This window comes from Urocitellus parryii, chromosome 7 (genome assembly GCF_045843805.1).
Source record: "Urocitellus parryii isolate mUroPar1 chromosome 7, mUroPar1.hap1, whole genome shotgun sequence".
NCBI classification, from domain to species: Eukaryota; Metazoa; Chordata; class Mammalia; order Rodentia; family Sciuridae; genus Urocitellus; species Urocitellus parryii.
In genome coordinates this window covers 96,518,856-96,590,944 of record NC_135537.1, presented here as the reverse complement: position 1 = coordinate 96,590,944, position 72,089 = coordinate 96,518,856, and the positions used below count along the sequence as shown (strand labels likewise).

At 38.1% G+C, this 72,089-nt stretch overlaps 1 pseudogene; it reads left to right on the top strand.

Moving 5' to 3' along the window:
• The first annotated feature begins 37,457 nt into the window (after positions 1-37,457).
• Positions 37,458-58,640, top strand: LOC113178279 (G-rich sequence factor 1 pseudogene; annotated as a pseudogene).
• Positions 58,641-72,089: the final 13,449 nt, after the last annotated feature.

Here is a 72,089-nt window from a genome sequence, read left to right as displayed (position 1 = left end):
ATAAACTTGCAGCTGAGTGACATTGTATTAGTCTATCTCTTTGCAAATGCTTGAAATTTTCCATAATGGAAGGGGTTTAAAACTTTAATTTTTTTGACAATATTTAGAGAATTGGTCCATAATTTTCAGTGCATATAATTTTTCATTATTCAAAATTTAGATTAGCTCTAAACCTCAGGAAAAATACCCAGAGAGTAACAATTATATAAATATTACAGGACAGTAATTTAATTGGACCAAGTCTCCTTTTGAATCCTACAAGAAATTCTCTTATTTCTATTTAACCCTTTTATTTAGTTCCGTTTTATTTTATCAATAAACAAAATTATATATATATATATATATATATATATATATATATATATATATATATATTAAATATTATATAATATATTTATATTATTCTTCTTAGTAATATTGAAAGTTAAAAATCTCTGTTTTTTTTAGTTATCTCAGAAATAAATGCCTGCAGAGGATTCAGATTTAAAATAATACTGCAGTTAAATTTAAGGTTATCAAGCTATAGGTATTTTTCCTTTGTTAAAAGAGGAAGTCCCTTCATTTCATTACAAACTTGCATTCCCAGAGCATGTGATGTGTCAGCACTTCAGCAGGATCCAAACCAACTCCCTCATCTTCATTTAAAAGCCAACTCTCCCTCCCTACCTTCCTGTGTCTTTCAAGTTGGTCACTCTTTCCAATTAGAATCTCAAAATGTTAGCATAATCTCTCTCTCACTTTTGAAGGACTCCACCAAATCAATTCTATGTCCAATAGATTCCTTCAAATTCTCTCTCTCTCTCTCTCTCTCTCTCTCTCTCTCTCTCTCTCTCTCTCCCTTTCTCCCTCCCTCTCCCTCTCCCTTTCCCCTTCCCTGTCTCCTCTCTCCCCAGGAATTCCTTATCTTCCCAAAGTAGCTAAGATTTCCTTGATATGGACAGAAAACTCTCTTCTCTTCCCCAACATTTATCAGCATTCATGATGTTATTTAGCTTCAAAAACCTGAAGTTCCATAAGAACCAGTTTTATTTCTGCCTTGTTTCTCACTGCCTTCCCAATAATTCAGTAGATGCCTGGCACAAATTAGACTTTCAAGAAAATAAGAAAGAAGGAAAACAGAAAAGTTAGGAAGAGAAAAATGAAGGAATTGAAAAAGGGATTAAAAATGAGAGAGAAATAAAAGGGAAGAAGGAGGGAAAGAGAGGAACAGCAAGAGAGGAAGGACAAGGAAATTTCTACTCCATTCCCACTGTCACTACTTAAAATCATGAACTCAAGATTTTCTGGATCTGAAAAATAGTGAGTACATTTTTCAACTACTCCAATATACACACAAGCAAAACTTCAGTATTCTAAAAAATTCCCACCAAATCATAGTCCAACTATGTTTGGACTGCTGCAACAAAGAGAAATTCACTACCTCACAAAGCAATTCATTCCACTGGCAAGAATTCATCATTTGAAAGTTTTTCCCCCAAATGAAGCCAAAGCTTTCTCTGCATTTTCCACTCTTAAGCCCTGGTCCTAGAGTCTGGAAACGGACATACACAGACACATATAGACAACACACAAACACACACATACACACACACACGCACATGCACACACATACACACACACAATTTTTCTTACAGAGAATAGAAATTCCTACTTTTGAATACTAGGATAATTATCTAATTCTGTTGAGTCTATCCATTTTGGAAGCTAAATATATCAACTATTTCTCATGAAATGATTCTGAGTTATAGGTCATCTTGTTCAGTTTCTTCAATTTACATTAGTCAGTGTCTTAACTGTGGTTCTCAGAACTGATCATTGCATTCTTTAAACATAGGCGAGCCATGATAAATAAATGAATGGTACTCAGACAAAACAGATGCACCTCATCATTCCTCACCTCCCTCTTCTAAGCATTTTAATTAATAATATTGATTAAATTGATTAATAATCTATAATCACTAAAGGCTTCTGGGAGCATTAATTGCCTACATTCTGTACATGGAGTTCAATTAAACTTCTAGCTTGTTTCTTTATCACTAACCCAACCCTCATTTTAATCTATGTAACCAGGTCAATATTCTTCTAACAGATGTCTAATCAATCATTTCTTTCATTAAAATGAATTAATAGTTCTAATCCCCATGATTCAAATCCATGAATTACTAAATTTAATTGAAACAAATTTACAAAACATGCTTCCCCTTAGGTTTACAAATCATCATAAAGTGCTCTCTGGACTTTTCTCACTAAAGAAAGATTAATGTATATTCTTTCATTCCACTAAGACTGAGAATAATATATCTGAACTCATTCTCATTTCATTGTGAGGATTTCAAATCTACTGGCTTATTACCTATATGTCTTGCACAGATATATAAATTTCTGAAGAACCAAATAGTATCCCCAACCCTGATCTATCTTATATCCTCCTAATAATTACTGAAAATCCCCTTCCATAATTTTTCCTTTTTGTGTGTGTCATTATCCTATATAGCATCTAGTTTGGTACTGGTATGAGAAAATTAAGTTTCAACTTAAAACCCTCACATGACCACTTTGCTTCTGTCAAACTTACAACAGGATCATGAGAGACATCTTTGTAATCCTTCACTTTACTGGAAATTCTAATGTAGACAAAAACCAAAGCCCCTTTTTGTGTACATGTACATGATCCAGTATTTCTGTTTTCATTGTTCTAATGTCTCAGCATATACCAGCTGCTCCACAGTTCAGCCCTAACATCCTATCTACAAGCCTTTCTTTACATACACCTTTAGTCTAACCAGACTGATGTTCCTTCTGCTCCCCTCAAATATAATAAACCATGTCCTAACATGGAGACCTAATGTGGTCTCATCCAGCCTTCCCAGACCAGTCTAACAACTTTCTATTACTTTATCTAAAATACTTAGACTTCTCAAAATATATATTCATGCACAGTTGAGCCATTCATACTTTATTAGTTTGGATTTTTGTGCTTATTTTGTGATTTTTAAATTATTCCTTTAAAAGCATAGATTTCTTTCTTTCCTTTTTTTCCCCCTAAGGATCCACTCATGATAGACAAGAGCTCTTCCACTGAGCTACAACCCTAACCTTCTAAATTATAGATTTCTAAGGGCAATGCTCATTTCTCCTCCTTTATTATAAACACCTTGAGTACTTAACAAAGTGCTTTTCAGAGAGCAGATACTGAAAATATGATTCAAAGTGAAACAAAAAGAACTAGGAAAGTTCACAAAGGATCACAGTCAATCTCCAAATTTATAAGTAAAATATTAAGTGAATATGTATATAGATGAGGGATAGATGTCCCTGAAACTAAAATATTGCTAGTTCCAAAAAAAATTAAGCATTAAGAGCTGGGGCAGTAGCGCAGTGGCAGAGTCCTTGCCTAGCGCATGAGGCACTGGGTTTGATCCTTACCACTGCATAAAAATAAAACTAATAAAAAAAGAAAGAAAAGAAAATGAAGCGTCATTTTTTTCTCTCAACCAGGGAAATCAGAGAATTAATGAACTCAATGGCACCTGGGAAGACATAAGATCATCCCAATTTCTTCACCTGGGAAATAAACAAAATTAATTATAGGTCCTTTCTAACAAGAAGATTCTAATAAAATAAAAATATGTATCACAATGTTTCCATCAGGTCTCTTGAGTCTATCTATGCCTTTCCATAACTAAGTGGGGCCATATGTTCCTGTGCATTGTACTCATCTTATTCCAGAACAGAAACTTAGGATTTGTGTTTTCTAATAACATGTAATTAATCTGATAAATGACTGATTGCATGAAGTTATAAATTTAAAGTGATTTTGAAGTCCAGGAAAGTATATTTTCTACATTGTTAATAATGGAAATAAAGCTCTTAAAGCTCTACCTCAATGAAATTTCAATATAATAAATTAAAAGATATCCCAATGACTTGGGAGGCTGAGGCAGGAGGATTGTGAGTTCAAAACCAGCCTCAGAAACTCAGCAAGCCCTCAGCAACTCAGGGACAACCTACCTCTAAATAAACTGTAAAAATGGGCTGAGGATGTGGCTTGTTGGTTAAGTGCCCCTGGGTTCAATCCCTGATACAAAAAAAAAAATTAAAAATAAATCAAAAGAGACAACCACAATTATAACAAATAACAGAACTTTCAGGAACTAAACCAGAGCTAAAGCTCAACTGTGTACTATTCTTACGATTAAAGATAACCATTCTTTGTTGTGACTGCCATATGGCCCATACTCTGTATTTCTCCTATTCTTAAAATAACCCTGTGCTTGTCCCTATTTTAAATATAAAAAAGGAAGGCACTAATTTCAATAATTTTCCCCAAGTACATATGAGGAGAAAACATAGAATTAGATCTCAAATCCAGGATCCAGGTCCATCTACCTTCAAACTCAGTTCAACTTCTGTCGTGTGACATTTTAAAATAAGATTTGGACTGCAAATTAAAAGTATGAAGAAGAAAAGGCCTAAGCTATTTGGAGCAGTTTTACTTACTAGGATAGATGGATGAATAATACATAGATGATAGTTAGATCATCTATGTATAGAATTATATTTAATGTTTGTGATAACTGCATAAGTTTACGCCATTTTACAGAAACATACCATATTAATTAACATTCACAATATCACTCACCTATAAATGTTGGAATAGAAAATAAATTGGTTTTCGTGTGATGTTTCAAAATGCTCCCTTTCTCCACTCTACCACACAGCCTCATAAGTAACAACAGAGGGTGAAAATGATCTGAAGTCATTTGGCCCAAAAGCCAAAAATGGCAAACATCTATGCCCAACTGACACCCTACATTTCAGTGAAACTAGTTCAGGAGAAAAGGAAAACTAACTGTTGTCCAAATACATTTAAAATAACAGTCATGAGAATCCCATTCTTATATTAAATAGTCAAGAACACATTCATTTCAGAAAAGGATGCATTCATATGAACCATATTTTATGAGAATTTGCAGATTTTAAAAGGCATAATATTGCCTAGTTGCCAGGATTTTTTCCACTTAGCATCCTTCAGCTCTGTATTGAAAATTCTGGAAAACACTTTCACCACTTTATGAACCATATGCAGAGTTTGATTCTTCTCCAATTTTTTTTCATTTGTTATTATCATCATCAGGGAGGATTACATCTCATCTACTTAGCTGCTAGAATGAGAATTTCAGTTTGGAGGAAAGCCGATTTCTTAAAAAGAAAAAAAAAAGTTAGCTGCTTCAGGCAACAGTCCTTTTGATCCGCTCATTAACACTTTTCAAATGTTCGAGTGATGTAGGCATTCACATTCATGTCAGCCCTGGAACCTGCAGCCAGCTTGATGCAATCATATGTTCCGATATTCAGAAAAGAGTGAAAAGAACTGTCATCATTAAACTGCTTTGAATAAAAAAAAGGAAAAAAAAAAGCAGATACTGTACACTGACTGTAGATTGAGTAGTATTTGAGAACTAATTCTTGCTGGTCGCAAAAAAGAAATGCCCAATCCATCAACAATGTCATTTAAGTGCCTAAGAGCCCACAGACAATATAGAAAACATTCTTAGTTTTTACAAGAATTTGTTTAAAATATATGTGGATCTTGCTCTCACACTCCCTTTTCTTGTTGATAAGATCAGAGGGCGAGTATAGCGCCTTTCTTCTCAAGTCCATAAACAAAAAGTTCTCTTTTATTAGTATTTGGGAAGTCCTTTTATAATTCCACAAAGATAGATGGTTTCAACATCCAGACCAAAATAATGGTCCAGGTTATCTCAACCTACTTGGCAAATGATCAATGTTCAAAGAATCTTACTTTGAACAAATAAGTAAGTGGCCAGAAATCTAGGCAATAAATACAATCTAAAATGCCAAATGAGACCTGGGAAGAACAGTGTGAGAGTATATTCTGCCAGGAAGTTAAGTAAAGGGGTTGTTGTCAAAGCAAATAAACTCAGACCCAGAAGAATTTGATACCCTGTTTCATAAATGATGCTCTGTTGGAAAACATTACCATGGAAGCAATAAGTCCTAACATCACACTGTATTTCAAGGAGGCAACCAAACATAAATCATTTTAATTAATGGTGCAAGGAAGGCATATTAAAATTTAAATTACTTATGTTTTATTGTGCATCCCAAAAAACAAAAAAAATCAGGCTCCTCTGAAAGTAACTCAATAAAGGCACCATGAGCCCTCCTCAACAATAAAAAACAAGTGCAATGTAGAAGCATTATTACTATTTAGAAAGAACAGCACAGCTGTTGCTGGCTAAGAAAATGATTCTATAGAGCTCTAGTCAGATACATACTCATCAAGAAAGGTCAACTTACTTATAAGCAAATTAAGGTTTAAAAAGAGAACTTTTAAAATTGTTTTCTAAATTCAAGATTCATGAGATTTTTCTGTAATGTCCTAAATACACTAAGGGAAAAAATGAGTGTGTAGTTTTCCCTGGCCAAGGTCACTAAAGCAAAGTGAACATTTATCATTTCCGGCATATTAAAGTATTTATTTGCAGCTGAATAATATACTCATTGACAACACTCCAAAAAGCCTTTGTTTGCCACCTCATTAGCCTTACATCTGTAATTCTGGTTTTCCCAAATGATGCAACTATACAACTGTCATTTCTGCTATCCTTATTAGTAAAACAAATCTGCCCCAAACTCAACATATCCTCAAAGATTAAAAAAAAAAGGATGAAAACATATATATTTTCTGATATCTGCCTTATATAATTCAGTTCATGGTAAGTTTTGTTCTTACCTACTGCCCCATCCCCTTTTTTAATCCAAGGAAAAAGAAAGGATACTGCAGATGTCTTTGGTTAAAAAAAAAAAGCAACTGTAGAGGGTGGGTGTGAGCATACTTCATGAGAGTAATAAGTGGGTAGACATAACACCATGCAAAAATGAGAACTTTCCCCCCTATGGAACGGTTTACAAATTTAACACAGCCTATAATTCATTAATGGTAATGCCTGAAAATTCAACTGTTCATAAGAGTTCTGTTATTAAAAAATATTACTACATGAAATGTTCCAGGGCTCATTGGTTTCAATTTCTATTTCTACATTAAAAAGAAAGCAGAGGACACAATTCACAATGCCTTAAATAATTCTCTCTTTCTCACATCTTGAAAAATACTCATCAAATGAATTGAAGGATTTAAAAATTATTTTTTAAGTTTCATATTAAAAGCATCTTGGACATAAGGCACTGTGGTTCATGCCTGTAATACCAGTGGCTCTGGAGGCTCAGGCAGGAGGATAGAGAGTTCAAGCCAGCCTCAACAAAAGCAAGAAACTAGCAACTCAATGAGACCCTATCTCTAAATAAAATACAAAATACGGCGGGGGATGTGGCTCACTGTTCAAGTCCCCAGAGTTCAATCCCTGGTACTCCCCAAAATAAAAAAAAATAAATCTAAAAACTTCTTGGGTGAGCAGATATTCCACAACAGAAACTTTCCCTTTAACTTTGATCTATGTCCCTCTTTGGCAGTCTTTATCATGAACTCCTTCCCATGACAATTAAGGTATATCGAATCTATAGCATTTAAGGGACTTCAATTATATTAACATATAATGATGTAATCTGTAAAAAAATCAGTTCTATAAAAATATGTATGCTTATTTATTAACTTATTAAATAATGAGATCTAGTTACTACCATAATTTTGAAGTAGTGATGCATATAAAATGTTTGACAAGTATTTGAACTATAAATGTGATACAGGATATATATCTGTGATTACTATGGCCAACACAGTATTCAGAATAGATAATATTTTTGTAGGCAGTGGATTACATTCATGAATGAAAGAAATGATAAGTTTCAGATAGAAGTAAAAATAAAGATGTATTTTTTTTCCATACAAATTAATAGTCCTCGGGTTAGAAATCCCTGTGGGGTATTTTTAGCAGCAACTAGACAAAAGTTGTTTCTACTTCTAAGTTTTATATAATCAATAAATTCTTATGCAAATGTACCTTGGTTCTTACCATATAAGACTATATAGGCCTTATTTCCTATTGTATGTATGAGTAACAAATTTAAACAAAATAATGGAAAATTAGGGCTGGGCTCAATTCCCAGCACACACCACACACACACACACACACACACACACACACACACACACACACAGTGAAAATTATATAAAGAACAATTTTACATCATAAATTCCTTTAAACACAATATTTCTCCATAGTGAGAAGAATTTTTATTATAAATAACAACAAAGCACCCTAGTGTGTACCTGACTTTCAGGTAAAGAGATATCAAGTTTCTCAATTCTAAGAATTGATACAGTTCAAGAAGATGTATCTGTACAGAGATACGAAACTTGTGCTCTTTATGTGTAATAAGGATTGTAGTGCAAAAAAAATTTAAAAATTAATAAAATAAAATGTATCCAATAACAATTATATACTGTACAACATGTAACATAAACACAGGTTTACAATGATGAATAAAACACACAGTACTCTGCCTTCATGAAATTATTAATCTAAAGAGGAGATAGTTTTAAACAAATATAATGTTAATTCATCATTTAATTATACTTTTACTTAAGTAGTACCAAAAATGCACTACCTTATACTAGGCAATTTTGCTAAAATTTCACTATAAAATATTCAAGAAGGAATGTTTCTGACTTTCGTCTTTTTCTTGATTCATGGTCTCAAAGTGCTTCAGCTAACCAGGTACATATTGTGGTTTCATAGATACAGTATTTAGTTAAATGTCAGAGTGCTTCATTTTTCTCTGTGGGGTGAGAATGTCAATTTCTAGCTTTCAAGAGACTCAATGGTTCAATACCTAAATCTGAATGAAATTGTACTGGCTCCTTCTTACAAGTATTATCACCCTGAGAAACCTGTGCACAGATCCCTGTTGTCAAATGAGTCTATGCCAAATGTCACATATGCCTTGGACACTTCTGAAAATTGTAAAGATGTTTCATTCAAAAATTCCTGGTCACTTTGGAAACGTGAGTAAATTCTTCTCAGTATATAAAGCATTATGTGTACTTATTTGACAATTACCCCCCAAAATCAAAAAGAGCTATTCTAATCTCAATTTCCAAAATTTATAGGTCTAAGTAGCGATTTCCCAACTCTAGAGAATAGCAGAAACATTCATTTGTTGCTACTATAACAAATTATCACTAACCTGGTGGCTTCAGATAACAGAAATTTGTTTTCTTCCAGTTATGGAAATCAGGAGTCTGAACTGATTCTTATAGGGCTGAAATCAGCTATTGGCAGAGCTGGTCCTTCTAAAGACTCCCAGGGTGGAATAATCTGCCCTGCCTCTTGCAGATTCTGCTCATGCTGGCATCCCCTGGCTGGTGGCTGCATCACGCCCAAGGCCACCTCCACAGACACACTGCCTCCTCCCCTCTGTTGTCCCCTTTCCCTCTGTATCCCTCTTACAAGACTTTGTGATTGCATTTAGCCCCTGCTCTCAGGTAATCTCTCCATCTCAAAACAATTTAGTCACCCTTTGGCCACACAAGTGACAAGCACAGGTTTCAGGGGATAAGACTTGAGTATCTTCATTCTTCTTACCCCCTCTTTTTCAAACTCCAGCGACTTATGGAGATGCCTCACCCTACTCACCCCTTCCTATCAGGGAGAGCCACCATCACTGGAAAACTGCCCACCACTGCCCAGACACCTTTCCATTGTTGAGGCAGAAAGAAAACCCAAAAAACCAAAACCCTGAGAATTACTATCTAAAAGGCAATAACATTGATGCCACTGAGCCATTGATTAAAACCTGTGAAAATGTAATATCCAAGCAATGAAAAGTCCAATCATTTCATAAAATATGACTTAACGTTTCTTATCTCAGTATTTGATAAAATATAAAATAAAGGAATAAAGAACATGGGATAGACATTGAGGCCTCTTTCTCCAGGTTTTCCATCTTGGTCAGAGCTCCTGGGCTCATGATGCCCACAGAGGTGGGGAGCTGATACTTTCTAAATGTGCCCAAGAACAAATTCTTTCAGCTGTTCAGTCCCACTGAATCCCCTCAGTAGAAAAATTTGATTCACATATTTGCTGCTATTACTTAAAATATATTCAGATAAAAAGAAATCTGTATAACAACAAGCTGAAGTAAATGCATTTCATTTCCCATTAAAAAGTTATTTTTCTGGGACTGGGGTTGTGGCTCAGGGGTAAAGCACTTGCCTAGGATGTGTCAGGCACTGGGTTTGATCCTCAGCACCTCATAAAAAAATAAGAGACAAAATAAAGGCACTGTGTCCATCTATAACTAAAAATATTTTAAAAATGTTATTTTTCTGGTAATGATAGACAAGTCAAATTAATCTATAATAATTTAATACTACTAAGGATTACTTAAATGTCCACATTCTAATTTGAGCATTGCACAAATATATTCTCTAAAAGGAACAAAATAAATAACCTTTAATTGTACTACATCTTTTGAAATACTCAAGATTTTTTTTTTCACAAAATTATGATCTCACTTCCCACTTCCTTTCTAAAGGCCTCTTCATTCTTCTCTAGTCTAGTTCCCTTCCAGTTTAAGATAACAACTATAGGCGCTTTGTTAGATACTTTACTTTGGACTGGCGACATGGTTTAGTAGTAGAGGTATTAGCAAGGGCATTAGCAAGGGCCTGGATTAGATCCCCAATAGAAGGTAAGGATAGGGGAGGAGAGAAGAAAAGAGGAAGGGAGGAAGGAACAGAGAGAGAGAGAGAGAGAGAGAGAGAGAGAGAGAGAGAGAGAGTAGCAGACTCTGGCCACATCTACAGTGCACTATCTGTTACTGGCTTTCCACTTCCATTTTTGATAGAACTCAGTTGGGCAGTCTTAATCTTCACCAGGACCAGAGCTCAACATTGCTGTAGGCACAGCTCCTTTCAGATGATTCTACTGAGCAGATCTCCCTGGTGGTTTCTTATCATCCCTGGGATGAGTTCAGACCTACAAGAAACAGGAAGCCCTCCCTTTGGGTTCTTCTCAAAACCAAAACTACCTACCCTTTATACAAGATCTCAGCCTAGCCCTTTTTGAAGCATGCCAAAATAACTCATACTTTTCACACATACTTCATCAAAATGTCCCTCATCCACTTGCACTGTCTCAGTCATCAAAACTCAGTTTGGGGTCATCCACTCAGTCCTGTTTTTCTGAAACAGTCCCTTTGTGTTCTTACTGCTCTTTACACATCTTGTGATCGGGTGCTTGTGACCCTCCCTTAATACTTATTTGCTTATATTTCTGTGTTTCCACATGAAATGTGAATTTCCATACCATATCATAGGCGTTTGTGTATGTGTATATGGTACTTGGGATGGAACCCAGAAGCATTCTGACTCTGAGCTACATCCCCAGCATTTTTATTTTTTATTTTGAGATAGGTTCTCCCTACGTTGCCCATGATGGTCTCAAACTTTCTATTTTCCTGCCTCAACCTCCCAAGTAGCTGGGATTACAGTCAGGCGCTACCACACTTGGCTCATATGCATTTTTGTATCCCCAATTCCTAGCATAGTAACTGGCACTAACAGATGATTAATACATATTTGCCAAGGGCTAAATGTAGAACTTTGCCTCTATTTTCTCCCTGCTTTGAAACCTACTTAAGAAAACATTTGCTATGATTCATTTGCACCTAGGTATGAATACTAAGTGTAAATACGCTTATATTCAGGACTGGCTACTTTTAAATCGGCATTCCTAGGTACAAATAAGGTAGTTCTCTCAAATAATTTCAAAATTAAAAAGCACTGATTCATGATGTTTCTGATGATAGGAAGCCTTGCTGACATCTTATACACAATTAACAGGACCTCTCTATGCATTTCATAAAGACACTCCAAGATTTATAATCTGCAAGGCCTCAGGGTTAGAAGGAATATAATCTTTCTGATGATGAAGTGCTCTCCATAATATCCAAAATTATGGCCAAAATCTGTATACAAGAACATCTAAGTTCCTCCCAAAAAAGCCCATTTCCGTTTTTGCATGTATTTTAAAAAAAAAAAAAAACAAGTGTCATATAACTTGATAACTTCTGAGTCCGCTGGTCAATAGTAAATGAAATTGCAAAGTAATAAAGGGAGGAAACCAACACTGTAAAGTTTAAATTAAAAAACCAAGGAGCACAAATCACATTAGGGCACCTTTTTGCTTTTTAATTTGAGATTCAAGAATGGTAGCCCCCCTAAAATATCCATATCTCGGATAATCAAGATTATAACAGGAAACTGTCTGTGCATAAATTGCTTTGGCAGGAAACTGATTAGTTCAGCAAAGAGACAGGATGCTTCTTGTCTCTGATGTTGTCTGAGTTAATTCTATGCCTCCTCCATGGGCCAACTGCTCTGAGATAAAGAATTATAAAGTTGCCTCATGAAAGCAGACTGAAGTACACTTAATAATAAATGCAGGGGTGATACAAAGCACTGCCTCAAATTGCAAAGAAGCTGAAATCAGCAAAGGTGGGTGGGGCAGGGAGGGCAGACTAGAAACATCATGTAAAACACTACCATGATCTACATACTATCAAGTTCTATATCTAAAAAGGAGCACTCTCAAAATAAGTAGGAGGCATGCTTTGAAAGAAGGCTTCCTTGGGATAATCTTTTCTATGGAACTTGAATAGTGTAAATTGGATTGATTGAAATGTATTGAAATGTATTACTTAACATATTACCCTGGGATAGGCAGAATAATGCTGCCACAAAGATGTCCAAAACTGAATTCCATGGTCTGGTGAATAAATTACCTTACAAGGTAAAAGGGATTTTGCCGATATGGTTAAGAACCATGAGATGGGAAATGATCCTGGATTATCCAAGTGTGTCCAACCTAATCACCTATTTCCTTAAACACGGAGGGCCTTTGCCAGCTGGGTTCAGAGTCAGAGGGAAATGTGAATACAAAAGAATCATCAAGGAGATAAACATGGTTGGTTTTGAAAATGGAGAAAATAGTCTAAGAGGCAAGAAATGTGGATGGCCTCTTGAAGCTGGAGAATAGAGTGTGAATGGACTCTACGCTAGGGGTGCAGAAAGGAATGCAGCCCTGCTGACACCTTTCAGCCCAGTGAGACCCACATCAGAACTGTGGTTACACAACTGCTAGATAATGAATTTGAGTTATTTGAAGTCACCAAGCATGCGACAATAGAGGGTGAAGACAAGCATACACTCCTTCACAGGTTTTATGCAAACATGAAAAATGACACAAATTGAAACTACCTGTCATTACTCCAAAAGTGACTGTTTAACAGATACCTCAACATCTGCACTTGACTTATTTCTAATATGTTTTTCAGAGGGAAAACAAAAAAAAATCTTGAAAGAGTAGAGCCTTCAAAAAGGAAGCAAAAGATTCATAAGCACTTAGGAAATAAAAAAACAAAACACTGATATTATCAACTGCTTTCAATGAATTCAACAGAAAACAAAACATCCCATTTACTGGAATTTTTCTTGTACTTGAGTGGAAACACTTTTATTCCAACTACTTTCCTACATTTCTCAATGCTTTTTTCTATGAACCTGATTTTTAAGATACTTTTTTAGGTGATATTTTATAATAGATGTTGACATACATGGGTTCCCAAATCTATTATAGCAGTAAAATGATTAAAATTCAAATAACTAATTGAAACTTGGCTGTCACTGAACAATGAGGCATTCTTCATATTTACAACTTACTGAATAAAAAAATAAATTAAAAAGGGTAGAGTTGCAAATCCTTTTTACTTACCACTTTGCAGCAAAGGGGCCAAAACCACCACATCAAACCCATGCCCAAGAGTAACAATAACACCAAAATAGCAATGACGGCTGCAATCCCGTTAGACTAAAGTAGAGAGAAGACAAAAACAAAGCTTAGGTCAGCAAAGACAAAGCCAGCAAAAATTAGAGTCAAATACAACATGCATTTTTTTAAGGAAATACTAGAAATTAATATAGAAAGCATAATAATACCCAATCAGATTTCAGGTATGTTCCTTTAAATTCTATAAATTCCTTTATATTTTATTTAATACATGTTAAGTTATGTTATGATAGGTAATAATAAATATAAAATCTTCCAAATTGCTTCAGACAGTTTTAAAATGTCATAAAAGAATCTAGGGGGAAAAATCACTATTTGGGGTTAGACAATGGTACCTATCTTTTGTGTCTAGGTAAAGATTATTTCGGTTCAAGCATGACTACCCTTAGACAGGATTTCCCCAGACTATATAATGATGTAACACCGTTTACTTGGTACATTTACATGGTAAGACAACATGCATATTTAAAAATCTAAGTAGATGACAAGTGAACAGCAGCAGCTATTGCTGGCAAATGGCCGATATATATCAAGGCAGATCAGATGATCTCTGATCATGGTTCAAGTCCTGCCTACACAAGAACCACACAAGTGTTCTTTCACTTCCTGACTGCCACATACCTCTGAAGTCAAGACACCTGCTTTAGGCTCTGCCTCTAACCCTTTCATCCTAACCACCACCTATTCATCCTACAGGTCCTTAGCACTTTTCACAATATAATTATGAGATTTATGACTTTTTTTTCATTTCTTTTTTCTTCAAGATTCATTGCGAGTGCTAGAAAATCACAGGCTATGTCTAATCAACTTGCTACCATATACTCCAGGCCTGGCATTTAAAAACTATTAACAGTGAGAGTGAATCCCAAAGAAATAAGACTCCAAATGCAAAAAAAAAGTGCAAATGCATTTACTTTTGATAGAAAGAGTTCACAAGAGAAGGACAGAAACTCTTTCCCACTCTCTGGAATTCCCAGTCATCCTATTGTGCTTTACTTCAGTTTTGGTTTTCAGGGTTTTTTGTTGGTCTTGTTGCTTTGTTTGGTTTTAAGAGAAAGGATTCAGGGAAGAACAAAATGAAAGGGAGAGAAAAAGAGTAATAATTTTATAGATAATTTCAGGAAAATATCTAAGTGTTCTGGTCTTAAAGCCGAAGAAAGCAGTCTAGAGCATATATCAGGCTGCTTAGGGAAATACCCACAGTGCATTCTTCAAAACATAATTCTAAATATTCATGAAAAAATCAAGCCATTCTCCACAGGCTTAATTATATTAAGGTTTAAAATCTAGACAAACAGAAAAGAATGACATAGAAGCAGATGGAAAACTGTGGCATGCCATAGATAAATGTGTAAATTCTTGACCTCATCTTCAAATACCAGGTCTTATGAAGATGCCTCCAATCCATGACTGTTCACAAGCAGAAGGAACTAAGCATTCCCCACCAGCCTTTTCCCACCTGAGAACACAGGTTATTTGCTGTGCTGCACAACTTTCAAAAGAGTTCTGAACATTTGGTTCCTCCTTTCTTAGAATTTGCACTTTTTCAGAAATAAGGACATGCAACTACAGGGCATGAATCTGCTAAAATTTAGCAGTTAGCTCATTTTTTTCAGATGTCATGAACAAGATAGAAAATTGTGCCACCAGTTGGAATACTAAGTAACTGGGCTGACCCTGAGAGGTACGTAAAATTTTTTATTTTCCCTCAAAATAAAATGCCTTTATTATAGCATTGACAAAACACTATGCCTCTCCAGATAAAAATATACATTTACTATGACAATACTATCATCTCTACTTATTCCAAAGCCTTATATTAAAAAACTAAAGTTAAAATATGCAGATTCAAGACCTACAGATCTTATTTTAAGTTGGAGCATGATAGAAAATAAAGCAAGAGGAAGCACATAATTTAATGATACCCAACTTTGTCATATATGTCTGAGACACACCTCCTGATTGTACCCATCCCAGACATTAGCTCAATTGATTGGATACAAATTCCAGCTTTCCCATTTCCTTTGTTTTGATTGCCAGAGCAATTATCAAAGCAAGGATATGTCAGATATGAAAGGGAAATAATTTCATTGTTCACATAACTTCATAAAAAAATTAAGAAAGGTCAAACATGTCAAATTTAGGCCTGTGAACAGATACAGTGCTCTGAACCCTGGACTAAGAAGCCTGATGAAGAGTATGGAGCTGGATAAAATTACACCCAGATCTGTGTCATGGGCAGAAACTAGAAACTTCTCACTTTTACTGAAACATGTTTCTCTTTTGATAGAACTCATGTCAAAACATAATCCAAATAAATATTCAGCACAATAATATCATTTTTCCTGAACTTACTAGAATATATGTTACTGGAAGTTAAAAATATTTTTCATTCATTCAAAAAATATTTGATGAGCCCTCATTACATACCAGGCAGTTAAACAAGTACCATGGAAAATCCTCACAAAGCCTACTGGAGAGAGAAACCTTCAGCAAAAGTGTGAGGAGTGTGAGAACCTGTAAAAATGGAAACTAACCTAGCAGGTTAGGCTCTGAGAGGATCCCTTGAAGATGTGTGAAGGGATGGGGAGGAGTGGAGGCAGAATCAGTGGCTCTTGTAAAAATAAGAGTAAGCCCATTCTGACTGGAGCCTGGAGTCAGAGGAAACTGGGTGACAGCCGAGGAGATTGACGAAAACAAGTCAAACATAAACCTCTGAAAAGCTGTCGTTCAGTACAGAGAACTGGCCAGTGTTGAATTAAAAGTCATTCGTTAGATGACCTTCCAATGGATCATTTGTTGCATTCTTACAAAAAAGGAGTTCTGAACAAGTAACATTTTCAGATGTCTATGAAGACTTGGGTATGAAAGTTAGTGAGAAGTCCAGCATGAGACTCACCAGGTAGATGCCAGTCAAAGCTTTGATTCAAAACTCCTCTAAGGATTATATAGGGACAAAGCCAAACCTCAAGCCTTGATGTTAGGATAGAAGGAACCAATGTCCTATTCATCCAAACATCTAATTTATTTTCCTTTTTTTTATTAAAAGAAAGTTATAATATACAATCAAAAACTTTCCCAACACAACTGAAATTCTCCCAAGACAATTATAGAAGTATAAAAACAAATCAGGGCCACTACTGTATTTGCAAAGTAATGATAGAAAAGAGGAATCACTCAAAGTTTCAAAATTGCATGAATGTTGTGATGGATCTAGAAAATAATTTAGTCACAGTAGCCACATTAGAATAAAACAGGCATAGAAGAGGAGAAATTGGTGCCTACAATTTTGTCATGGACTAGATGATAGAGCTATCTACTGGATTCTTTGGAATATTCTATATCAGGAGTAGTACACTATAGCTCAAGGGCTAAATCAAATTCACTTATTTTTTACGACCTCTCCCAGCTAAGATTTTTTTTGCATTATTACATAGATGAAAAAATCAAAAGAAGAATATGCCACATGAAATTCAAATTTTGGTATACACAGCTTCATTGAACACAGCCACAGCTGTTTATTTACATAATGTCTATGACTGCTTTTGTACTATATGATAGAGTTGAGTTGGTTGTGACAGAGACCAGACACCCAGCAAAGCCTGCAGTATTTACTCTCTGGCCTTTTACAGGAAAAGTTTGTTGACCCCTGTGCTAGACAAATCAATTTTGGATTTGGTAAAAAATGGCAGATTGTTCAAGTGTTTGTTCAAAGGGAAAAAAACAGATTTGGGTTCAATTTTCAATTCAAGAACTTACTAGATTGTGAAACTGGGCAAGAAATTTAACCTTTCAGAGTCTCCAAGCTCCAAGTGAATAGTAAGAGCTACAATAAGCATAAGCTATGTTCATCAAGCCATGCATCCTGCGGAGGGGTTGGTCCACCTAACAGCAGCACCTTCTAATGTGTTTGCGTAAATGTGCCCTAAGGATTGGAATAGCTCTCTGATTTCTGTTCCTCAGTTTTCTCATCTGTAAAATCAACATATTAGTAACAGCTTCCTCCTCAATTGTGAGTATTAAATGAAGCCAGAAAGTGCTTAGCACATGTGCAACAGAGTTTAGCACACTGTCCAGTCCCCAATCTGTGCTCAGAGAATGGGTTCTTGATATTATTATTCTAAAAGGGCCATAAAAGATCAATAGTTCCAAGAGGGAAAAAAAGACATTTTTACTATTTTTACTGTGTCTGTTTTTAAAGCAGAGATACATCTAAGAGACTTATAAGACCAGGTGTGGTGGCACACACCTGATCCCCGTGGGTTGGGAGACTGAGGCAAATGGATCACAAGTTCAAAGCCAGCCTCAGCAACTTAGCAAGACCCTGTCTCAAAAATAAAATATAAAAGGGCTAAAAATGTGGCTTAGTGGGTTCAGTTCCTCAGACCAAAAACAAAAACAAAAACAAAAAACAAAGAGAGACTGGAAGAGATGAAGGGAAAGGACTATTTAGAAACAAACCCTCCTCAGACTGCAGTCTTTAATCTCTTAACCTAAACTTTAGTTCACCCACTTTTTAAAAAATTTTTATTATTTATTTTTTTAAATTTATTTTTTAATTTCTTAACATTTAAACTACACATACTACAAATTTCATTCACTCATTTAGCAAATAATTTTGGGCCACATGCCCTGTATAAAGACCACATATAAAAAGAAGCAAAGATAAGTAGCAGGTTCTACCATCAGCATCTCAGGGCTGATGAGCAAACCTGGAAGAAAATAAAGTGGAGCTCAGAGCCCTGTTTGCCTATTTAACAGGACTACACCACAGGTGCTCTTGGAGCATATAAAGGATCTTTTTTGTTTGTGGGATTTTCACAATAACTAATTAATTACTAGACCAAAGGTGTTTAATTTTGTTTGGTTTTTGAATACCTGTAAAAATCAAAAGCATCATCCTCATGAGAAGCAATATTGCTAACTGCATTTTACCTGATTTCTATATGTGAATATGCCTGAAAGTCTGAACATCATTTAAACCCAGTGCCCAGTATTTATCATACTATTACCCACTATCTCTTCTACTGTGACTAGAGATTTAATGTACGAATCAGAAGGTTCACTGCATCACCTTGTGTCTCACTTTCCATGTCTATGAAATGGTAATATTACTGCCACATACCAGAGGTATTTGAGGCTGAATACAAAATATGGTTAAATCTAATGAGAAAAAAATGTTCTATAACTATCATCAATATGATGAAGTGAATTACAATATTTATTATCTGAAATCATTAGTATAATCATAAAAATCACAAAAAAAGGCAGGCTTTAGGTCCTCAGGTGAAGGTGGAGGGAGGTCCCTGGTGACTCCTCAGATTTCTCAATCCTGGTCTTGGTGACCTTACACAGGAACCTACTGCTGGCTTCTCTTTATGTTGGGATACTATCTTCCTTGTTCTTCTCTATTTGATACACGTTCTGATTTTCCCATATCTTGATGTCCTGCATTGTACCTTCTCTGTCACTTCTTCATTTATTCTACCAACCAAGATGAACTTACCTGTCACCTCAGCCTGATTAATCTTTAAAGTTTAATCTGATCCAATTTGTTCCTGACTCTGGGCCTGTGATCTCCCTTTTCTGAAAGAATCTTATTTTAGAAAATTTGTATTTTCAAGTTTGAAATGCTTATGGATCTCATTAAGAGCCTCTGGAAATCTGGGCACAGTGGTGCACATCTGTAATCCCAGTGATTCAGGAAGCTGAGATAGGAGGATTTCAAGTTCAAGGACAGCCTCAGCAACATAGAGTGACCCTCAGCAACTTAGTGAAACCCTGCCTCAAAATTAAAAAGTAAAAGAAGCTGTGGGATGGAGCTCAGTGACAAAGTACGCCTGAGTTAAATTGCCAGTACAAAAAAAAAAAAAAAAAAAAAAAAAGCCTCTTGCCAGTTTTAGACCCTGGAGGGATGTCTTTTTTTTTGGACCTGGAAGCCATTTTTTTGAAAAGTCATCAAGGAAGATACCACCTCAGAGGAGGAAGAAGGTAGGAATCTATAACATCAGTAGGCACTTTGCTCTACATTTCAGCACTACCTCCTGCCAGGAAGGCAGGACAAAACTTATTTTTTCTTTAAGTAAGACAAATTAGCCCAAAGGTAGCCCACAATTTCCCCCACTAGAGCTTTTAAAAATTCTCCAGCCATTGGCTTCAACAGACTTCCATTTAATCTCTCTTTCCTCTTCCAGTAGTCTTGAACAATATCTTCCTCGTTTGCTTCCTTTTGTCCAGTACAATTTGTGTTTGTACATATTCCTCCTATTTCAAAATTCCATTAACCCTAATTTCTCCCATCTTTCTTCCTTTTCCTGTCCTCAGCAACAGTGAAACCTAAATGCTGATCTCCAGTCCTGATGCTTCTCAGAGAACTTGAGGTTATATCTATAATTACCCATTGGACATTGCCAACCTTCCTAATCCAGCATTACCTACAATAAAAATTCTCTTCATCTCAAGATCAGCTGGTTTTAGATGTTTCCAAAGGTAGTATTATTCTTTCACACCATAAGATTCAATATTTTGGAATGAGTCATTCCATTCCAAACCCGTAAGACACTTTATAATATGTATTTCTTCATTAACACAACTTCTATTATTGTTTCTAGTACTGTTTCTACCACCATAAGTAAACTCAGAACCAAAAGTTTTATGCCTAAATTCCAGCACTTGTCTCCTAAAATCTTTTTTCTGTGCCTTGTTTTCTTTCCATTCTAACTTTCTTGCAGGCCACTACTAATGGAATCTTCCCAAAATAGAATGCTGCCATCACATTCATGTCTGAAACCTTTTAAAAAGACACTGTTATATACTGAGGTCAGATTTTATGATTTTTCAAGACAGTAAACCTAAAAAAAAAAATAATGGAGCTTCTCATACAGTCTTACTGACTCAGCATTCTGCCAAATATACAGGAGGAAGAGGAAAAGGAATATGAGGAAAAGAAGGAGAAGATAGAATGAAGAAAGAGAGGGAAGGAAAAAAGGATAAAGGGAAGGAAAGAAGAAAGGGAAGTTGATACTGACAAATCACTATGGTTGTTACCCAAATCAAACGATATTTTTAAATTAGAGGAAGAAAATTTTCAGAATAAAGAATTCCTTCACATTGAGTAAATTCAGCTTTATGGAAAAAAAAAACCTTTTTTTTTAAAATTTCAGCATAGACATTTCTGTACAGTAGATTCTGGGTACTATAGGCCTGTAGGATTCCGTCCAAACTCTGTGTGGTGTTTTAGGTTACTGATGATCTAGTCTAAATTTCCCATTTCCAATTTTTCCTTCCACTTATTTCCACTCTGACTAAATATCTCTGTTCTCAATTCTTCCACACATACCCTGTTTATTCTTTCTCTGTAACGTGCTTCCTGTCCTCTCTTCTTACTTATATCCTGTCCCTTAGTGAACCAGTTTGTCTTGCTTCCTCCATAAAACCAAAATCTTTCTCTGGTACTCTTCCTTCTCCTGTTCTTACCTCCTGAAATCCACTTGTTTCCCCCAATAAGTATTATGTGAAATGTTGTTATCTATTTCATTCCACCCACTGTCTCTAACTCCCAAGATCATACCACCAATCCAGACCCTTCTCTAAAGCATGTGACTTATGTATTCAGAGGTCTCTCTCACATATATACTTAGCTACCTCATACATATCTGTCACTCAACAGTACCAAAATGGAACTCCTCATCTTCCAGAAACTGCCTCTATCTGATGGCAATGCATCCTTCTGGCTGCAGGCAAAAAAGCTTAGTGTTATTCTTAATGTGTTTTTTTGCTTTCACACCCCACATCTAACCTGTCTAGACATTCCAAAAGATCTACCTTTAAAATCCATCAAAGCCTGTAACTGGTAGTGGTGGTTTTGATTTGCATTTCTCTGATTGCTAATGATGGTGAGCATTTTTTCATGTACTTGTTGATTGATTGTATGTTCTCCTCTGAGAAATGTCTGTTCAGGTCCTTGGCCCATTTGTTGATTGGATTATTTGTTATCTTATTATTTAATTTTTTGAGTTCTTTGTACATTCTGGATATTAGGGCTCTATCTGATGTGTGGGGGTTAAAAATTTGTTCCCAGGATGTAGGCTCTCTATTTACCTCTTTTATTGTTTCTCTTGCTGAGAAAAAACTTTTTAGTTTAAGTAAGTTCCATTTGTTCCACTTCCTCAATCTATAAAATGGGAGAATTTATTGATTTCAGATTTTCTGGGTAAGGGAGTTTAATACAATTATATACATTAAAAGTCCAACACAGTGTCTGGAACACAGCAGGTAGTCTGTAACACTGAGTACTTATCTAATGTGTTACTCAGAATATCAAGGTATTCTAAAAAACCTTTTAGATCTAAACCAACAACAACAAAAATAATAATATAAAAGAATATACAGTGGCAATTAAGTATACATCAACACTTTTTATTTAAATAATTTCTATTCTAGTTATTGTCATATAAAAATAAAGACAATATGGAAGGCTAACTTGTTAAAAAATGCTTACTACATAATGTCATGTAGATTTACATTTAAAAAATGTCAGTGCTGTTTCCTTCCTGTTATAAAACATTATCCTGATCAAACATAACATTATAGCTGTGTTGAGCTGTATGCTTAAACCTCAAACCTAAAACCACACTTCAAATTGGTTTGTGAATGTTTGCCAATGAATTCATTCAATCATTCTATTACTATTTAGTTAAACAAATATTTCTTATTTGCCTATAATAGCAGTAATAATTTGTAAAAATCACACAAACTACTCTATGCTTGGTAATGAGGCTGCAATAAATAAAACAAATTACAGTGTAACTGAAGGGAAGCCACATATACAAACAATTATAACAGAATGATGTTAAATAAAACAGGTATAAACACAGGTGAACTAGGGGACCATGTGAGAGACACAATCATCTCAGCCTTGAAATGAGGACACCAACAAAGGTTTCCTGTGGTAGTTCACATATAAAGACAAGTTCTAAAGTATGATTAGGAGTTAGGAAATGAGATTAAAAAGGAACCCAAGCAGATGAAGTCCCTGACAGGGTGGAAAGAGAGGCACAAAATAGTCAAGGAACTAAAGTATTCATTATTCCAGCTGCACTTCTGTGTAAGAGTAAAAAAAAAATAATGCCTTTAGCCTGGAAAGGAAAGGAGAGAAAGGATCATTCAGCATCCAGGATACCATCTCCAGACATCTGGAACTAGTCTTAAGAACTTTAAAGCTTGGTAGAAATATGGTCTAAATTGGCTTTACCAATATCACTCTTTTTGATATTTGAAGTGTAAAGTATGAGTCTGAAGAATACAATGCTGGAGTAGAAAGACTGTTTTAAAAAGTCTCAGTATATTTCAAGTAAGAACCAAAGCAGAATTGAACTAAAATAGTGCCAATGAGTGTCGTGTGAAAACAAAAACTGAGAGATATTAAGAATTGGAATAAAGAGGACTAGGACATTTATTGGGTGTAAGAAGTGAGGAAGAAGGAATAAAGATGACTTCAAAGTTTCTGTCTTAGAAGTCAGTGAGAAGTCTTGCATTGAGAAGGCAGGAGAAGGAGCAATTCTGAACAGGACATGAGTTTACTCTGTAACCTCAAGTTCAAGATCCCTATGGTAGATTTAAGTGACTTAGTAGACATTGGGATAGTGGACAACTGGGCAGGACTTGAAGGTAAAAAAAAAGATCTTGCCTAAGGAGTTGGAGAACATGCAAAAGAAAAATAAATTTTTGAGAAGAAGAGATAATGAGTCAGAAATCCAACTGTGATAAAAATAGACAGTTAAGGAACTCTAAGAAAAAAAGGGACTCTAAGAAAAGAAAACAAGAAGATTTTGAAGTGACATCTGATAAAAAACCATGAGGATGAGAACATGAAGTTCAAATGACAAGATGACCTTCCCAAACAGGAGGAGGGGCCCAGGATGTAGATGATATAGGGAGATAAAGGATGGCCAGGCTGACATTGCCAGCTCTTTCCACTTCTCTTTCTATAAATGGGTTCTACATTGTTTCTTACAAATATTTTACTCTACATATTGTTTCATCTTTAGAAATTTTTTTGCAAAGCAATTGGATAAATCTTAACTTACCATAAAAAAAAGACTGAAGTGTATTTTCATGTCATCTTGTACTTAATTAATACTGATAAAGCTAAATTCAAGTATACTAAATTTGCTGTGTATTAAATTCAACTACAAGAGAATTATTAAATAGTCTTGTAATATATAATCGAGTAAATAAAATTCAATAAATTGTAATAGTCACAATATTTTTGTTTAATACCTAGATATGTATGACTATTCCAAAACAGAATGGCTCAGTGCCATATGTCAGAGCTACTGTGACCTGAGAAATTTCATCCTCCATGAAATATGGTTGACATTTCAATTCACCATAACCTATTTGCAAAGTATTCATTTGCTTCTGACTTTATGCATGTCCAATAAAAGATTTCCATTTTATGATCCATTTAAAAAGATGAAAAAATTAAATAAAATTGTGAAAGACATTTGCTGGAATTAATAAATAATTTGACTCCAATTTGCACATACTAAAAATTAAACTGGTAACTACTCAAAAAGTTATTAAAATTATGGTGACTTAAGATATTTTGAAATCAAGTGCTACTATTTAATACTCTGCAGAGCTTTTAAAAAGTTAGCCTTATGAATAATAAAGATTTTAACTTGAAAAAGGAGGTCTCATATTTGTGAATAGCTTAAAGATTCCACTTCTAGTTAAGAATATATATGTAAATTAATGTTGAATCTAAGTATACTTTAAAGTGGTTAAAAGATTCTCAAATTAAATAATTTAATTTTCAATTGTTCAACATATGCATATAATTTAAACAAAAATTGCAGTCTTGATGACTGACAGATTTCTGAAGGAAAAAAAAAGCTTTATTCCAAGATAGGCTAAAAATCATACTTAAAGTTGTATTATAAATATTTTCAATATTACACTAAAAATAATCCCTTTTAATTCTTTTGTGAACTATAATAAAATAACAAAAGATATTGGGAAATTACCACCTAACTTTTAATGATTTTCATCCAAAAATGTCAAAAATGTTTTAGTAACAATAAAAATTATAAGTAGTCTCTCTGTCTGGAGATGGCCTGCCTCTGCTTTAAATGTAATATATCCCTTGCTTGACCCCAAAGTGTCTCACTCTTGAGATGGCTGGCATTCTCTTTTTCTTTTTGTTTTCAGTGCAAAATTAAAGATAAGTAAAAAGCAAAGACAAAAATAATTTTAATAATATAAAATTTTGAAGCATATATGTGAGAGGATTTAAGTACCTCTATGAGGAATATCCCCTCCATGATCATAGAGTTGTTTCTCTTTTAACACTTTTAGTTACCAAAACACTTGCTGAATAGTTCCCATTTTTACAGAGATCTTCCTTACACTGCACTGAAGTGTGCTTCCCTTTACCTATTACTTTTTCTTCCTTCTTTCTTTGTAGTAATAAAGAATAAATCAAATCTTTCACATGACAGAACTTCAAATGTTTCAGGACATCTAATGTGCCATAATCAGATCTTTTTCCAGTACTGTAAGCTGTATTTTATTTAACACTTCCATACTTGGCAATATCTTCTTGGCCACCCCTACATGTACTACAGTTAATTATTGTTCCTCTGTGTCAAGAACTGTATATAATCTTAGGATAGAGTTTCAATGCAGATTAGGTGAACTTATCACATAGATAGGTGTCATCAGAAAGCAATATACTATAAGAAAGAAAAGATAAATGTTCCATCATGGGAGTAGGAGGTCTTCAACTTTAGCCTATTTCACCAAGATTCTAATGTGTATAGTCAAAATAAAGATATAACTAATGTCCTAGTGTATGCAATTTAAAATAAATCAAGTCTCTTTCATCACAAGAAATGGAAGAAAGAATAAAGTTGTGGTTGTATCACTTGCTGCTAACACAAAGGAATTAGGAACTGCAGAGATAAGTATACAAGTATATTTTTGAAAAAGAAGACACTATGTTAAACACAGATTTAGCAAACCAAGAAAGATAAATAAAATTCATCAATTTGATTTCAACCAAATAGACTAGGCTTCATATTAAAAAATAACAATGCAGAAGAAAATTAAAAGATTCTATTACTAAGTCAGGCTCTTACCCCAAGTCAGCCACACTGTTCATCTCAGTGATCCTTTGGTATCAGATGCTTGGAATTTTCCACATGCATTGATGTTCCACCACTTCTTACTTAAAACACTCTGTCAAGTGTCTTCCCACACTGCCTTTTAAGAGAACTAATACTATCACTTTCATCTGATTTAGATATTTATTTCATATTTGCCAGAAGATTCTGGCCAATTTTTTGAAAGCACATTTAACTATACCATATGCCTCCTTAAATCATCTTTATCAAACAAGCTGTAGCATAAGACTCTGGTTCATTCTGTTCTGTTTTTCTTTCTTCACAATGTGTTTATGTATATTTACCCAATTTGTTCTGTTCTATTTGCCAAATTACAGGTTTGAGATCTCAACGATTACAGAGCAGCTGTGCTATTGTTGATGTCTCACACACACACAAAAAGGGTCAGGGAATAAGCCTACATCACACGTCCACGTGATACCTGCCTGTGCATTAAATTGGGGCTTCAGCCCTGAAATGGGGAAGAATCAAAGAAATTTAAAGAGATCATCCTATTCAAACCTAAAAAAAGGTGGTTTGGTAAAAGTGCACCACTGGCATAAATAAATTTCTAAATAATCCACAGATTCTTTAGGGTAAGACAATTTGTTTAATCACATGGCTTTTTAAAAGCAAAGTATGTCTTATGAAAGAATTAGAAAAGAACAACCACGCTTCTACCACCTTTACCTTCTTTCTGTTTAAGTTCTAAGAATTTGTTCATCCTAGCCTAAGCATCTCTATCAAATGAAGAAATGGAACAAGCATAGATCTCTCTCAAAGAAAGTTCTTCAAAGCCCTATTCCAGGTATGCTCAGCAATGATATTCCTGGATAGCAGAGTCCCAGATATCTTTCATTTTCGTTTACTATACAAAATACATTTCTGAATGCAGGCCTTGGTATGTCTTTGCTACTGTGATACATTCTTAGTCCTCATCGCCAAGTGAACCACTTCATGTTAGCTTTCTTATAATCTCAAAATCCACAAGCACTAAGTTTTTAAAACAATAATCCTAAAATAAAAAGCAATTCAGGATGTAGCATAAACATAAGAAAGCAACTGATAGAGCAGGCTAATGAGATGAGGCACATGTCCACGAAGCTAGCTCTGAGACCATGCATCTGGCTTTGAGGCTGTCTGTCTAGGGTTACTTTACCAGTGTGCTGTTAATTATTTAAGTGACAGAACAGGGGGAACCATCACCACATCTGTCACCCTCACAGAGGAAAAACCTTCACTCATTGTTGGTCCAGATGTGTTTATTTGAAACATAGACTAACTAGCTATTTAATGGGTTTGAATCCTTAGCCAAAAGCTAACTAGGCAAACATGTTAAGTATCAGTCACCTTACAAGGCTAAACTGTTTCAGTTTGTGTTGATTTTAATCCAATCTCACAAGAGCCCATCACCTACAAAAATTTCTGAAGAAAATACAAGTCAAAGGGAAAGATCTAAATTACTTGCAGTACACTAAACAGGACAAGAAATGATGTTCCCAAATACCCAATACATGAACAAATAAAACCTTCCAAGATTTCCCCAGTGGTATCCTGTGCTTGATACCCACCCCCCAAAAAGTGGAAAAGTAATTCTTTTAGATGGATTTCTGTCCCAAAACATTCTTAGGTGGAATATTATATCATAAGCTAAACAAATGTTGATTTCTCATATCTGATATTTATTGTGCTGTATGTTATGTTTTAAAATTATATCTCCAGTGTATTTAGCCTCTTTACAAATCATTAAAGAATATCAGTAGCCTCTTTTGGCACTCTATTCAAAAGGAGACTGTCCCCCAAGGCAAATTCTAGGGAAAAAAATTCAATGCCTGGGATAGAACAAGCATATTGCATTTTATAACTTCTTGGGAGAAGAAATTGAGCTGCCTTCCTTGAATATTCACTATTATTAAAATGAGAGCGTTCTGCTCTTTTAAATGCTATGTCCTACCTTCAAAACTAGAATTTTTATAATTTTTCTCTTACTTGATATAGGCTCTTTCCCCAGTAATCAAATGACCTCTTTTAGATATTTGTATTTATTGTAAACCAAAATATTTGAGAAAAAAAATCATTCATCTTTCATCCAACTAAAGCTTGCAGATTCTACTCTGTGTCAGGTATCAGGTAAGGTGCTAGGGTAAAACAAGATCACTCTCTGAACAATAATCCAGACTTTAGGTGTGGCCTTGTATAATTATTCGCTGCTCTCAGTAAAAGATCAGTATAAATTAATCCTAGAAAACTGTATCCTAATCACTACCCTAAACAATTATATCCACTGCTATTAGACTAGAAGACATCTGAACTATTTGTACTCACAAACAGATAAACTAAGTCTCTACTTAATTTTTTTGTAAATAGATGACTCAAATAAAAACCCTTCTTGCAAACTAAATATTCCTTTAAAACAGCTATCATTTTGGTTTTCTGCCACTTGAAGAGATATGCATATAGATCTTACCAGAAATGAGACACAAACTAAAGCACAAATTAATAAAAAAGTACAAATATTGCCTAGTTCTGGATGCACCATAATAATTATGGTACAATTGCTCTTTAACTGTAATATTTATTAAATTTTATAATGAGCACTCAAAATCTTACTTTGGACATCTGTAACAGTGGATGTGTGTTAAATTAAATATCCTAAAATTCAAAATAATTGTTGTGGCTCTGATTATCTACAGACTCTGACAATAATTTTCAACCCCATTCAGAAAAATATTTATAGAACCTTTGAGTCAATATTAGAAACAAGATAAAACAAGCATTAGCATTTTCAAGTATTAAAAGTACAGAAGAAGTACTAAAGAGTACATAGTTTAGGGTTACTGTTTAATGCTCATTCTGTGCATTAAAAAGATACAAAAAACTACTTGTCATTATTTTATACAATCAGTTGCTATTTTTTTAAATTAATGAAGTACTTACTCTCCAGCTTTATTCAGGATAGGTGCAGGACAAAGCATAGAATTAAGCTGCACACTTACTGGCTTTACACCTGAAAAATAAAATGTCATTGAATTAATAGTTTTCTGCATCTCACATAGTTTCATTAACAAAATAAAGAGTATTTCAAAATTAAGTGTTTAGGTGTGAATATGAGGTATAGTAGCATTAAAAACTAATGAAAGAAAAAAAGAGATTAGAAATGGAAAAATATTATATACCTCATTATATACAGAGTTTTGATAACTCATAAATAGACTTTTACTTAGACTAAAAAAATACAATTGTAACACACATACAATTACAGATACTATAAAAAAATTATCTTTCCTGCTTCATATATTAGATTTTTAAGAATGTGTTTTAAACAGAATTCAGAAAGATGCGGAAAGGAAAATAAATGTCTAGTGGAAAATGAACTTATTCCACAAGTTTAACAAAATAGCTACATTTAATATTTTACTAAGCAATGTGTTTAAACTGCCCTTGTAATTTTAATAATATATGAGAAAATGATCTACACTAGAAATGTTCAGAGAAGTTACATATTCAAATGGATCTTCTAGAATGTGAATGATGAAAATAAAATTTCAACTCCACCTTGTCTTGTTGAGAATTTAATAAACTAAATCTTATGTAGCTAAGTGAAAAATAAGTTTATAATATAATCATCTCAAATATACAAACAGAACGTAAAGCTACCACTTATATACAAATGACTACAGAATTTATTGGATCCTATTATAAAAAGTTTGTTATGAGCACTGTTGTGCCTTACCAGAATCATGATATTAATAGGAAAGAGAGGAATTAATTATGGCATGTACCATACTGAGATCCTCACCACTTTAATTCAACAAACACTACTGAACAATTACTGTGTGTGTGGCCAAAGCTGTACTAATTAGTGTTTAACACTATCAGCTAAACAGCAAAATTGTGGGTGAGTCTTTCAAAAATAACTCTACCAGGCTTTAGAATTATAGAGTTACAGAGTCTGCCTCCCAACATAAATTTTTGGAAGACAATATAATCACCAATGAGGAAATATGTTTTCCTAGAGGCCAAAAACTGCTCAAAACACTGAGATCCATTTAGTATAGTAATCATTGACAAATGATGCTGGGTGAGCATTGGAGATAAAAATATCTATAAGGTGAAATATCTATCTTCAAGAAATTGACCAATTTATGGAAAGTTAGATAAAGAAAAAAAGTGACAAAAAATTTTTAAAGGCATAGAGTAGTAGTCAGGTAACAAGATAATTACACTTTTAGGCAAGAGTGTCCAATGTCTAAGAAAATTAGCAATTAAATCAGATGGTCTTGTGGTTAGTCCATAGAGACTAGTGATGAAAACTGGGTTCAGATATTAGCTCTGCTCATTATTGGTTATTTCACTATGGGTAAGTTATTTTAATCCTCATCTGAATAATGAGGCTACTTAGGACAGTGCCCAGCATTTACTGAATTATGAACATATTATCTATATTATTATAGAGATTTCATTTCTTTTCTCTCTGGTTAAAAACTATAGCATAGCTGATTTTAGTCTGAAGAAAAGAGGGAAACACTCAAAGTGCACGTGCTGTGCAGAAGTTAAAGTCACATTGTGATTTCTGAAGTCCTACTCATGGTGTATATCTCATTGACACTGTAGGTACAGAGGACACTGCCATTCCGACTCCCCAACATGAAGCCTCTTCCATTCAGAACAATCTGAAATTCCTCTAGAAGTAAAAGGAAAAATGAACATTTTAATCATTGCTTTAAATTAAAGATTTTACTTTAAATAAATCAAGGTGCATAGATAAATTTCTTCATACCCTTCAGTTAACTTATAATAATGAAGACATAAAACCTTATCCTTCCAACTGCGCTTTCTTTCTTTGGCCCTCTAGGTAAATCTACAGAAGACTCTGCTCACCACCACTTCGGAATGCATTATTTTATTTTTCTAAATAAAGTATTTTCAAATAGTGACCAAAGTATTAGTATTAAATTATAACATTCATTCCCGAATACCAGACAAAATTTCCCCATCTGTATTCTTATAAAAATACAAGAAAGAAGCCTCCTTATTTTTCTCCACTTTTAGGTATTAAGGTTTGGATCTGTAGAGAAAACTAATTAATTGTTCATGTTCTATGGTTCTTAGAAAAGTCATGTGTACTATTTTCTTTAATCTGCCTCTCTCTCATACAGAGCTTTTCTTTAACAGCTTCTTTACCTCACTAATACTGGTTTCATTTTCTATTGCTTACATATTTATAATTCTTCAGAAGTTATGTATTTTTAGGTTACTAATAATCTAGGCCAGGGACTATGAGTTGATTTAACTTCTTGTACCCTTTCTCTATAGTGGGAGCAGGAAATAAATGTTACAGCGTGAAAGACTATACTAAAAGAAAAGCTCAAAGACCAAATATATTGCTAGGCATTAAATGTTTGCTGATAGACTACAAGAAGGTGATTAACTATTTTAACAATGACTAACTCTAATTAAAAAGGCATGATAAAATGTTAAAGGGTTTATCTGAGCAAACTACAATAAACTGCAATTCCAAGTCAGAAGTGGTTTGGGAAGTTCATTAAAAGACCAAAAGGGGAAGTTTATATAGGCTGGACACAGAGCAAAGAAAACATCTGGTTGGTTGCAGTTATACAGTGCCTTATTTGGTCTATCCCAGTGGAAAGTCCCTACTTATATAATTATAAATTTGTTGGTTGCTTTTGACTGGTTGAGCCTAGCTTCTGTTTTTCATTAGTACATGCACTTACAAGAAAGATCTCAAGTTAAATCTTGCTTAAATTTGCAAATCAAGTTAAGTTTACTTGGGAGTCCTGTCTGTTTTAGGGATTCTTCAGGCTTCATCTCCATTTTAATTCACTTTACACTCTCAGTCTTCCCAAATTTTTCTATCATAATCCAATGCACATATAGTTATTAAATATGGAAGCAAAATCTGCCAGATAATTCTTCATTCAGTGTGTTATGAAGAAATTTTACTGATAAGTAACAATGAGAAACAGGTATCTGGGCATACTGGCAAGTGTATATAATCCCAGCTACTTGGGAGCCTGAGGCAGGAGAATTGCAAAGTTGAGGCCAGCCTAGGCAACATAGTGAGCCCCTGTCTCAAAAAATTAATAAATAGATAAAGTACAGGTAAAACTTAAAATGTGACTCAGTAATAGTCTGGGCATTGTCAAATAAGGATTTAGTAGAATGTTTACTAATGGTAAATACTGGACCTGTCTCTGAGCAGTTTCTCCATTTGCAAATCATGGATTATAAAACTGTTAAAATTGTACTTAAGGGAATTAGGCAAAATTGTACATCCAAAGAACATTGAACCCAGCAAAAAGTAGGAGAGCAATAAAGCACAGTTATCATTTCAATATTACTTTTTCATTAATTTTTCTATGTTATCTCTAGGAATTTATTAATCTATACCCTTAGAAAATATATACCTGCTTTGGGGAATTTGGATGCACTATTCATATCAAACATCTCAATGATCATTCATTAGGAATTCTAGAGATGCAGAGTTTAATTATGACCATGCCCAGTGAACTGGGAGGTTCTGTGGTAAATTATTTGATATATTTCTCAATCCCAGCACCATTCTCAATATATTTCCTCTTCTAGAATCAGACCTGCTCCAGGCCAAAAAGACTGGGAGATGTGAAACCTGAGTGTGCTCAGAGTACCAGCTGATGAAACCACCTGCTTCCTTCCTTCCCCTCACAAGTTACTTCCTTATGTGCCTTGAGATGGCAGGCACTGTACTTTGGCCAGGTCATGAAAGCAGAGAGCTCAAACTCTACAGAGAGTGTTTCTATAATCAGATAAAAGAAAAGATTTCATATTTTATTTTATTTGCCATAGAAAAGGTCTCAACGTGAACTAAATATACAGAAGATTCTAAAAGCCTGTCACACAATATGCTCATTATTTAAAATAACACTCCAATCTTAAAAATTTGAATTTAAAATAGAAATATTTCAAGGAATTATTTAAATATTCTTACACAAAAAAGATGCCAAAAAAAGTTAATTTTGCCATTCTCTTCCAACAAGAGTTTCAAATCATATATTTTAGCTAGAAAAAAAATACAATTTCTTAACATGGTATTTTTAAATTCCAAACACTTACCCCCACACAGACACTTGAGGGCCTCAATTCCAGGATTTCAGTACATGACTGAGCTAGTATCTAAAAAAGAAGAAAAGAAAACCAAACTGTAGAACTAAATAATAACATGCAGAGTGAATTATAAGATTACTAAGGATTTTGAGGTCCTCTCCTTAATTCAATAGGTGAAAATCAATTAACTATTACATTCACAGCCACCAAAGCCCCTAGGAAACTTCTGCATTGTCTCTCCAGGTATATTCTATAATCATGTATTGCAAGATCCTTATTTGATTAAAATAAAACCAGACGAGCACAAGTAAAGTAGGTGCTGCCTTTAATTTCCTTTTACCATAAAATCAATACTGATTCCCCATCAGGCAAAAACAAGATGGCAAATCACATCTCCTGCTTAATAATGTTGACATGTTTTCTATTTATAAGTTCAATGTAACATCAATAAATAACCACTGCTTTATTTGACAGTAGCATTTCCAGTCCATTTCTCTAGCTCAATTCCGACGGGTGCTAATTCTCCTCATGTGCATCAAACATTACACTTGCAGAACACAGACTCCTTGTATGAGCCAGACATTGTTCTCAAAAACACAGGCTCTGTAAGGCTCTGTATTAAAGCATTCCCAAACCACTGGAATAGAATGGCTCTCTCAGCTTGTAGAAATAGAAACTACCATACAAGGCACAAGGCTACAACTGAAAAACAATGATGAAAGAAGCTGCTCCTAATGGTCACCACAATCCTGCATTTATTTTTAGAACCACTCTGCACTTCATTATCAAAGTCAGATGAATTCCAGATGATCTTTGAGTGGCATTCCTTTCTCGATGCAAGTTGAAGGCAGATGATGTGCAGTGGGTTTTAGCATTGCATGCTCTAACTAGGGAATGGGTTTCACTTCATGTGTGTATAATATGTCAAAATAGACCCTACTGTTGTGTATATCTAAAAACAACATATAAAAAAATAAATAAATAAAAGTGTGTTGTTCAATTCCATGTGTTTGTATAGTGTGCCAAGTTTTTCTTGCTGATGATTTCTAGTTTTATTCCATTAGCATTCAGTAAGTTGCAAGGAATTATTTCAATTTGTTTGTTTGTTTTGCTAATACTTGCTTAGTGTCCTAATATATGATATATTTTGGAGAAAGTTCCAAGAACACTTGAAAAGAAAGTGTATTGAACTCTTGTTGTATGAAATATTCTGTAGATTTCTCTCATGTCCATTTTATCTAAAGTATAGCTCAACTCTAATAACTTTGTTGATTGAAGGGGGTCTGTGAGAGTGGCATACTGAACCCACTATTATTATATTGGGGCCAATTTGTTCCTTATATCATGGAATGTTTTCTATATGTTTTCTAATGTTTTGGGAACATCAAGAATCAGGGAATATTTATTTACAATTGTTATATTTTCTTGTGGATTGTTCTCTGTACCAATATGTACTGGCTTTCTTTGTCTCTTCTGATTAATTCTGTCTTGAACTCTGCTTTTTTTTTTTTAAGAGAGAGTGAGAGAGGAGAGAGAGAGAGAGAGAGAGAGAGAGAGAGAGAGAGAGAGAGAGAATTTTTTTAATATTTATTTCTTAGTTCTCGGCAGACACAACATCTTTGTTGATATGTGGTGCTGAGGATCGAACCCGGGCCGCACGCATGCCAGGCGAGCTCGCTACCGCTTGAGCCACATCTCCAGCCCCTTGAACTCTGCTTTTTAAGATATGAAAATAGCTACTCCTGAATGCTTTCAGATTCCATGTGCATTTGTTTTTCCATCCTTTCACTTTCAATCTGTGAATTTCCTTAACAGTAAGGTATGTTTCTTATAGACAACATATACTTGGATCTTGTTTTTTAACTGATGTCTTCCAGTCTGTCTTTTAATTGGAGAATTAAGACCGTTTGTATTCAGTGTTGTTAATATAGATAGATTGATTTATCAATAGATAGATATCTATATAGATAAATAGATCTATATAGATAGATAGATACATCATCCTGTCATTTGTTTTATTTTTAAATTTTGATTTATTCATAATCCTTATTTGTTTATCTAATTTTCTAATGAGATTTATTCTTTCCCATAGTTACTTTCATCTTGTTCTTCTGTGTACATGATTAAGTATCGTATGTAATTGTATCAACTATTGTATGTAATTCTGGCTTAGTGCATATGAATTATTTCAGTTCATTATATCTTGGATAATTTTATTTCTTCTATTCTGAAGGACAACTTTGATATAAATAATAATGTTGGTAGTTATTATGTTGGTAGTATTTTCTGTTGTTTATTCTTTTCTTTCAGGGCTCAAAATACATAATTCTATACCATCCTGGCCTTTAGAATTTCTCTTAATTTTTTTTTTCTGTTGGGTTTCCCTTTATAGCTGACTTGATGTTTCACTCATAGCTTTTAAAATACCATTTGTTGTTCTGAATTGTTTGCATTTTAATAATAATAATTTTTCATAGAGAAAGCTTTTCTGGTTCTGTCTGGAGTTCTAAATATCTGCAGTACCTACATGTCCATTTCATTCCCAAAATTAGGAAAAAATTCTGCTATTATTTAATTAAATAACTTTTCTATGCCATTGTATCTCCACTTCTTTCTCAAGACCTATGAGTCTCAAATTTGAATTTGATCTTATAATGTTGTCACAGAGCCCTTGTATGTCCTTTACATAGTTTCTTTTTTTTTCTTTGCTATTGTCTGAGTGTTGTAGTTCATCTACTTTGTCTTTGAGTCCTGATATTCTTTCTTTTGCTTGACCTAGTCTATTTTGGGTCTCTCCACTGAATGTTTTCATTTGTCTCACTGAGTTTTTCCTTTCCAAGATCCCTGTTTAGTTCTTTTTCAGAATCTTTGTCTGTTTACTGAAATGCTCTTTCATATGCTATCTTTCTTAGTTCTTTTAATTCATTTTTAATTTTAATAATTTTTAAAATTCTTTGTCATTTCATCCACTTTGATATCTATTAGTTCAGTTATTGGGGAGTTATAAATTTTAGACGTATCTTATTAACTTGTTTTTTCATGTTTCCTGTGTGTATTTATTGAAATTTGTGCATCTGTTGGGATGGATATTTTCACTGTTAAAAGAGGGACTTTTTAGTGAGTTACTTTCTCTTTACAAGGTGCACCAGACTAGGGGTATATCTTAGCATCAGAGCACCCAATGAGCACCAATAAAGTGCTATGTTTCATCGCTATCACCACCCTAAGAGAATAGAATAACCAAAATTATCAGTGACAACTTGAAAGCCAACCTATAATAAAATATATGACAACTTATTGAAGAAGTTCTTAAAATTTCACTTACTAAAAAGAAGAGGAGTAATAATATAGAATAGGCTAAAAATGGGCAATAAGGAAGGTTAGATTAATATTAAATTCTATAGACCATAAAAAAATAGTGACAGAAGAAAAGGCAAAAGAAAGAGAAAGGCGAGGAAAGAGAGAGGTAAAAAATGAGAATTGGAAGAAAGAATAGAAGAGAGTAGATAAAATAAGAAATAAGAATTGAATGTAGAATAAACCCAATTAACAAATTAATTTTAAATAAGGAAGAAAAGAAAAAACCAATGTTTTATAAAGGTATGCAATAAGAAATAATGAAAGGAATTAAAATAAACCAACACAGAAAACAATATCATTGGAATAAAAAAAATGACACCAAGGTTTTTAAGGTAGAGGGATTTTCTGGCATTTTTCAGATGTGAAATGTGCCAGGCATTGATGTGGGACACTTTGATGCAGCTGTCCTCTCAAGGTCTGGGTGTTGAGAAGTGAAAAAGTTGATTGACATTGCACAGAGGTAGAGCATTGTGTATTTACTTTTTCCCACACCTAGATCAGCTGCTGAAGAGGAGGGTGTGTGTGGTAGATAAAGAAAGACCAAAAGCAAAGGAGGTGGAGGAAGAGAATGGGAAGAGGATGGGAAGAAGAGAATAAGAAGGAGGACAACAGGAAGAAGCAGCAGCAGCAAGTGGAACTCTTGAGCTGTCTTCACTGTCTTCATACCCCTACCCCCAACTCTGAGGCTCACTTCTGCAGATTTTTTTACCACTCTGTTGGCCCCAGCACTGGGGTTTCTCTGGTGAGATGGAGAAGATGTCCTCTTTGGTGTAAGGGCAGTTGCTTTGCATGTTCAAGAGCCACAGAGCACAACCTGCCTTTCTCCAAGCTGTTAAGGTGGCTCTGTGAGCTCTGCTATCAGCCCAGGAACTGGAAAGCCTCCTGCTTGTGCAGAGGTGACAGTGCTTAAGAGTTCTTGGCCTGGTGGGTGGAACACTCCCTGGTATGGGTAATGGGTGTATGTGCACCCAGGAGACCTCACTGCATGAGGATGGGGGTAAGCACCAAGCTGCAAGGCACTAAAATGCACCTGCCCTCCTCTGCTCCCACCATCTGTCAGTTCCCACCATCTGTCAGACAGAAATCTCAACAGGGAATTCACTGGACACATTATTCTGAAGGCTTGCTTCAAAGGCTTTCCCCCATGACAATATTTGCTGCTATCTCCAGAGGAGATGAAGATGTGGAATGTGTGCTTCTCAAAGCTGTCAGCTTAAGCATGACCTTCACGAAACGATGTCCTGCCATAACTTGCCACTCATTCACCAGCCCACATGCAGTTTTGGTATCAACTAAGTTCAGTGTGAAGGCTAGCTGTGGGCTTGGAGGGTTGGAATGAGAGAAAAGAACATTACTAGCCTCTTCTATAGTCTCCTCTCTTGATTTTATAGTCCTCTTTTCCTCATTAATAGCTGCCATCTCTGTCTTTCCAGAATGCGGCTGAGAGGTGGAGAGGAAGTTAGAGAAAAATCACAGTTTTAGTTTCTGTTGCAGTTGGGATCTGGTGGGTTGCCCCTGATTTGGGGAATGTAAACTCCCTATACTCCTTTTCCTATGGGTCTCTTTTGAGGTCAGAGTTCCCAAACCCAGGCTGCCTCAACTACTGGTCCCTGACCACTTCTCTGGATGACTGCTTAAATCATTTTCTCAGCCTTAAGACTCAGAGGGCCCAGCCTTCTGCTGAGGTTGCATGGTCTCTGCAGGCCATCTTCTTAAATGAGATCCCTTTTAAAATGATCTCTCCCACTTCCCCTACATTTGCCTTCACCCTCCATTTTCTCCCTCAGAAATCAGCCACTTGCAGCCCACACTATCTGGTGTCTCTCAGAACCATCCTGCCCTTGACTTTCAGAGCATGAGTCAGCTACTGCTCCCTGTGCCCTCCAGACTATATCGACACAGAAATCTCTAATTCTATCTCTCAGGGCCTCTCTTCCACTTGTACTAATTGTAAAAGAATCCCCCAATTTTCTCACACTGAGAAAAGGAGTTCATAAAGCATAAAATATCTTCTCTAAAATTGTCTTTCCCAAAATTGTCTTTTCTTTTAGCCTGGGGACAAGTAGTGGTCCAGCAGGGATACACAAGCTTCATGGAACGTACATATACCCTACATAGACAGTCTAATCTCTTGCTTTATAATATGGAGAGTTGTTGGTACCCATCTTATTATTCTAGATTTTGGTGACTTAGTAGGAATTCTAAGATAATAAGAATATTACATTTAACATATTACATATGTATCTGTAAGTATGTTTGAATTTATATATAAAATGTCTTGAGCAACACACACATAAAAACACACACACACACACACATAAAATCTCTGGAGGAAAGTATTTGGGAGATATATGTGCTTTTTTTACTTTACAGTTTTCTATAGCATTTTTTTTTTAGTTGTAGTTGGACACAATACCTTTATTTTATTTTATTCATTTATTTATTTATTTTTATGTGGTGCTGAGGATCTAACCCAGTGCCTCACACATATTAGGTGAGTGCTCTACCACTGAGCCACAACCCCAGCCCCAGCATATGTTTTTATACTATGAATGTATTACTTAAAAGAAAAAACAAACAGTGGCTCTGGTACTCACTCAAGTTTGGGATCCACTGTCTGAGGATCAAAGAATTTTCAACAAGACACTCTCATCTTGTTCAAAGCACTCATTACAACTTGTAACAATTTCATTATTCATGTGTATATTTACTGGCTGCTTCACTGTTAAAGGATAAGGTATATCCCTAGCATTAAACATTTATTAAATGTTCTTTGTTGATGCAAAAGTAAGAAACGGAAAAATAGAAGCTATTAAAGGTCGTGGCCAAAAGGAGGAGGACATAGCATAAAGGGAAATTGGAACAACACTTTAAAATGTATATCTGGGAATTTGGACAATGTATTACATTGTAGAGGTTTTTTGAAAAAAATGAGAAAACTAAAATACAAGGAAAAAGTTTCCATTTCATTTGACTTAGTGATATACACACACATACATGTATAAAATTTTATAAACTTTTTGTATGTTTGAATATTTTACAACTTGGAATTTCTAAAACTATACATGAAATAATAGTTCAAGAAACATTTTCTGTGCTTCCAGAATGACAGCACGTCTATTCTACCCTTGTGACTCAGACTGACATCAATCAGTAGGCATGTCTTAATCTGTAAAAAGAAGACAGTCATAAATACATATTCCTTAATAATTATGATATAATATGTATTAAATGTCTTATAAAATATAACATGATGGAGGTATTAACTTTTATTTTTTCTTTTCAGTCCAAATTCCTTAAATTAGAGGACATACTTTATTCTTTCTTGTTTGTTTGTTCATTTGGTGGGTTTTATTTTTTTTTTTTTGGGGGGGGGTATTTGTTTAGATACCAGGGATTGAACCAGGGGCACTTAACCATTGAGTCACATCCCCAGCCTCTTTTTACTTTAAGTTTTATTTTAAGACAGGTTCTTGCCAAGTTGTTAGGGTTGCTGAGGCTTTCCTTGATCTAGGAATCCACCTTCCTCAGCATTTCCTTTTTGTTGTGTTGCTGAGTTTGGAAAAGAGTACATTGCACATTCGGCACACACACTCCACTAGTAAACCATGTTACCAGTCCCAAATTTCAACTTCAAATAGGATAATTTCACCATTCACATCCAATATTATTTTTCACATGGATTTTTTTTGTTCATTCTATTGCTGTTAACAAGAACAAAATATTATATACATATGGATTCAGATTTGGTTAAGTTTTGATTAATTTCTATGTATTATTGGTATATAGGTTTAAAATATACATTAATCTCACATAACAATAATTATTTTATTTGGTCTTCTAAATTAGAGGTCTGAGACAATTTTACATATTTTTTCTTAGATAAATTTTAGAAAAAATATTTAAGCATGCTAAAATTTTGATGGGAGCATATTATACATTAAACTCGTAAATGATTGTCACTACAATTATGAGTTCTATTTACACATATAATGTGTATAATGGAGCATTTTTTGTCCTCTTTAAATTTTTGTTTTCTGATAAGTTGTACATATTTTTCTTGAAAGCTTTATACTTGTGATGTGTTAAACAGATATCACTTGTGTGTCATACTTATGTACTTTAATACCAAGTAATAAAAAACTATAAAAAAGCCTAGAGATCTGGCTCAGTGGCTAAACAACACTGGGTTCAAACCCTGGTACCAAAAAATATATATTAATAGATATGAAGACATTGATCACTTAAAATGGGAAACAGGTAGGCACAAGAATGTATGGCAGACCCAGCATTTGCACACTTCAGCATTTATTGCAGAGAAACAAAAACTTATGTTCTCCCAAGACTTATACATGAATACCTATGGCAGTATTATTAATAATCACCCAAACCTGAAAACACCCCAATTATCCTTCAACACAAAAAGCCAAATTATCCTTCAATGAGTTAAACAAGCTGTGGTATGTCCATATCATGGAATAGTATGCCTTCATCAAAAGGACAAAATATTCACACATCAAATTAGCTGGTTGACTGTTATAGAGAATTATTTTAGTGAAGATGAATTTTTAGAGATTGCATATTTTGTTATTCCATTTAACTAATAATACTAAATAAGCAAAATTATACAAACCAAGAACATCTTATTGTTTGCCAATAATTTGGAAAAGGATTCTGATGGGAGGGAAGTAAGTAAATAAATAAAATGGCACCATGAAGAAGGGAGCATAATAGTAATAGAAATATTTTATATCTTGACTGTAGCAATTTCACTATGTGGGTTGAGATATTGAATTCTAATTTTGAAAGATGGTATTGTTAGATACACTCTGTGACATTTCCTATTATATTAAATGAAGTCTTTATTTTGAGGAAATGTGACATTTTCTTAGTTAGACCTATAAAATAATTATTAAATACTGTCACTAGATAGTTAGAGGGAACTAACTAAAGGGAATATAAGATCACTTTGTATTATTTTTTACAGTTTCTAAAAATAAAAATTTGAATTAAAAACAAATCTACATACAGAAAAGAGTGGCATTAAACAGCATGCATACTCAAATATGTTATGTAGTCAGAATTAGCAAGTTTGCAATCATTAGGTCACTACCAAGTATTGATACGAAAATTTGTTTTATGATAATAAAAAATAAAGTTTGTATCTATGCACATATTTGATTTTTTGAAAACAATGAATTATTTGTCTACCCTTAACTTTTAGTAAGCCTTGAAATCAAACAGTATTCGTTTCCTATAAAGAGATTTTGTGATATTATTTTTTCTATCCCAGATATTTTGCATTTTAATATAAATTTTAAAATTCACATTATAAATTTTTCCTTTATAAATTTCCACTTTTGTAGATACCATTTTTGTATAGTCTGGGATTATGATAAACTTCAACTCATAGGTGATTTAAAAAAGTAATATCTTAAAAACAAAGAGACTTTCAATCCATAAATACAGTATATCTCTCCATTTATTCATGCCTCCTATAGTTTATCTAAGTTTTATCGTAATGTTTGATCTAGAGATCTTACATATTTTTGCTGTAATATTTCTAAACATTTGCCTCATGATTTACTTAAAATGGTTTATTTTAAATTTTTCATAATAAACACATATAATAAAATTTTGTTATTAAGTAAGTCTCAGCTATACTATTTTGTGTATATTCCTTGGTTTCTACATCTATGAAATAGAGGCAATAATACCAAAAAACTTTTAAGTTATTACGTGTCCTGTGAATAATTAATAATTAGAAATATAATTTTAAAAAACATAGTGATGACACAAAAGTCCAATATTATGCTGCAGAGTATATGTTATAAGTTTCATATTCAAAGATAATTTAATTAAATTACACAGCCTCATTCCCACTTAAGATTTTTCATAGCCCAGGTTAAAATTCAGAGATTTTTTTTGAAAAATGTTGCTTTGAAATGCCTATAAAATTTGTTTTATTTTGAAGTTAAGTTAAGCAGGGTAGACTATCCTGAGATGATAATTTAAAAAGATATGTAGACATTGAGATGGTTCTGCTCTCATAGTATGGATTGGTATTGCCAGAATTTACCCACCCTATGTCCCTCAACATCTCACATTTCCAAACCTCTGCTTGTTTCCTCAGACACTCTGCATGGTTTACTATTATATTAAGTGAAATGTGTATTTTGTGTAAATGGAATATTTTCTTAGTTAGACCTTGAAAATAACAATTAAATACTGTCATTTCATAAAGATCCATGCATGGTTCAGGATAGAGTCTGTTTTTCAAGCATAACTGAAAATCATAAGTTCAAATTTAAAATAAAGAAAATTGGTCATGATATAAACATCCAAATATTTTATTACCTGAATTCACCATTTGCTATTTCTTCTCTATTTTTCCAAATAATTCATACCAATAGGGATGAGAGTAAATGGAAGGAAGATAAATGATATATTACAAAGTTGTATTTTTAATTAAGTTTAGCATATTTCTTTACAGATTGTAAAACCAAATGACTAAATGGGGCCTGTAAAATGAATAAAACTATAATAAATGCTAAAAAATCAATTTAATTTTATAAACTAGAGAGATCTATCATTGGCATGCTGGCATATTTCTTTTCAGTCAGTCTTTCCACATTACCATACACCCACATACATATATATATATATATATATATATATATATATATATATATATATATACACTCAAACACAGAAAAAATATTTCTATCCTGATAACTACATGTTATTTTTGAAGGCATCAGGGATTGAACCCAGAAGTGCTTAACCACTGAGCCACATTTCCAGTGCTCTTATATATATTATTTAGCTACAGGGTTTCGCTGAGTTTCTTAGAGCCTCACTGAGTTGTTCAGAGCCTCACTAAGTTGCTAAGGCTGGCTTTGAATTTGCAATCCTTCTGCCTTAGCCTCTTGAGCCTCTGGGATTAACTACATTCATTTTTATTATCCAAAGGACAATTTTCCATGATCTTGAATTTGAACATCAGCAGTCTGAATTAAAATGTTCAGTCATAAGTTATAAAAATTTTGAATGAAATCATTCTCTTATTAGCAATATTTAGGCTATTTCAAAGTTTTACAACTATAAATAATTCTGCATTAAACATTGTTGTATATAATAAATTTCTAGGAAATTATTACTGGGTCAAAATAATTATTTTTACAGGCTTTGACTCATATTTACTTTTTTTATTGAGATTAATAAATTTAAACCAGCACCAATTGTAAATGAAAGTAAATACTGCATTTTTTCTCATCAGCATTGAGAATGATCATATTAAAAAAAGACATTTTATTAGTTTAAATTGACAGCTTTTTTAACATTAGTGAGATTGGATATTTGTTTCTAATGTGTCACCAACATAAATTTATTCTTTATTCTGAAATTATTAATCATTTATTGGTACTTTTAATCTAAGTGTCCCCTAAGATTTTATTCTGTTTTTTTAATTAGGTTTTAAGGTTTGGGGCAGGAGATGTAGCTCAGTGGTGGAATGCTTGCCTACTATGCATGAGGCTCTAGATTCTATACTCAGTATTACAAAGAAACATAAACACTAAAAGCAAAAACATTTTAAGATCTCTTTGCATAGAAGTAACACTAATGCTTTGACATATTTGTTGAAAATATTTGTTTTACTATTTGTTATATATTATTTATTTATTATACATATATAATATCAGTATTATACACATGTGCACATATAATGTACATGGATATTTTCATATAGACAGGGGGACTGATATTTAATTTGCTATTTCTGTCAGACATTTTATGCTTTAGAAGTCTTAGCCTGATTATTTACATATATATATATATATATATATATATATATATATATATATATATATATATATTCAGTTTGTTTCATATTTGATATTTAACTGGAATTTATTTTTTATTATTCTATGAGATTCTTCTCAACATTTAAACTATTATCAGAAATATTTATGGCTAATTTATATTCTCCTACATATTTTTAATATGTTTCATCTTAAAATAAATTCTAATATAGTTCAATATAGTATTCAGGCCTCTTTTGTTCTATTGTTCTGTGTAGATATTCTTGGATCACCATGTTCTTTTCTTACAGATGCAGTATTCAATAATAAAAATATATATGACTTAAACATGCTTAATGGAGATTCCAAAATTTGCTTTTACTTGTTGTGTCTTCCATAACTCCCAAGGAGCAAGAATATTTAGACCTGCCTGTATGTGGTAGATCTTGGTCTAGTGTACATAATGAAATAATTGGGGGAACTGGAAGAATATTGAAGATTGTATCAAGTAGTTGAAGAAAGAATACTGTGAAAAGAGAATTACCATCTTTTCTTTTTCTATGTTTTATTTTCAAAGCAATTTTCAAAAAGTGCATTATGTATGTTTCCAAAATTTTTATGCTCTAGAATTTTCTGTAAATCTAAGACAGTAAAAAAAAAAAAGTTAGAACAAAATATTTTAAAATTGGCCCTGGAATTCTGTAGAGGTATTATTTGAGAAGTGTTGAGGTAGTCCATTAGTTTATTTACTTATACATTCCTTAGTTTATTTTTTTACTCAGCAAATGGAGTCACTGTTATGTATCATATAAATTCTTGATATTGAGAACAAAATCATAAGCAAACAAGAAATATCTTTTATCCTCCTAAGGTATATAATTTATTGGGGAGACATAGGATCCAACTTTAATAAATATTTATGAAATTGTATGTCAGATGGTGGGAAAAGCCAGAGGCTTTTTAATTCGTGGATGAAATCAGAGAATAACTAATTGAGAAAATAATCCATGAGCTGAGGGAAATTTTCAAAGATTTGATTGGGAAAGAGGAGGAGTAAAAATATGTAGTCAAGAAGCAAAATTACACAAAAGTTCTGTGGTGGAAGGAAGCAGGAAGATAGAGCAATTGAGAGGAAGTTAATTTGTGGAGCAGATGGGGGCAGAATTTTCTTCCTTTATTATAAGAGTCAAATATATATTAAAAGATGTTAAGTCATGTATAACTAAAAAGAACCAATAACTTTTTTTGAAAGATGTGAAGGGCCAAACAAAATGTTGCTCCACTCTGAAGAGTGAATTGAATAGGGTTACTGGTTATGGTTTACAGAGTAGATGGAAGCCAATGGAGCAGATATGTGAAGGCTATGGATATAATCTAGGAAAGTGATGATTAGAAGCAGTACTGGATCCAAAGCCTGTAAACAGTGGTCAATCTGCCCCACACTTGTTATTGAAAATATAGCTTTGTGAGCAAAAAGACTTCTAGAAATTTACAGTGTCTATGGATATTTTTATATTTTAGTGACAAAAGTGAGTAGTTTTAAGTAAGACTGCATGAGCCTGAAGGCCTGAAATATTTCCATCTTTCCCTTTACAGAAAAAAAATTCCAACTTCCAGATCATTAAAGCAATGATGGAAATTGACAGTTATGTGGACTTTGTGACAATTATTCTATTGGTCAAGTTTTCTACTTCTGGTAAGGTACTCTAATTTTATTCCTAGAGTATCATCTGTATTAATGATATTTTGTGACTTGAATATTCTATTCTTCTAAAAGTTCTTTGCCTCAGAATCTGTGTTTATATGACTTTTTAAATGCAATGTGCATTTAATTATCTGGGTTTGATTGATGAAATCTTAAAATATTATCTCTACTTAATAAGAGTTTTTGAAGCATTAGCACAGATACTACAATATTTTTATAGTCTTTCTATTTTGTGATGCAATGACTTTTTAACTTTAGTTAATATTTTAAAAGTTTTTAACTTTAGTTAATATTTTTCCAACTCTTTTAGTTTTAATATTTAATTTATTTTCATTCTATATTGCTTCAAATTTCACCATCTCTAGTAGGATGTTATACCCTGCTAAGTTTTCTACTTGTTCCAAGTATTGATGGAAATGAGTCATAGGAAATGAGGTAAGAGTTCTCTTACTCTTCTTTATGACTGCCAGTAGTTTTAATGAGAAGTGGTACAGCTTGTAAGCGGTGAGACCTAATGGATGTAAGTTTACAATATATGTTTAAGGCCATATATTGCTTTAAGTAATATTATACCTCTGAATGCTATTTGATAAGCTTTTTTATTCTACACTACTTTAATAAGAATGTCTAAGTTATTTTGGTTTTATTCTATATCAAGAGGTGCACTGAATGCTTTATTTACTTCTTGTTTTATGTCTGTTTAAATATTATTGTCTTCCTTTTATAGTAATCAAAACTTACTATTGAGAGGTCTGTTTATTACCCAAATTTATTATCACAGTGTATAACAAATACATTTTTATTTTTCTTGCAAATCAACTTAATTTTGAATCAGCTAGGAGATACTATCATGCTCATATTTTTGAAGGAATAAAAATTTAGCAATAATATCATGAAAAACAGCAAGACATCTAGTAGTTATAATAAACCCAGTGATCTAAAAATCCTTGTTTCTGCCTAATTGAACAAGGAGAAATGATCAAAATACATTTAGGGTTTTGTGACAGAGAAGGAGATGGAGATGCATATGGAGATGACAATGGATATGGAGATGGAGATAGAGATGGAGATGGAGATGAAGTGAGGTCATAAAAGGGCTACTCAGCAAAAAAAAATTATGAGTGCCTGAAAGAATCTGATTTTTGTATAACTATTTGTGAATTGAGGTGAGTTTTAATTCTGTTGTAGTTTGGATCCCAAAGATTCATGTGTTGAAGGATTAGTCCCCAGCCAGTAGTGTTAAAGGAAAGTGATACAGCTTGTAAGAGGTGAGGCCTAATGGAAGTAAGTTAGGTCATTGAGGGGTGTACCCTTGAACAGGATGTTGTGACTCTGACCTCTACCTCTTTCCCTTTGTTTCCCAGGTGCCATGAGTGGAGCATCGCTGCTCAACCAATACCTTCTTCCATTATGTCTTGCCTCACTATAAGGGAGAATACAATAGAGCCAATGAACCATGGCTTGAAACTTCCAAAAATATGAGCCAAAATATTATTTTCCTCCTATTATGTCGATGTTCCTCTAGTTTTTTGTTTTTGTTTTTTGTTTTTTGTTGTTGTTGATGTTGTTTTTCATAGTGGTGGACAACTAACTCAACTTCTTTTCTAGGTCGCTTTCCTGATGGTCTGAACTAATCAAACATATAAACCCTTATAATCTCCAGCAAGAATTACTACTGAAATTCAAAATTTATATTCTTGGTTGTGGTATTTTTCTTGTCCAATGTAAACCTCATTACCTACTAATAAGTTTTATCCCATTTCCTTCCTGTTATGCATTTGAACACCAAGTGAAAATAAACTGAACTAATACTGTGTATGATATAAAGATGTGATGTTGATAATACTGGAAAGTGTTTGGGCTGCTTCAAATCTCACCATGTCTATTAGGATGTAATAGCCTGCTAAGTTTTCTAGTTGTTCCAAGTATTGGTGGGAATGAGTGATAGAAAAAGATAGTGGGGTAAGAGTTCTTACTCTTCTTTATGACTGCTGAGTATTCCATTGTAGGAAAAAAAAAATCTGATAGGCACAGCTATGATCTTCATAGTTGAAATTAAGATGTTTACTCTAAAATTATAAAGAAATTTCTTATTATTATAATATTATTTCTACCCTCTCTGTTACAGTTTAGATATGAGGAATTCACAGAAAGCTCGTGTGTGAGACAATGCAAGGCAATTTAGAGGTAAAATTATTTGGCTATGAGACCCTTCTCCTAAAAGTGAACCAATATGGATGAACTGGGTGCTAACTATAGGTAGATAGGTTATGTCATGAAGAAGTATGTCACTGAGGGTGTATTTTGGTGGTTCCTAATTTGTCCCTGGTGAGAAAAACTCTCTCTATGCTTCCTGATTTTCATGTTCTGAGTTTCTTCCCTCCTTCACACCCTTCCACCATAATGTTCTGCCTAACTTGGGGCCCAGAGCAATAGAGTTGACTTTCTGTGCACCAAGACTTCTGAACCTTGAGTGCCAAATAAAATTTGCTTCATCAAACTTGTTCTTCTCAGAACAATCATAGCATAACAAATACATTTTATTTTTCTTTTAAATCAAGGTAATTTTGAATCAGCTAGGAGATACCATCATGCTCATATTTTTGATCATAGCAATGGAAAGATTGACTAAAAAGCAAACTAATTATTTTTTTATTCCTTGCAAAATAAGGTTGGTAAAATCTTATAATTACCAACTTATAATGAAAACCAGAAAACATTTTTCTTTACTTGTAGGATACTCACACTCTGAAGTGACCAGTGGTTGTCCTATAGAAAAAATATTTACCTCATTTTTATTTCTGTATGTATGACACATTTTGTTCTTCATATTTTAGAAATGCATGAAATAAATTCTATAGTATAAAATATTTAAACATTCAAATGTGGTAAAGTGAATTAAGTGTTAAGATGCTGTAGTTTACTTGCCCTTAAAAATCAGGACCCTGAAATTATAATGGCAAGCTTGCACAGGGGTTTTGAAACTAAAATCTCACACATCTTTATTCAGCAGCAAAAATTTTATACTTCCCTGTCTACATGAAAGGTATGAACTCTGCCATCTGTGACTTCCTCAAGTTCATTCTCACCAAATTATAGGGGTTAATGGCATATAAATTTGAGATCAGTTTTACCTCTCTTCTTTCTCAAATAAGCAGGGTTTTTTCTATCAGGGTCACAGACCTAGTTGAATTTAATGAACGAGTCCTTGAAATTTTCCCTGCCATCTTCAAATACAAATATTTATGTGCTTATACACTAACATTAATGTTGTTGTTTCTCAATATTGGTGCATTAGATATTTATAACCTAAATCATTGCATACTCTTTTTTGAGGACAATCAGACAGTTATTCCAGTGTGTGACCATGGGGACAGCATTATTACTGTCTGCTTTTGTCTTTCAAACTGTTTCTCTTCCTTTCCTTAGAAAGGTGAATCTTAGTCTAGGAAGGCTTTTTTAATCTATCCTTTTTTTTCTTTTTTTCCTTTTTACCTAATGACCATTGTATGTTATTCCTACTTTAAGTGTATCCCATCTGCTCTTAAATATATATGAAAACAATACTTTTAGGATTGGGAATGTATCTCACTGGCAGAGTACCTTCTTAGTATGAACAATGTCCTAGATTCTATCCCCAGCCCTTCATAAAAAAAAAAAAAAAAAAAAAAAAAAAAAACACAAAACCATATTCATTTTTGGGAGAAAGCAACAGAAAGAACCACCTTCAGAAGACTACCAATACAGGTACTGGAGACCCTGATGGCTCTGGTCCCTTGGCCTTCTCCCTTGTATCCATTTACAGAGGTCAGCCTCTCTGTTAGTCAGTGTTATCTTATCAATATCTGAGTAAACTTCAGTAAGAGGAGAGTAGAAAAGATTAGACATAGAAGTACTACAAAACATTCAGAAGAATTGAAAGGTCAAGTGCACAATTTTAGGGCCCATAGACTATCAAGCAAGTTTCATAAAGATTCCTGTGTGAAAAATATGGGTATGGAAGATTCAGAGTAGTAGTTCATGGCATGGTGGTGGTAAGGGAGTTTAGTAAAGGAAGAGATTTTATACAAGATAAAGAACTGACTTCCCAACTGTGCTGAGGGCCATCTCAGAGTTAAAGAAGCATTACTGTTCATCTAAGAGAAGTCACTTTTGCCTAGCTCTCTCACACTTGCCTATCAGACTTCCTCAACTGGTGTCCCTAACTATAGTTCATTCACACTATCAGAACTTCTGCAAGAAATCCTCTGCAGGGTTTTTGTTGTTGTTGTTGTTGTTGTTGTTGTTGTTCTTACTCTTCTCAACCGGGCCTTTTTGCATCTTTCCTGATAGATAATATTCTTCAAATGTCTCAGTTTATAAACACAAAAAAAGGGCATGATAGCAGCTACAGGGAGTCAGAGGCCCATTCCCATGCCTGGCCTCCCCCTCTTCCTAATCTGAACTCTCATACCTCATACCCTGCTGGAAAAGTCCTGAGTCTCCTTCACATTGTATTTTTTAAAGTTTTTTTTTTTTCTTTATGGATTTTTAAAACAAAAATAAATGACAGCAGAATGTATTACAATTTTTATTACACATATAAAGAACAAGTATTCATGTCTTTGGTTGTATATAAAGCATATTGACACCAATTCATATCTTCATACATGTACTTTGAATAACGATGTCTATCACATTCCACCATCCTTGCTAATCCCCTGCTCTCTCCCTTTTCTTCCCACCACTCTGTCCTATCTAGAGTTTATCTATTCCTCTCATGCTCCCCCTCACTACACCACTATGAATCAGCCTCCTCATATCAGATAAAACTTTTGGCATTTGATTTCTTTGAGATTGGCTAACTTCACTTAGAATTATGTTTTACAACACCATTCATTCACCTGCAAATGCCATGATTTGATTATATTTTATTATAGTGAAAGAATTAAAATCAAGGGGCTAGGGATGTGGCTCAAGCAGAATCATGCTTGCATGGCATGCGTGCGGCCTGGGTTCGATTCTCAAGACCACATACAAACACTGAAAACTACCAAGAAGGATGAAATGGGATGGATTCAAACTAAAATGTTTCTTCTCAGCAAAAAAGCCTACATCTTGGGAGAAAATGTTTACCCCTCTGACGGCACATGGAGCACTAATATTTGGGGTATATAAGGAACTCAAAAAGTTACTCACCAAAAAAAAAAAAAAAATAAAAAATAACTCAATCAATAAATGGGCCAGGGACCTGAAAAGACACGTCTCAGAAGAGGATATACAATCAATCAACAAATAAATGAAAAAATGTTCATCATCTCTAGAAATTACAGAAATGCAAATCAAAGTTACTCTAAAATATCATCTCAATTCAGTCAGACTGGTAACTGTTATGAAGACAAACAACAATAAGTTTCTGAAAGGATGTGCGGAAAAAGATACACTCATACATTGCTGGTGGGACTGAAAATTGGTGCAGCCAATAAGGAAAGCAATATAGAGATTCCTTGGAAACCTGGGAATGAAAGTACAACTTGACCCAGCTCTCCCTCTCCTCAGTCTATACCAAGAGCTTAAAATCAACATACTACATGAACAAATCTACATCATTGTTTATAGCAGCACAATTCACAATAGCTAAATTGTGGAGCCAACATAAATGTCCTACAGTAGATGAATGGATATAAAAATGTGGCACATTATATTCATAATGAGAATATTTACCCTTCATACTAAATCAGATCATGGCATTGTAATAAATTCTCCACTCTGAGGAAAGCATACAGAATGACCACTTGAGCTGCTTACAATTTAACATTTTAATGATGAGAACACTAATGCCACACACAGAGGCACATTGTAAGGTTGCCATAATTAAAGAATCTCAGTAACCTAAAGCTTTTTTTTCATTTACTTTTTTAAAAAAAAATGTTTTGTAATTAAAATTTTAAGACAGATTCTGTTATTTTTTTTTTTAATTCTGGAACATATCTGGTAAAAATATATGAACTGATGAAGAGTATTTTTTAAATTTTATATGTACATCCAAATGAGAATTTTGCATACACAAGAAAAAGCACAGCTGGCCAGGTTTTATCTACAGCCTGATCTCTTTTATGACTGGCAGTAAAGTCTCACAAGTTTCTGAGTAGGATGTTTCTTGGGTAGTGAAGGCGATTCCCCTCTCACTATCTTGACAAGGTCACAGTGAAAATAAGTGCTGGCAAAGCCCCTCTCCCACTGTCTTGACAAGGTCACAGTGAGCATGAATGCTGGAAAAGCCTTGCTGGTTGGTGGGAAACTGAAACTATCAGACGCTTTTTCATGTAATTGAGACTTTTCATTTTCATGCTCATGTTTCTGACAGGAGGCATGAGTATGTTAAATGCCAAACCAAATTAAATTTCAGATGGCTAGAACCTAACAGGTAGATCATGCTTTGAAGGCTCTTCTACTATCCCTCAGCATATCAAGGATAAAGTAGAAAGCTATTCTACTATCACAGCACATTGAGGACAAAACTGATAATGAACAACAATTATTCTCCAAAAGGTCATGAGAATGTTAGGCACCACAATGATTATATCAACTAGAACCCAAGCCTATATTTCTGGCCCCTCAGAAAACCTAATCATTATGCTTATTGAACAAAACCCACCATATGTAGTTTAATTTTGATTAAGGAAAGTTATATTATACACTTAGGAAAGTTAAGACATATAAGGATACATTCTTTTTCATTTCTATAAACCCTCTTTTACTTCGCATAGAGATTTATGATGAGCATATTTAATATTGGTGGAAAGTGGACTGATGTTCAGAACTTATTTTTAATTGAGAAAGATTATAAAGATATAAGAACTAGTGTACCTTGACTGAGAAAAAAAGAAACTCTTTGAGAAAGCAAATCAACTAGTTTTATAAGAACAATTTTAGGAATTAATTAAAGTAGTTTTATAAGACATATTTTTAGAATAATGTTAGAAGTATTATTCTATTTAGATTCTTGGGTTTAGAATTGTTAGGTTTTTAGTTGTATGGGTTTCTGATATGTTTTAAGAATGGTTTATAAACTTAGGATATTTTAAGTATAAGATTTAAAGGGACTTTTTTAGATGGGAATTTTATATTATAAATAAAAGTGCAGGTGTACTTTAAAACTTAAAAGTTAATGATATGTTAGGAGACTTAGAGTCTAGTTATGTAGTTTGGCATTCGTTAATAAGAAAATAGTACATCTTCACAAAATCTAAAAACAATGTAAATTAGTGATGCATTTTATTAATTATTGATAGCTCAAAAGTCACACCCTGGAAAAATGTAAATTGATGTTACATTTTTCTATCCTCCTAATTATGGTTAAGGAAACGTTATGTCTTGGCAAAGTTTTGAAATTGTATAATCAATGATGTATTCTGAATCTATAATGATGAGAAAAATTGTAATAAAAGATGATCCAGAGACAGCTTCATTAGAGCTCTCTCTCTCTGGAGATTGCTCCAACCATATGTTTCCTGTCTCATCTTTTTGCTGATGCCACTCATCTTTCAGGACTCCCTGGACTCAACTAGGCCTTCACACTGGCACTCCTGCATGTCTCCCTCTTTTCTGCTCTTTTTTCTTTCTCCCAGTGAGGTTGTTGTTTTAAGTGGCAAATGCCTGAACTGCAGAGCCCCAGGACAAGCCCCTTGAGGTTTAATTTTGAGGCTTTAGTTTTTTGGATAGCTGAGCTAGTTTGTTCATTAATTTCATAGAAAAAAATTCTTGAAACTATATACAATGACCTTAAATATTTTTGGTTGTCATTGTATCTAGTGCTTTTGTGTTTATTTAAACTATGATTTTTTTTTCTTATACAATTAATTTAGTTTGGACATCATATAGTTTTGCATGATAACAGGTTTGCTAGTATGAATTTCTTTATTTTTTTACATATACAATTGGCTGTCTTTCAGTTACTTGTTTATAATTCAAAGATTATTTTTATATTATTTTTATATGTTATTTTCACAAACACCCTGCAAAGTATGTAGGACTACATTATCTTCATTATTTGACTAATAAGAAAACAGACACAGGTCAAATTACTTAACATATTAAAGTTAGTGATGAGAAATTCTAAGATTTGTAGGTAGGTCTTGATGCCTGTAACCCTTTTGAAGTCCTCAGTTTGATTTTTTTTTTATTCCATGTAATCCTCCTAAAAACCCTTGAATGGAGTAACTATTCCCACTTTATATATAAGAAAGCTGGTTTAGGGAGATTAAATTGTGTATTCAATGTCATCCAACTCATAATGTATTTTTTGCTGTTTGCATTGAAGTGTGTTGTCTCTTGAGGTATTCTTCAAAAAATAAAATTAACAATTTATGTATAAACCTACCTAATCTATGCTTACATGACTAAACAGATCCCTTGACACATAGTATAATTTGCTGCTGGATTTGGTTGTTAAACTGAATGAAATACTGCTAAGATTTGAAATAATGAAAGTTTACTGAGTTTTCTTTAACCATAAGATATCAATGTTTGCTATTTAGAATATATTTTTCAAGCCCACTATATCCAAAAGTAGTCCCAGAGGTAGCTCTCAGCTGTTTTTTGAGCATAGCTAAGACAGGTGGCCAGGATTTATATTGCCATCCTGATACAGATGGATTTGTGCAGGCTTCCCATTTATCTCATTTTCTAATTAGAATCCATGAAGAAAATGAGATAAACTGGGTAGCCCTTATTTATGCCATGTTTGAGGGGGAGGCTGTTTTTCTGCACTGTGACCTAAACCTCAAAATGACTTGACTTTAACAACAAAGTATATGATAATAATACAGTTTTTATCTTCTTTCTGAAATATTCAGAGTTTATTTTACTCTGTTCACATCATGTTTGTGAGGTGATAGGAAATGATGATAGTAATTTTATTTCCTAGATAGGGGAGTTTAAGAGTTTATTTGTTTGCCCAAATCAGTATAAAATATAATATTCAATTTAGGGCTTCAGGTTTTACAAAACCAAGTTCATTGGGTTAAAATTATTATATACTTAAATATTTAAACAGTATTTTAAAAGATTATTTGATGGTATTCAATTCTTGGTATAAATTTCAGTGGTTAAATATTATAATTTTTCATAAAGTACATTCATTGGCTGGATTTGGACCATTGATAATGTAAAACTGTGGATTTTGGAAGAAGAGAGAGAGGGAGTTTGACCTTGGCTAGTGTGCATATATATTGGGCAAGAAGAATTATACTTTTTAATAAAGGATGAAGATTCAAAACTTGACATTATATTGAATTATTGTAACAAATAATTCTTCTCACCCCAGGGGAGAAAAATGTTAATTTCTAAATACTCATTATAATATTGAGTTAGGAAATCACCATCAAATATTGCTGAAACAATGCGGAATTACATATTTCCTAAGCAATGGGGAACTATGCTTGGAGAACACAGCCCCGTGTCAGGCAAAAAAAAAAAAAAAATGTTCTTATATGGAGTTTGAGGAAGCATGGCATCTTAAGATTGAGTGATTTTCAAAAGTTAGACAATTTAATGATTGGTTAACTTTAAGCTTGGAAATTAGAGACTGACTGACTTTGAGAAGATTATGGAATCCAGGAAGTTGTTGATTGGCTATTTATCTTCACTGAATGGAAAAGTTGAGTAGACCTTAAAGATTGATTGATCATGGCAAATTTAAAACTAAATGTTTACTTAAGTTGTTTACAGCTTTGGCAAAAATGGAAGAATAATCTTTTTCTTTCTTGAAGTTGAAGAATAGGTACTCTATATTCTTCACATTTATGTTAAACATATTAGTGTTAGCTATTGTGTGTGTCTGTGTGTATGTGTGTGTTGTATATATATGATGTATATATATATTCTGATTTTGATTTTGAACCTTTGAAAAGGGGGTGTAACAAATATTATTTCTTTTCAATCTACCAGTTTCAAGATTATTTCACATTTGAGACACACTGCTTCAAGAATTATTTATGTAGTAAATTTTTTTTCTTTTTGTAGAAATACTTTAAAAATTATGGTGAAGATTGTTTTACTTTTATGTCTATTATTCTCTCATTGCATCATATGTGTGACAAGGTTAGTATTCATAGATGATGAATTATGGATCTGAAAGATTGTTGCTTTTTGTTATTATTATAAATAGATAGATAGATAGATTCTTTTTTGCAAAGTTTAGTAGCAATTATTCCTACTAACATTTTATTATATTTGATGATTATTTTATATCCTTTATATAGTAAGGTATACTAAATCATTTTAGTATATTTTAATTATTTTACTACAATTATTATATCTTAGCACTATTTGTATAAATACATTTTATTGTTTAATATTTAGAATATATTTACTCTTCAGAATGAAATAAAATGCTTCCTTCTGAATCTGCTGGAATTATAACAAAACATTTTTTTAATATTGATTTAGAGTAATTTCATTTTAATAATTTTTCCTGTATACATGTTAAAGTGGGGGCATTCATTACCTTAGAAGTAAGAGAAGCCAAAATGAATTTTTCATATAGTTTCCTTTTTATGTTTAAATTTTATTTTAAAGTACTATCTTTTCATGTTTTATAAGTTCAGAATAATTTTTTTAAAAGAGTTGGTATTGTTTTTACATGAAGGCTGTAACTTTATTTTCACCTGCGTTTTTTATGTCAAACCTGTGCCTTCCAGAAAGGTATTACCTAGTAGTAAAGCTATAATTTTGATTCTGATAAAACAATTTTATGTGAAATCTTTTGAAAAAATGTAAATCTTGACTCTTTTGGTTACAGGCCAAATTTCTTACCTGCAAAGATAACTAACTACATTAATCTTAGCCCAGCATTAAAATTGATATTAGAGTATCATTTATGAAAATGCTATTGTTTATTTACCATGATATTCAATACTTTTATCCTTAATATTTAAACTTAAAAATTTATATTTAATTAGTACTTTCATTTATAAGAAAAAAAAATCTGTCACTGATTTCTGAATGTGGTTATTGTGTTTATTTCAGCAATATTTGTCATACAAAGTAATGGATTTGAAATGTGTTTCTTTGCATATATCCAGTGATTAGTTGGGCCTTTATTGCCTAGTGAACTGATTTGCAAAAGGATCTTTAACTGCCCCTGGCGACCTCTCCCTGGCGATGGATTCCACTTCCCCTCTGCAAGCACTACACAGGCAACTGCTTCTAGTCCAGACTCGGGAGGAGTCCCTGGTCAGAATGTGCTGTGTATTCTGGGCACTGTTCCTGAGCTGAAGCTGTAACTGCAGCAGGTGCGGGGGCTGCAACTGCAGCACCAGTGCTGCCTGCTTACCCTTTTATTCCACCTCTGGCTCCTTCCCCTTGGGCATTTCTGGCTGTGGCCACTGCCTGCTGCTCTTACACAGGGCATCTGTGGCCACCTCTTAGACACGGGGCCTCCAGATCGGGCCTCAGCCCACCAAGAGGCTGGTGGGCCTCAGCCCAAGAAGAGACTGGTGGGCCCTTCCCTGGTGTCCACCTCAGCAGCAGCCACCACCTCCTACTTGTTTCTTCATGCTAATCTGCTACCCCAGTCACTGGCAGCCACCACGGGCTCATCACAGAGATAAGCCAGGAGTCCAAAACTATCTACCTGGAGGGCCTTCAACCACACCTTGAGTATGAATTGGCCCCATCCAAGTTACAAGAGGAGGTGGATGATATTTATCTCATTGGAGCTCAAGGATTGCCTTGGTCATGTACTGTGGAAGATGTGCTTAACTTTTTCTCAGACTGCAGAATCCACACTAGTGAGAATGGAATACATTTCCTTTTAAATAGAGATGGGAAACAAAGGGGTGATGCCTTAATTGAAATGGAGTCAGAGCAGGATGTGCAGAAGGCCTAAGAAAAGCACTGCATGTACATGAGTAACTTATATGTGGAAGTATATGGGAATAAAAATGAAGATGGGGATGCCTTAATGAAGAGCCTACAGGTCAAGCCATCACCTGTGGTGAATGATGGTGTAGTTACTTTAAGAGGATTTTCTTATAGTTGCAATGAGAAAGATATTGTAGACTTCTTTGCAGAACTGAATACAGTGGACATTATTTTGTGATAGAGTCTAGAGGTAGAAGAAAAACATGGAAAGCATATGTGCAGTTTGAAGAATCAGAAATGGCCAACCAAGCCTTGTTGAAACACAGGGAAGAAATTGGTAACTGATATATAGAGATATTCCCAGCAGAAAAGAATAAAGTCCAAACCCATGTTGGCTCTAATAAGGGAAATAAAATGGCATTTTCTGCTACTGCTAAGTATATAACTAAGCCAGAAATGGTCATTGAAGAACATGAAGTAAGTGAGGATATTAGACCCATGACAGGTTTTGAAAAATTGCCTATAAAGATATCAGAAAAGCTTCCAGAGGCTCTTGATTTTGGAACTACACCTTCATTGCATTTTGTCCACAAAAGAATATTATGTTTTCAAGAAAATGCCCAAGATATCATAAATTTTTGTTTCCCTGAAGCCTGTGAGAATCACCATGGAATACAGTTCCAGTGCAAAAGCTACTGTAAAAACTGATGTGCACTTGGATACCCATGAGGATGCTTTTGCAGCTATGCTCAAGGGTAGGTCCCATGTTCACAATAGATATAGTGAACTGTTCCTGAATTCATGTCCAGAAGGAAAATGAGACTTCCAGGGACACCTGATAGTAAGGATGAAACAAGAAGCATTTCATTTTCACATCTTTCTTGGACATGGTCTATAAAGTTTCTGTTTATTGGCAGCAACAGCTAGAGAAAGGATTTGGGGTTTGAGGTTCATGTTTCTAAAAAACATTCATAGTGAACTGCTGAGAATGAGAAAATTCAATTTGGTATTGTGAAATAAACCACAAAGCTTATTTTTTTTAAACTGTTCAGGATCTGATTAAGAAAAACTGATTAATTCTTATTTTATATAATTAAACAGTTTCTTTTTACAGAGGATATGTTACCCATTGTAAAGACCACATATATTTATTCCATACTATATTTAAAATCTTTTTCTCATTTGAAAAGTAATCTGTTCAAGGTTTTGATTTTGCCTATGAATTGAGAGCTCTGATGTAAAGCTTCTTATGGATATAATAATGTTTTATTGTAACAAAACACTCACCAACACAAGGAAAGGTTTCAGACATTTAAAACACTATGGCATGGCAGAATAGTTTTCATTTTAGCTATATTTAATTATTTAGATAGGGGTAGTGATTAAAATAAATAAATACTATAGGTTTGTGATTATAAATGACAAGTTGGCAGTTTTATGTCTTTATAAATATTTTGCCTTTATAAACCTTGGGGTTAAAAGAATTTAATATTGGTGCCTGTCTGTTTTGAGGGAAGTCTAGCCTCAACTTAAAAGTTGCCCCCCCCTTTTTTTGGTTTGGGTAAACCTTAAAGGTATTTGTTTGTGGTAAAGTGATATGTCACAATAGTCCAAACTTGGAAAGACATTGATGGCTTTACTTGATTTAAACCATATCTATACAGGAAAAAATTCTGTCTCCTCATTTGCTTTGTCAGTGCAGTAACACATCCCATATTTTAGAACAAGTAGAGGGGCCTTGATTTAATTAAAAATAGCGTTTAATGTATAATTGTGTGAAGGCTTTATGGATAAAGCTATTTCTGCCACATTGTGGCAGTACCTTCTGCTTTAATATTAAATAGCTTGTTATTTAAATATTGGACAAAATGGCTGGCTTTAAAATGTATAAGTTATACATTAATTAATAACCTATCTTTATGTGCAAAAAAAAAGAAAAAAAATCTTTAGATGGTCTTTTGAGTAAATTGGAAAAAAAGAGGATTGTATGCTTTTCCAATTGGGAAAAAGGGGTCTCTCCACTTTAGGGGCGAAACCTCTTGAACAAGGTGCCAGGGTGAGAACAGATAGGGCCACACCCAGGGTCCAGGGGAGTCCTCCATGTAGGTGCGAGAACGTTCGAATCTGGGGGGAGATCAGGTAGCAACGCACACAAGGTTAAAGGGACGCCCCCCTGAAGGGACCAGAACCCTTTAACCCGGGTGTGTGGGTGGAGATAAGGTATGGCTGCCCCCGGGGTTCAGGGGACTCCCCCCTCTAGGGGTGAGACCCCTAGAACCATGTGCATGGGGAGATCAGTTTCGGCCGCACCCAGGGTCCAGGTGACTCCCCCCTCTAGGGGGGAAACCTCTCAAACCAGGTGCCGAGAGATGATTGAGTATGGCTTCACCCAGGGAACAGGGGACACCCTCCCTCTAGGGATGAGACCCCTTGAACCCGGGTGTCAGGGGAGATCAGGTACTGTCGCACCCAGAGACCAGGGGATGCCCCTCTATAGGAACAAGACACCTCGAACCCGGGTGCCCGGGAGAAGACGAAGCCTCTGGAACCATGTGCCGGAGGAGATCAGGTAAGGCCGCACCCAGTGTCCAGGGGACTCGCCCCTCTAGGGTAGAGACCCCCCGAACCTGATTTGGTGGGGGACAGATGAGGAATGGCAGGAACCAGGATCTAGGGGTCCCCTCCTTAAAGGGCGAGTCCTCTCAAACACGGATGTCGGGGTAGATCAGGTACAGCCGTACGCAGGCCCAGGGGACTCTGCCCTATAGGGGCGTGACCGCTCAAACAAGGAACTGGGTTGAAAGCAGGTATGGCCGTACTCAGGATACAGGGGAGCCCACCTCTAAGGGTGAGATACTTTGAATCCGGTGCTGAGGGGAGATCAGGAACTGCCGCAGCCAGGGCCCAGGGGATGCACTCCTTTACAAGCGAGACACCTCGAAACTGGATGCAGGTGTAGATCAGATATGGCCACACCAAGGGTCCAGGGGTCTCTCCACTTTAGGGGTGAAACCTCTTGAACAAGGTGCCAGGGTGAGAACAGATAGGGCCACACCCAGGGTCCAGGGGATGCGGCTCTCTTGGGACCAGATCCCTTGAACCTGGGTGCTGGGGGGTCAGGTATGACCGCACCTAGGGTCTGAGGGACTCCCCCTCTTTAGGGGAGAGACTCCTCGAACTGGGGTACCGGGGAGAGATCATGTAAGGTACAACTGCACCCAGGATAGAGGAGACACCCTCCTCTACTGGCGAGACATGTTGAACCTGGGTACCGGGGGAGATGAGGTACGGCCGCTCCCAGTGTCCAGGGAACTCCCCCCCTCTAGGGGCAAGACCCCTGGAACCCAGTGCCCAGGGGAGATGAGGTACAACTGTACCCAGTGTCCAGAGGATGCCCCCCGCTAGGGGCAAGACCCCTCTAACCCGGGTGCTATTGGGAGAACAGGTACGGCTGCACCCATGGTCCAGGGAACTCCCCCCTCTAGGGGAGAGACCCTTTGAACCTGGATGCCGGGAGACATCAGGTATGGGCGCACCCAGGGTCCAAGGGACACCACTCTCTAGAGGAGAGACCCCTCAAACTGGGGTGCCTGTGGGAGATCAAGTACCACTGCACCCTATGTGCAGTGGACTCCCCCAACTAGGGGCGATATTCCTCGAATCTGGTGCAGGGGGGAGATAAGGTTCACCAGCACCCAGGGTCCAGGGGACACTACCCTCTAGGAGCGAGATCCCTCCAACCTGGGTGTCGGGGGGCGGAGATCAGCACCCAGGTAAGGCAGCACCAAGGGTCCAGGGGACGCCACCCTCTAGGGGAGAGACCCCTCGAAACAGATGCCTGGAGGAGATCCCCAGGTACGGTAGCTCCCAGGGTCCATTGATGCCCCCCTCTATGGGTGAGTCTCCTCGAACCCGGATGCCGGGGATAGATCAGATAAAGCAGCACCCAGGGTCCAGGGAACTCCCCACTTTAGGGGCAAAACCTTTCGCACCAGATTACGTGGCAGATCAGGTATGGCCTCACCCAGGGTCCAGGAGAAGCCCCTCTCTAGGGACAAGATCCCTTGAACCAAGGTGCCAGGGGAGATCAGGTACGGCTGTACCTAGGGTCCAAGGGATTCCCCTATTTAGGAGAGAGAACCCTCAAACCCAGGTGCGGGGGTGGGGAGATCATGTAAGGTACAGCTGCACCCAGTATCCAGAGTATGCCCTCCTCTACTGGCAAGACACCTTGAACCTGGGTGCCCGAAGGAGATCAGGTACTTCCGCTCCCAGTGTCCAGGGAACTCCCCCTTCTAGGGGCGAGACCCCTGGAACCCGGTGCACAGGGGAGATGAGGTATGACCGCAGCCAATGTCCAGGAGATGGCCCCCTTTGGGAGCACAACATCTCTATCCCGGGTGCCATTGGGAGATAAGGTACTGCCACACCCAGAGACAAGGGGTCCCCCTCTTTAGGGTCAGGACACCTCAAACCCAGGTGACAGCGGCAGATCAGGGCCCAGGAGACTCCCACCTCTTCGGCGAGACCCCTCGAACCTGGAGGGAGATCAAGCACTGCCGCACACAGGGTCGAGGAGACTCCCCCTTCTAGGGGTGAGACCTTCGAAACTGGAAGCCAGGGGGGAAATAAGGTACAGCAACACCCAGGGTCCAAGGAATAGCCCCTCTAGGGGAGAGACCCCTGGAACTTGGGTGCCAGAGAGAGACCCCACCCCAGCCAGTGTCCAAGGGACTCCCTACTTTAGGGGCAAAACCTCAAGAACCAAGTGCCAGAAGATCAGGTACAGCAGCACCCAGGGTCCAGGGATGCCCCACCTAGGTGCAAGACTCCTCGAAACAGGATGCTGGGCTAGAAGAGGTATGGCTGCACCCAGGGTCCAGGGGACTCCCCCCTCTAGGGGCAAGACCCCTCAAACAAGGTGCCCAGGGGAGATCAGGTACAGCAGCACCCAGGTTCCAGGAGACTACCGCCTATAGGGGTGTGACTCCTCGAACGAGGTGCTTGGGAGAAATCAGGTATGGCCACACCCAGCTCTAGGGGAGAGAAACCTCAAACCCAGTGTAGGGGATAGATCATGTATGGTTGGACCCAGGGAACAGATGACACCCCCTCTATGGGCAGAAGTCCTCGAACCTGGGTCCTGGGGGGAAATCAGGTACAGCCGCACCGAGGGACCAAGGGACACCCACCTATAGGGGCGAGACACCTGGAACCTGGGTGCTGGGGATGATCAGGTACTGCCACACCCAGGGTCCAGGGAACTCCCCGCTGTAGGGGCAAACACCCTGGAACCTGGGTGCCTGGGGGAGATCAGGTATGGTACAGTCGCAACCATGGTCCAGGGGACTCTCCCCTCTAGGGACTAGACCCCTCACACTCAGGTGATGGTAGGAGATAAGGTACGGCCGCACCCAAGGGCCAGGGGATGCCCCCCCTCCAGGAACGAGAATTCTTGAACCAGATATGCTGGGGGGAGATCATGTATGGCAGCAACCAGGGTCTGGTGCCCCGCCTTTAAGGGGCGAGACCCCTCGAACACGGATGCTCGGGGAGATCAGGTAGGGCCACACCCACAGTTTAAGGGATTCCCCCTTCTAGGGGCCAGACTCCTCAAACCCAGTGCCAGGAGGAGATGAGGTATGGTCACACCCAGGGACTAGGGAAAGACCCCCACTAGGGGCGAGACCCAGCAAACCTGGGTGCTGGGGGAGATTAGGTGTAGTGGCACCCAGGTTCCAGGGGACTCGCCTCTTAGGGATGAGACGTTTGGAACACGGCTGACGGGGTAGATGAGGTATGGCCACACCTAGGTCCAGGGGAATCCCCCCCTCTAGGGGAGAGAACCCTGAAAGCTGATGCCGGGAGTAGATCAGGTATGGAAGCAACCAGGGTCCAGGGTTCCCCCTTAATGAGCGAGACTCTCGAACCCGGATGCTTGGGTAGATCAGGTATGGTTGCACCCAAGGTCCAGGGGGTTTCCCCAACAAAGGGCAAGACCGTTCGAATCAGGTGTCATGGGGAGATCAGGTACAGCCGCACAGAGGGTCCAGGGGAATCCCCCCTCTAGAGGCGAGACCCCTGGAAATTGGTTGCTGGTGGGAGATTAGGTACCGTGGCACCCAGGGTCCAAGAGACTCCCCCTTCTAGGACAAGTCACCTGGAACCCAGGTGCTGGGGGAGATAAGGTACTGCCGCACCCAGGGTCCGGAGGACTTCCCCCTCTAGGGGAGAGACCCCTCGAACGTGATGCAATGGGGAGATAAGCTATGGCAGCAATCAGGATCCAGAGATGCCCCATAAGGGGCAAGACACCTCGAACACGGATGCAAGGGGGAGATCAGGTAATGCCGCGCCAGGGTCCAAGGAACTCCCTCCTCTAGGGGCAAGACCCCTCGAACCTGGGTGCCGGGGGAGATCAGGTACACCCGCACTCAGGGTCCAGGGGACTCCCCCCTCTAGGGTAGAGACACCTCAAAATAGATGCAACGAGGAGATCAGGTACGGCAACACCCAGGGGGACAGGGATGCCCCACTCTATGGGCGAGTCTCCTCGAACCCGGATGCCGGAGATAGATCAAATATGGCCACACCCAGTGTTCAGGGGACTCCCCACTTTAGGGGCAAAACCTCTCAAACTAGGTGCCAGTGGGAGATCTGGTACAGCAGCACCCAGAATCCAGGGAAGCCCCTCTCTAGGGACGAGACACATTAAACCTGGGTGCAGAGGTAGATAATGTACAGCCTCACCCAGGGTCCAGGGGACTCCCCCCTCTAGGGTAGAGGCACCTCAAACCAGATACCAGGGTTAGATCAGGTACGGCAGCACCCAGGGTCCAGGCATGCCCCCCTATAGAGGCGTGACTCCTCGAAGCTGGAAGCCTGAGGGAGATCAGGTACAGCCACAGCCAGGATCCGAGTCTCTTCCCTCTGGGGAAGACATCGCTGCAACCCGGGTGCCAGAATGAGATCAGGTACCACTGCACCCAGGGTCCAGTGGACTCCCCCCACTGAGTGCGAGACTTCTCAAACCCAGTGCGGAGGGAGATCAGATATGATTGCACCCGGAGACTAGGGAACGACCCCCTCTAGGGGCAAGACTCCTCGAACCTGAGTGTCAGGGGGATATTAGGTATGGCTGCACCCAGGGACCAAGGGACAACCCCCTCTAGGGGTGAGACCCATGGAAACTGTATGCAGAGGAAGATCAGGTACTGCCGCACCCAGGGTCCAGGGAACTACTCCCTAAGAGGCGAAAGCCCTCGAACCTGGGTCCACCAAGGGTCCAGGGAACTACCCCCTCTAGGGACGAGACGCCTGGAACCCTGGTGACATGGGGAGACAAGGTGCTGTATCTGATCTCCTCCCAGTATCTGATCTCCCCCCAGTATCTGTTTCAAGAGACCCCTCAAAACAGATACTGGGAGGTGATCGGATACTGGGAGGAGATCAGGTACAGCACCTCCCAGGGTCCAGGGATGCCGCCATCTATGGGCTAGTCTCCTGGAACGCGGATGCTGGGGGTAGATCAGATACAGCCGCACCCAGAGTCCAGAGGACACCCCACTTTATGGTCGAATCCTCTTGAACCAGGTGCCTGGGCGAGATCAGGTACAGCCGCACCCAGGATCCAGGGTAAGCCCCTCTGTAGGGACCAGATCCCTTGAACCTGGGTGCAGGGGGAGATCAGGTACGGCCGCACCTAGGGTCCAAGGGCTCCTCACTTTAGGGGAGAGACCCCACGAACCTGGATGCCGGAGTGGAGATCAAGTAAGGTACATCTGCACCCAGGATCCAGGGGATGCCCTTCACTACGACGAGACCCCTCGAACCTGGGTGGCGTGGGTAGATCAGGTACTGCTGCTCTCAGTGTCCATAGAACTCCCCGCTCTAGGCGAGAGACCCCTGGAACCCGGTGCCCAGGGAAGATGAGGTACGACCGCACCCCATGTCCAGGGGATGCCCCCCTCTAGGGGCGAGATCCCTCTAAACCAGTGTCATTGGGAGATCAGGTATGGCCACACCCATGGTCTAGGGGTCCCCCTCTTTAGGGTCGAGACACCTCAAACCTGGGTGCCAGGGAAAGATCAGGTATGCCTGGATCCAGGGTCCAGGGGATTCCCCCCTGTAGGTGCGAGACGCCGCAAATCCCATGGGAGATCAAGTGCCACCGCACACATTGTCGAGGAGACTCCAGCTTGTAGGGGCGAGACCCTCAAACCCAGATGCCCGGAAGAGATTAGGTATGGCCGCACACAGGATCCAAGGGACTCCTCCCTCTAGGGTAGAGTCCCCTCAAACTCGGGTCCCAGGGCAGATCAGGTACAGCTGCAGCCAAGGTCCAGGTGACTCCCACCTCTAGGGTCAGGACCCCTCAAACCAGGTGCCATGGGGAGATGGGTGCTCCCGCAAACAGGGTTCAGGGACTCCCTCCTCTAGGGCAAGACCCCTCCAACCCAGGGAAAGATCAAGTACTGCAACACACAAGGCCAAAGGGACTCCTTCCTTCAGGGGCTAGAACTTTGAACCCGGGTTCTGGGGGGAGATCATGTACAGCCGCACCCAGGGTCCAAGGGAAACCCCTCTCTAGGGAAAAGACCCCTTGAAGCCAGGGGAGATCAGGTAAGGCCGCATCCTGGGTCCAAGGGACTACCCCTGTAGGGGAGACACCCCTCTAACCCGGATGCCAAGGGGAGATCAGGTACTAACTACCGCACCCAGGGTATCATGGACTCCCCCTCTCTAGGGGCGAGACACCTCGAAACAGGTGCGGGGTAGAGATCAGGTATGGTGGCAACCAGGGACCAGTGGACACACACCCTCTAGGGGCGACATCCCTCAAAACCAGGTGCCAGGGGGACATCAGGTAAGGCCAGCACACAGGGACCAGGGAATGCCCCCTCTAGGGGTGAGAACCCTAGAATCCAGCTGCTGGGGAAGATCAGGTTCACCCGCAGTCAGGGTCCAGGGGACTACCCCCTCTAGGGGAGAGACCCCTCGAACCCTGGGGGAGATCAGGTACCACCGCACACAAGGTCGAGGGTACTCCTTTTTTTAGGGGGAAGCTTCCTGGTCCCGGGGTGCAGCAGTACCTGATCTTCCCTGGCGCGCTGATTCCAGTGGTCTCACCTCTAGTTGGGGGCATTCCCTGAGTGCAGCCATACTTGATGTCCCCCTGGCACCAGGTCCTGATCTCCCCTTGGCATCCCTGGGTGCTGCCGTACCTGATCTCCCCCTGGTACCAAGGTTCGAGGGCATTCGCCCCTTGAGTGTGCAGTTCCCTGGAACTTGATCGTGGCAGTACCTGATTTTCCCCAGTATCTGGGTTCCAGGGATCTTGCCCCTACAGTGGGACGTCCCCTGGTCCCCGCGTGGGGCTGTACCTGATGTCCCCCTGGCTCCAGGTTTGAGGCATCTCGCCCCTAGTGGAGGGCGTCCCCTGATCCCTGGGTGCAGCAGTTCCTCATCTCCCCCTTGCACCGGGTTCGAGGGGTCTCGCCTCTAGAAAGGGGAGTCAACTGGACAGTGGGTGTGGTGATACCTGATTTTACCCTGGTACCCGGGTTGGAGGGGTCTCTCCCCTAGAGGATGGAGTCCCTTGGACACTGAGTACAGCCGGGCCTGATCTCCACCAGCACTCGGTGTCAAGGCATCTTGTTCCTAGAGAGGGGCATCACCTGGACCCTTGGTACCTGATCTCCCTCCAGCACCTGGTTTGAGAGGTTTCTCCCCTAAAGTAGGGAGTCCCCTGGACCCTGGGTGTGGCCTTCCCTGATCAACCCCCCACATCCAGTTATGAGGTGTCTGGGCCCTAGAGGGGAGGGGTCCCTGGACCCTGTGTGCTGTTGTACATGATCTCCCCCCAGCATATGGTTCGAGGTGTCTCTACCCTAGAGAATAGAGTCCCCTGGACCCTGGGTGCGGCTGTCAGGGAACTCTCTAGGCTCCTCGGTTGGAAGGGTCTTGCCCCTAGGATTGGGAATCCCCTCGACCCTGGCTGTGATGGGAGCTCCCCTGACAACCAGGTTCGAGGGGTGTCTCCCTTAAACCCTGGGAGTGGCTGTCCATGATCTTCCCTTGGCATCCAGGTTCGAAGGTGTCGCCCATAGATGGAGGAGTACCCTTGACCCTGTGTGCGGCAGTACTTGATCTTAACCTGGGTTCGGGGGGTCTCTCCCCTAAAGGGAAGATTACCCTGGACCCTCGTTGTGGCTTTACCTGATCTCCCCTTGGCACCATGTTTGCCCGTCTTGCCCCTATTGGGGGAGTCCCCTGGACCATGGTTGCAGCAGTATCTGATATCTCCCTTTCACCTGGGTTCGAGGGGTCTCGTCCCTAGAGGACGGAGTCTCCTGGACCATGGTTCCAGCTGTACCATACCTGACCTCCCCCCCAGCTCCCAGGTTCAAGGGGCTTCGACCCTAGAGGGGGGAGTTCCCTGAACCCTGGGTACGTGAGTACCTGATCTTACCCAGCAACCTGGTTCCAGGTGTCTCGCATCTAGAAAGGAGAGTCCCTTGGTCCCTTGGTGCATCTGTACCTGATCTCGCCCCCACACCGGGTTTGAGGGATCTCACCCCTAGAGGGGGTCGTCCCTAGACCCTGGGTGCTATGGTACCTGATCTCCCCCCGCATCGGGTTTGAGGGTTTTCTAGCCTAGGTGGGGATTCCCTTGGACCCTGGGTGTGGCCATACATGTTCTCTCCCTGGGACCCGGGTCCGAGTTGTGTCTCCCCTAGAGGGAGGTGTCACCTGGACCCTGGGTGTGGCTGTACCTTATCTCCCCCATCACCTGCTTCCAGGGGTCTCATCCCTAGAGGAACTTGTCCCCTGGAATTTGGGTACCCCTGTACATGATCTTCCCCCACACCCAGGTTCGAGTGATTTCACAACTTGAGGGGGCAGTTTCCTAGATCCTGGGTGTGGCAGTACCTGATCTTCCTTGGTACCCAGCTTCCATGAGTCTCGCCCCTAGAGGAGGGTGTCCCCTGGTCCCTGGGTGCTGCCGTACCTGATCTTACCCCGGCACCCAGGTTCCAGAGGTCTGGTTCCTAGAGAGGGGGCATCCTCTGCTCTGTGTGTGCGACCGTACCTGATGTCCACCCAGGACCAGGTTCGAGGGGTCTCGCCCCAAGTGGGGTGAGTCCACTGGTACCTGATCTCCCCCTGGCACCCGGGTTCGAGGGGTTTCTTCCCTAGTGAAAGGAGTCCCTTGGACCCTGGGTGCAGCTGTACCTGATCTCTGTCCAGCATCCGGGTACCAGGAGTCTTGCCCCTAGAGCAGGGCATCCTGGACCCTGGATGATGCCATACCTGATCTCCCATGGCATGTGGTTCGAGAGGTCTCTAACCTAAAGGGGGGAGTCCCCTGGACCCTGGGTGAGTCCATACCTGATCTCCCCTGGCACCCAAGTTCCAGGTGTCTCTCTTGTAGTGTGGGAAGACCAGTCCACACTGGCTGTGGCGGGAGCTACTCAGGCACCTGGGTTCAAGAGGTCTCTACCCTAGAGGGGGGAGTCCCCTGGATCATGGGTGCGGCCATACTTGATCTTCCCCCTACAACGTGTTTGAGCAGTCTCGACCCGACAGGGGAAAGTCCCCTGGTACCTGTGTGAGGCCATACCTGATGTCCCCCTGGCACTCAGTTTTGAGGGGACTCGCCCCACCTGTGCTCTGGGTGCAGCCCTACCTGGTCTCCCCACACACCAGGATCTATAGGTTTCACCCCTGGAGGGGAGAGTTCACTGGACACTGGGTGTGGTGGTACCTGATCTCCTTCCCAGGGTTCGAGGGATCTCACCTGTAGAGGGGGGAAGAGTCCCCTCAAACCTGGGTGCAGGTCTACCTCATCTACCCCGGCATCCGTTTAGAAGAGTCTCACCCCTAGGGGGTGTGTCTCTGGACCCTGGGGGCTGCCATACCTGAAATTTCCCCGGCATCTGGTTAGAGGCATCTCGCCCCTAGGAGGTGTCCCCTGGTCCCTGGGTGCGGCCGTACCTGATCACCCCAGGCACCCGGGTTCCAGGGGTCTCACCACTTGAGGGGTGATTCCCGTCCTACGTCCTCCTTGTGTGCTGTGGAACCTAATCTCCTCAAGGGTTCGAAGAATCTCGAACCTAGATGGAGGTGTACCCTGAACCCTGGGTGCAGCAGTACATGATCTATCCCAGCAACCTGGTTCCAAAGTTCTCCTCCATAGAGGGGGCGTCCCCTGGTCCCTGGGTGATTCCAGACCTGATCTCCCCCATGCATCTGTTTGGAGTGATCTCTATCCTAGAGGTGGGAGTCCCCTGTACACTGGGTGAGGCCATACCTGATCTCCTCCCAGGACCAAGGTTTGAGGGGTCTCTCACCTAGATTAGAGAGGTTCATGGGGTCTCCCTCTAGTGGGGGGAGTCCTCTGGACGCTGGGTGTGGCTGTATATGATCTCTCCCCGCATCCGGGTTGGAAGGTCTCGTCCGTAGAGGGGGAGTCCCCTCGACCCTGTGTGCGGCAGTACTTGATCTTTACCCGGGTTCCAGGGGTATCGCCCCTCGAGGGGGGCATTCCCTGGACAAAGGTTGCTGCTGAACCTGATCTCCCCCACACCATGTTTTACCGTCTAGCCCCTAAATTTGGGAGTTCCCTGGACCATGGGTGCGGCCGTACCTGATCTCCCCCTGGCACCTGGTTTGAGAAGTTTTTCCCCTAAAGTGGGGAGTCCCCTGGATCCTGGGTGCAGCCGTATCTAATCTACTCCGGGCATCCTTGTTAGAAGAGATTCGCCCATAGCCGGGGACATACCTGGACCCTGGGTGCTGCCTGCCGTATCTGATCTCCTCCTGGCATCTGTTTCCAGGGGTCTCTAACTAAGAGGGGGGAGGCCCCAGGAACCCGGGTGTGGCTGTAACTGATCTCCCCTGGCTCCCGGGTTCGAGTGGTCTCGCCCATAAATTGGAGAGTCTCCTCGACCCTGCCTGTGGCGGGAGCTCCCCCTGACATGCGTGTTCGAGGGGTCTCTGCCATGGAGCAGGGGGATCCCTGGACGCTGGTGCGGCATTACCTGATCTTCCCAGGCACCTGGGTTCCAGGTTTCTCACCCCTAGAGGGGGTGCTCCCTGTTCCCTGTGTGCAGTAGTACCTCTTGTACTTCTGGCACCCGGTTTTGAGGGGTCTCATCCCTAGAGGGGGGAGTCCCTTGGACCCTCGGTGGGGCCCTACCTGATCTCTCCCGGAGCAACCGTGTTCGAGGGGTCTCTCCCATAGAGGGAGGAATTCCCTAGTCACTGAGTGCGGGCACCTCATGTCCCCCCTTCACCTGGGTAGGAGGTGTGTGACTCCTAAATAGGGGGACCCCTTGACACTGGGTGCAGCTGTACCTAATCTCACACAAACCCTCGGATTCGAGTGGTCTCTTCCCTTGAGTGAGTAGTCCCCTGGATCCTGGGTGCAGTCGCATACATGATCTTCCTCAGGCATCTGGGTTTGAGGAGTCTCTGCCCTAGAAGGGGAAGTCTCCTTGACCCTGTGTGCGGAGGTACTTGATCTCCCTCTGGGTTCGAGGGATTTCACACTTAGATGGGGGAATCCCCTGACCCTGGGTCTAGGTGTATCTGATCTGCCCATGGATCCCGGGTTCGAGGGATCTCAACACTAAATAGGGGGAAACCTGGACACTGGGTGTTTCCACTTCCATATCTGAAATTCCCCAGGCATCTGGTTATAGGTGTCTTGCCCCTAGTGGGGGGTGTCCCCTGGTGTCTGGGTGCAGCTGCACCTATCTCCCCTGGCACCTGGGTTTGAAGGGTCTCACCCCTTGAGGTGGCATCTGAGGGTACCTGTGTTAGGCGGTTCCTGATGTTCCCCTGACACCGAGTTTTGAGGACTCTTGACCCTAGATGGGGGCATCCCCTGGCCCTGGGTTCGGCCCTACTTGATCTCCCCATGCACCCGGTTTGAAGGGTATCACCTCTAGAGGGGAGAGTCCACTGGACCCTGGGTGCGGTGGTAGCTGATCTCCCCCCAGAACCCGGGTTCGAGGGGGCGTTCCCCTCTTCCTTGTGTGCAGTGGAACCTAATCTCCACCTGGGTTCGTGGGGTCTCGCTCCTAGATGGAGGAGTCCCATGGACCCTGAGTGCGGCAGTACCTGATATTCCCCATCTCCTGGGTTCCAGGTGTCTCCTCCCTAGAGAGGGGCATCCCGTGGTACCTGGGCGTGTTTGTAAACCTGATCCCCCCCTGCACGGGTTTGGGGGTCTCACCCGTAGTGGGGGGTGTCCCTGGACCCT